Here is a 72,089-nt window from a genome sequence, read left to right on the forward strand (position 1 = left end):
TCTTCACGATCTCATGAAAATCCTCTTGTTCGAGCAAATTTCCTTTATTTCAAAGAAATTATCTAAATCACATGATTTTATCAAAAATAATAAAATTAGGGAAAGGTGTCGCGGGACCGAGCACCAGCCGGCCATGTCTTGACCGTGGCCGGTCCCACACTTCATGTCCCATTATTTTATTATTCCTTCTCAAATTATGAAAATTCCTTGATTTTATGAATTTTCCCTAAAATTACCTAATTTCATGTATTTTCTCTAAAATCATGGAAAATATTAAAAAATTAGGAAAACTTGTGGGATCGGGCTCTAGCCGGCCGTCCATGCCCTAGCCGGTCCCACACGCCCATTATTTTATTATTATTTGGTGTTTTATTTCCTGATTTTATGTAAACTCCCTGATTTCAACAAAATATCTTGGTTTTCAACAAATCCCTTTGATTTTATGAAAATTATCTAAAATCATCAAAATTACATAAAATTGGGAAGAGTGCCTTGGGACCCGCGCCCATTGGCCGGCCGGCCATGCCACGGCCATTGCCGGTCCCACACTCACATTCCCTATTTTATATTTTAATTTATGTCTCTCATCTCATGGAAGTTCCCTAATTTCGCCAAACTCTCAGTTTCATGGAATTTCCCTTAAATCAGGAAAAATACATAAAATCACATAAAACTGGGAAAAGCATGTGGGACGCGTGTCAGCCGGCGGCCATGCCCTAGCCGTGGCCGGTCCCACACTTGTGATTCCTTGTTATTATTATTTTTCATCTCATGTATTTTTCCCAGTTTCAGCAAAACCATGGATTTTTCATATTTTCTCCAAATGTTGCTCAAACGTGCACCAGAAAATATCAAAATTCTCAGGACTGAAGCACGAACATCATGGTGACACGGGCACATCCCCTTGACCGACCAAGGGTGACCCTGAGGCTTGCAAACAGCTGGTCCCGCATGTTTTAATGATTTTAACCTAATTTGCTCAGTTGCTCATATTAGGTTCGAACTCTTTCCAAACAATTGGAAGTTCACTCAAACGACCATCTACTGGTCCCACGACCACCAAGAGCCGGTCTCATGACCTCTTGGTCGGCCCTCATATTTTTACATCAGGTTTTATGATTTGTCGCTCACACGAGCATTATTTCAGTAAATGATTAAAACATTTAATCATTCTTTCACCAACTGGTCCTCAAGAGACTTTGGTATTTTTGCTCATTCGAGCATTGGGCGTTATATGGTGAACCCGTCATCCCATGTAGTCGGTCCTATGTGATTTGCAGTAAATCATCATCTCGGTAAAATTAGGGTTTTGAATCCAGAACTCTGCAGAAACGTGATTCTGAGCAGATTCGAACACTCTGATAATTTTATGTTGATTCCATGATTAACATTCGTATTTATTTTGCTCGACTCAGCAGTCAGTAACTTAAATTAATATTTTATTTGGTCCAGCTACCAACAATTCATCAAAAGAACAATATTTGTTCAACTAGCAATATTTGCTCAATTAGCAATATTCGCTCGAACCGCAATATTTGCTCAAACAAAGAATATTGGTTCAACTATCAATATTCAACAATTTAGCAACACAGTTTTGCTCGTCTTAGGTTATAATGATACCTCGTCTCAGCAGACACATTAATTCATGAGTTTCGAAACATTTGCTAATCATGTTCAACTCAGCAATACATGGACTCATCGTCCCATAAAGTCAGCAACTGACTCCACAACGAGATTTCAATCGTGTCACATGGGGGGATATTAACTAGGGTTTTGGTCTGGCGGTCTACGGACGTTGTTCACCCACGATGAGAATGTGAGCAAGTCGTGCAATCAGTTGGAAGAGTCAGCAAAGTAGTGGGTGGAAAGTTAACCAAGTCCTCCGCACGATGAGTAATTGGTTTTAACATGATTTCCCATTCCCACTCTCTGATTCCAGCAACTGTCACACTTCATGGGATCATGGTGTTTTCAACTCCGGCATTATAAAATGTCTCTGAATCCTGATTGAAAAGACAGAAGTTTTCGAACACTCGAACAACATTCGCCAAGACGAGCAATTTCTCATCAAAGTTCATACAGACAATCTTTCGTCTACACGAACTCACAGAAATTACTCTCAATTGAGAAAATTCAATCATTCAGAGCATTTTCACGCTGAATTCACAACACCTACAATCTCAGATCACCATTGATCTCACGTATTTCTCAGCTTCCCTCCTACAGATCAACCCATCCTCTCTTGTGACCGAATTGACTCTGGAACGCCATTGTTCTTGGTTTAGGCCGGGTCTTACAGATTGATCTCTCGAACTTAAAGCACTCCCTTCTTGCAGTGCATCTGTGTGAGGTTCAACATTTCGCTCGGTTCAAGGAGTCTCCACACGGTCGACTCTTCAATTCCGTAAAAACCAGCAAATCGTTTTTCCCACTCACAGATTGGCGACCACAGTGGGAGATTAATCTCTCGGTTGCAATCTCACGATTTCACAAGATGGCTGGTCTTAGGTCTGGGTTAGTTACAGGTTCCAACACAAACGACGCTAGTACTAGCAACAACAACAATGACAATCAGAATATCCCGGAAACGATTCCGGCCTCCAACACTGACGGTGGTGACATTACTCCTCCTCACGCTGAAGGTCATCCCCTGTTCGGTCGACACCCTGAAGAAGTCAGAGGAAATCCACCACCTACCATTGCTGATCTTATCAAAGTGCAGGAGACTCTCGCAAAGAATCAGACGACATGGCTGCTACACAGAAGGAGCTGTGTAATTATCTCAAAACTCTTACTGATAAGATGACAGAGAAGACTCAAAAAGGGAAAAGAGAAGGAGAAATCCTCAGATGTTGCTGATCCTGAAGTAATCCCAATCCATACAGTGGATGATGATGAAACTGGCAAAGCTGCAGATTCATCAGCAAAGGAACCATCAAATTTCATTACTCGGGAAGACGTGGAGCGCCTTCTGGAGAACCGTGGAAAAGACAAGACATCACATGTCCATCGTCACCAACCTCCTTATCCTGCCGCTACGCAGAGGATTCCCCTTCCAAAAGGTTACATTTCTCCAACTTTCACTTGTATGACGGAACTGGCAATGCTCGAGAACATGTCTCTCGTTTTCCGAAGCCTTGGGAGAGCATGAACATAACCATGTTGTTCGTCTCAAGAGTTTTCAAAATCCTTGAAAGGCAGAGCATACACCTGGTACAACAACATCGCACCGGGGACTATCAACAATTGGGGAGAAATGATCAACGCCTTCTACAGAAGTACTTTTTCGTGTCAGAGCAAGTCACTCTCTCTGATCTTGGAAGAATGTTCCAGAGGGTCAGTGAAATCCCAATGATTACGTGAAAAGATTCAGAGTCCAGGCCCTGGACTGTCATGACCCAAATGTCACAGAGCAGCAGCTGGTAGATTTGTGTATCAACGCATGCTCCCGGTTACAGAGCTCTATGGAGAATCTTCGATTCCAGACTTTCTCAGAACTTCACGAAGCCGCGAAGAGATCAGCAACCACTGCACCTGCTCTGTTAGAAAGAGCAAAGTCCACAAAGACTGAGGAATCACGTGACACTCGAGGAAGCAGACGCCTGATCAACAAGCAGTACAACCTGCAGTCCTCTACAAACGTGTTGCAGAAGGGAGCAAGCGCAAGGCTGAATCCCCGAACAAGCATGCAGCTCCTCCAAAGACGCAAAAGAAGGACAAACCAGAGACACAGGCTCCTGGCCAACGCACAGATGCTCCTGATGATGCACCTGATTTTCCTCTCCCCATTGGAGAAGTGCTCGAACTATTAGACGCCTGGATCCAAGATGGTGCAATCAAATTGCCATACGTCAGGAGAGACCCAACTGAGGAAGACATGGAAAATCCTCGTTACTGCCGATTCCACAGGTTCGTCAATCACCCCACAAGTAGCTGCAAAGTTTTGAAACGCATATTCAGAGAAAAGGTTGAGTCAGGAGAACTTAACCTTGGAGCCGAAGGAGTACACAGAGATCCTCTTCCTGTCAGGACTTTCTCTATTTCTGAAGCACCAGTCAAGGAAGCGTTCAGTCATTGATAGAGCATGTTTGCGAATTGCTCTATCTATCAAAAGCACAAAGAGGAGACATGTTCACAGCTTTGAACCACATAGTGTCTGGGAAACGCCTACTGATTCCAGAAGTACCTCCTGAACCATCATCCACCGACAAAGAAATGTATGACTGGGGACTGCTCACCACCGTGCATATTAAAGGAAATGAATTCAAAAGCATTTGTTGATGTCGGCACCGCCGTCAACATCATCCCTTTGAAAACTCTCAGAGCTGCTGGCATTACTCGACAAGAGGCTACTCATGCTCCCATAGCAATCAGAGACCACGAAGGAATCTCCAGAGATGCATACGGCTTCATCATTCTCAAAGTCACGGAGAATTTGGTCTGCACTGAGACCAAGTTTTACATAATTCGAGAAGATCCTGGATATGACATGATCCTTGGAAGAACTTGGATTCATGCTGGAAGGGTAACTTCAAAGCTTTCAACACACTCTGTCGCCGACAAAGACTCCAAGTCAGAAGAAGAAGTAGAGGACGCCCCACCGTTTGAGCATCTGGAGGAAGTAAAAACCTTGATGGGACTTACGCAAGAACCTGGGGAAAATCCACATACCTTTGTCAAAGGTTTCGAGCTCAGGCAAGTCTTATTCCTCTTCATGCTCCAATATTACCAATGTTCAAATATGATACTTTGATTCAAGGACTTCTCCCTACAAACGATTTAGCAATTACCAAAAGTTATGAATGGATAACTTCACCTCGCCAATATTATACCCAATGGTTGGGTTCAGAGCTTCTCCAAGTCGGTCATTCTATCAAGAGGTTTATTGCTGAGGACCTGGCTAAGCACGACAGACAGTATGCTGGGTACTCTCCTCTACATGAATGTCCATACGTGCCACAACCATGGAATCAGCAAAAGATATTCAAGGCGCGAACTACTAAACCAAACAAATTCAAGGAAGGGGATTTGGTTTCAAGGCGGCTAAACGAGATCTCCACTCTGCAAGGAGCTCCAATTGGGAAGGACCATTTATGGTTGCTAAGTCCATAACTGGAGGATACTACAAATTGATCAACACATATGGTAGAACCCTGCCAGTAATTCACGAGAATTGGCTTAAGGCGTTTATCTGAAATTATTAGGCATTTGAGGTACTGGCGTTTGAGCACTCATGATGTCTGGATTTGGCATTTAGGATTTTCTTTCATTGTATTTCAATCCCTCCAAAACGTTTGCAATACTTGCAATCAGTATTTGAATTCAGCAATTTATCAAAATTCAATTCACTTTACTTAAAGAAAATCTCTATCAAATCCAAAATCAAAGAAAATTCTCAGTCACAGACTCGACACCTATCAAAGAATCAAAACCCAAATAAAATCTCACATCTCTCAAGAGTTCAATGTTCTTGATATTATGGAAAGGAAACTAAAGAAAGCCATCAAGAAAGATTTCTGCTCTTCTGCCTCCTCCAAGACTTTCAAGGCTGCCTTTTCCGCCTCCAGCTTCCTGGTTAGTTCGAACTTCATTCATCTTCTTCAACACGGCATCACTGGTAGGGAAGGGAACATCACCCTTTACTGCTTTCCTGATAACTTCAAGTCTTTGACGGAGCCACTTCAGATTGAAGCCAAGATCTTCAGCATTCTTCAAGTTGTACTCCCAATCAAAGAGTACGTCTTGGGTAACAACATTTCTGGCTGTAATCCGGATATCATTTAACACGCAAGATGACTTCTACTTGTCGTCAAGAAATAACTGCGTCCTGGATCCTGAGTAACAACAATGTGTCCATACATTTCCCACAGTTCCTTGTACATAGCAGCATATCCGATGGGAACGCTAAATCCTCCAACAAGCTGGTGATATGGGAGTAACTCACCAAATTGAGGATCAAAGGAAATCCTGCAGTAGGATACTCGTGCACTATCATCTGGTTCTCAGCTACTGGAGCAGCATCGATAATCATAGAGACGATTTCAGAGGAAGTAGCTTCTGCTATTTCGGGTTCGGGTTCCACCGTCTGAGGCACAATTGGAGTTTCTTCTACCTCCACGGCATCAACGACCAGCACTTCATCATCTTGAGGCACATATATGGAAGTATTGTCATCAACAACTCCTGATTTCCCAAACCATCATTACTATTCATGATTCCCAACTTCGTTGTTAGGCACCTAATGCGAAGATTACATGGGATTAGAATGATTCAAGGGATAAATCCAATACAATCATAAAATTAAGAGAGTAAGTGAACTAACATCATCTAAGTTCCTTATATACATCTAAGATGTGTACAAGTAGCATCAAAGTCATGAAACACGTTTTCAAAGAAACTCAGCTGAAGAAATTTTACACTGCCCTGTGTTCAATGACGAACTGGGAGCAATTGGTGGAGTCTAGAGTTGGGTTATATACCATTCTCTTCGTATGGAAGTCCTCTACAACATGTCAAAATTTCATGGCAATTGGGCGAACGATCTAGGAGGTGTGATCAAAACATCGGGCAACATACAATCTGAAAAAGTTCTGAAAGTCTCCTGGAAGTTTACTATTTCGTCTTTTTCAGGCCCTAAACGTGCTCAAAACTTAAAAAGCTTCTTTAAAGCTTGGAAATTTTCCGGGCTTGAATATGCATATGCAGATCATGAAAATCCGACTCCAGATGAAGATTTTACGGCGTTTTTGGTAAAAAACTGGGTTCTGAATTTTCTGACGACGAAGTTCGACCAAGTTTTTCGTATATACACATGGATCTCATTCATTCATTCACAAATCAGCACTTTCATACTTCTATGAAGAGGATGCAGGGTATATACTCACTTTGGGGTCTCCGAAGTACTCAGGAATTATGATTGTCCGTATTAACGACAAGGGGCTCATTACTTCTATTTGGCTCCGAATCTTTGGAAGTGCCTTCGTCTATATTCTCAGAGGAAGATCGAACATCAGCACTTTCCACCTCCATGACGACATCCTCCTGGACATATTATCAAGTAGTTAGCATTTACATGAAACATTTATGTCTGATGGTAAAGGAAATTACTCACGGCGACTTCTTTTCAACGTTCAAATCAGAAGTCGTCTGCCCAGCAGCAGAGAATCGAAGACCGTCAATACTAGACGGAGCAAAGTCCTGTGACCAAATAACAAATATTGGTTTTGAGATCCTGATAATGCGGATGGAAGAAGTCACAGCGGAAAAATATCAACAACTCACCAAAAAGGCGACTGGGGACTTTATGGTGTTGGGCAACAACTTGCAATTCTTGCTCCTGCCTTCTCCACCGTGGGCAATTGCCTCCTCTGAGAAATTCACTTCAATTCGAGGTCTCACAGCACGACCCTCCTGCAAAAGAAATTGATGTGATAATTAAAGACGATTATACGAGTTATGAGGAATATGCAAAAGAATACATACTGGTGAACCTCCTGGAGATGTCTTTCGCTTGTCACCACCAGAAATATTCCTTAGTCTGGGACGAGAGGCACTCATCTCAGAAGAAGGAGGATCTTTCACTAAAGGTTGGACGGACGTCACATAATCATTAAGACGCTCAAGCTGCTGATCCCAGAATTCCATGTAGCCTGGAGTCACATACGTAGTTCGATCAGCACAAGGGAACCAATAAGAGCTCCCTTCATCATGTGTGTGATCTAAGCAAGTCTTAAGTTGTTCCACTGATGGTCTTCTCCTTCTGAAGGTTGGAACACATTGGTCCATACCCATCTGACGGGCGGCTTGTCAATGTTATACTCCTCCACCGAAAAATCTCCATACGTTGCTGATATTAGATGACCGGGAGTGCAACTCAGCATGAAAGATCTTTCGCCATCGCTCAAATCAGCACCAGATTTCAAATACTTACTTTCTCCAGCATTGAAAGTCGTCAATTGAGAAACGTGAGGAGGAACCACCACCCAAGGACGGAAGTTGAACTCAGACTCGTCATCTAATACGTCAATGAAGCGTGTCTTGGACTGAATTTGCTTCGTAGACCAGCGCATAATCCTAGCGTTGTCTTTCTCATGGAAGATACGTCGAGCATCAGCAGAGTTCAGACTTTGTAAGACACTACGGGGAATGGGTGCATAGTTTCCGAAACGCTCCCACATCAGAGCTTGGAGAAACATCGTGTTGGCGTAGCATTCAATCTTCATGAAGCCGTTCGAAACACTGGAGTCTACGACTAAAGAGTCCAGGTTAGAATATAAAGAGCCCAAGAATAAGCTACCTAGCGGAAGTTGTTCACCTTGAGCCAGCTTAATAGCGAAAGGAATTACAAACGGCTTCAACAAGGTACCAGCATCTTCAAACACATCCTAGACAGCCATAAGCACAAGAAAGCAGCAATAGACAACATACCGTCGGGTTCATCAAGAGGGACGTCTCGTGGCCACCAATGTGTCAACCAATGAGCGTAACAACCTTTACCAAAAACCTTGTTGATTCTCTCCATCTCAGCTGTTAAAGTTTTGGAAACTGCTTTCTCTTCCGCTGTCCAAAGTTCTTCAGGAAAGTTACCTGTAATTGGAAGATGCAAAAAGCAACTACATCTTCCAAGGTAATAGTGAACTCTCCCCGGATGCATATAAACGTGTGAGTTGGGATGCACCAGCGAGCAAGAAGAGCTACAATACCTCGTGCGTCATGAAAGATATACAAATCTCCAGATGTTTGAACGGCCCTGGTAATTTGTGCTCTATCCAGCATAGCTCTAACACGAGGAAATCCTAGCATGTGTCTAGATCATCCCGAGAATTCTCTAAGGGGCGTCGAGAAAGCTTGAATTCAATCATTGAAGCCTGGAATAGTCCTCGTTCAAGACAGAACCGAATAGCAGCACGAGGAGTCACCAATTTCTTTTGAGTGACCGTCCTGGGATTGATCAGAAGGCGATATACCGGGGACTTGAGACGATTTTCGGGATCCAGAACTTCAAAGAATGTGTCATCTATGTTTGAGACATTCTTGACTCCAGGTGTTTCGTCTTCCTCACCAACGGAAGTCTCATCCGTGCATGTTACCTCTATGGAGATATCATCATCTGCACACCTTTCATCTCTGGAAGCATCATTGGTTGGAGAATCAGACATCCTCGCAAAGCTGCTGCGAAATCCACACAATGTTTCAGTCTTCCGCGAATTCAATAAGATGATGGAATCATGCAAATTAAAACGCCGGTGTCTATAAATGGTAAATCTTGAACTCTTACCTCTTTCAATTTCACTAACAATAGTGATTGCAATACAAGAGTTAACACACGAAATTAGTTCGTTCCTTGAAACCTGCAGTAACGAACAAAACTTTATTAATCTTCAAAATTGATTTTCTCATAAAATCATATACATACTTTTCGTAACGTGAACATTCGCACAACTGAACTAGGAAATTTACAATAAGACATGACTTCATCATAAATAAGTTGTCTAGTTTGAAGGTTACTCAAAACCCATGTCTTGATTTTACAAATCAATAATTAATGCAATTTGTTCATATAAATTTTCAGAATTTATCTAATAAGAACAAATCCATGTGAATAAAATATGTCATCATTTTTCACATAAAATATGTCACGGCTACATATATATTAAAAAAAAAATCTATTTTCCTTCGTATTAGCGTTTTATTAAAAAACGAAGGTTTATGCTAGTTTTGTGAAAGCTCACACCTATTGTGATAAAATACTAATTCTCATGAAAGCTCATAAATAAAGTTTTATCACTGAATATAAATTTACATACATAAAAATATATATGTCTATTTTCCTCGAATGAGCATTATTCTTTAAAACGGAGTTTATTTCGGTTTTGTGAAAGCTCACATCTATTAAGGTAAAATCTTGGTTCACATGAAAGCTCATACACTAAGTTTTATCACTGGACCTAAGTCCACATATATAAAGAAATCTCTCATAAATCAGGTATTTTTATTAGTTTCCAAAACTAACGATGGAACGAACATACGTTTGATAAAACAAGGGTTTTTCTACAAAACTCACATCAACATATGCACATGTATAGAATTTTAACATGATGGAAGCATGAACACCTCATGAAATCAACAAAATTTGAAAAAAAATAAAAAATTTAACGCACCTGACGGCGCCGGCCGGAAATTGACCGGCGATGATCGGACGGCGTCGATCCCCGGCGGAATTTTTTTTTCGCTCCTACTGAGCTCAGACGTGAAGGAGATGAAGAAGGTGGTGGACGTGTGGAGAGAGAAAAAAAAAAGGATTAATTTCCTTTTATACCTAATTTTATTTCCAAAACCTAATTCCATAAGGATTTCCTTTTGGGCCCGGCTCGTGAATCCTAAACCAACCAAGGTTCCACCATCGAATCAGTGGTTTTACATCAATTTATGTTCACTAGATGATGTTCTATTATGCCACATAGGTTTCCGCTCAAACCATGGCTTTCTCATTCATTCGAAATCCGGTAATATCTTATATTATGACCAAGTTCAATTACTTATTTTTGTCTATACCTGGAAAATCACCATTCAATGCTGACTGAGGAACATGATTGTTCCTCACTAAGCATAGGACTTAATGTAGATGGTGGATTTTCGACAAAGGGTAGAATTTTAAAACTATACTCCAGATTCGGCAATCGGATGAGTATTGAGGCTCATGTCTCTCATCAAAGCATGAAATCTCATGCCATAAAATCTCTGACTGAGAAGGCCGTCTCTCAGAGTACATGTAGATGTGTAGTCTCTCATCTGAGGCCACGGCACATCTCATGAGTACTGAGCAATTTCAGTAATTACTCCGGATCCGGCAATCGGATGAGTATCGAGACTCATGTCTCTATACATGAAATCTCATACCACCTCTGATGGAGAAAGTCTCTCAGAGAAGATGTAGATGTGTAGTCTCTCAGCTGAGGCCACGACACATCTCATACTGTATAGAATCGAAAGATTGGGCGGCTCCTAGACAGCATGTCTGCTAGTATAGAGCGACAACGTCTTCGGGATGTAACCAAGTTTTCCCCGACTATGCAATAGGAATATGACACTCCAGCAAGTTCATATTGCTCAACCCTCAGATAATTAATTCTCCTAGACATGAAGACCTTCTAGTATAGAGCCAGCAATTAATTATCTTAAATCGTCTGAATATCCAGCAATATTCTACGAGCCATCGCCTGAATATCCAGCAATATTATATGAGTCGTCAATTAATCACCTGAATATACAGCAATATTCTACGATTCCTCGTTATATTTCGTTACTTCAATTTGTGGTTATTCCCAGCAGAATTCCACAGGTTAGTAATACATATTCAACGAAACAGGCATCTGAGCATCGAATAAGCCCTGACAAAAATGGTGCAAGTGTAATTAGCAGATAATGCACAGACCAGCATTTTGAATGCACGAACGAGCATTTCAAAAATACGAACGAACGAGGAACCTATGCAAAATAGGAAGGGAAAATAATAATAAAAAAATATTAAGCAAAAGCGCCAGGGGACTAGGCTCACCAGCCGGCCAGTCATGCCGTGACTAGTCCGGCGCCCAATTTTATATTTTATCATATTTTTACTATCTTCACGATCTCATGAAAATCCTCTTGTTCGAGCAAATTTCCTTTATTTCAAAGAAATTATCTAAATCACATGATTTTATCAAAAATAATAAAATTAGGAAAGGTGTCGCGGGACCGAGCACCAGCCGGCCATGTCTTGGCCGTGGCCGGTCCCACACCTCATGTCCCATTATTTTATTATTCCTTCTCAAATTATGAAAATTCCTTGATTTTATGAATTTTCCCTAAAATTACCTAATTTCATGTATTTTCTCTAAAATCATGGAAAATATTAAAAAATTAGGGAAACTTGTGGGATCGGGCTCTAGCCGGCCGGCCATGCCCTAGCCGGTCCCACACACCCATTATTTTATTATTATTTGGTGTTTTGTTTCCTGATTTTATGTAAATTCCCTGATTTCAACAAAGTATCTTGGTTTTCAACAAATCCCTTTGATTTTATGAAAATAGAGTGCCTTGGGACCCACGCCCATTGGTCGGCCGTCCATGCCACGACAATTGCCGGTCCCACACTCCCATTCCTTATTTTATATTTTAATTTATGTCTCTCATCTCATGGAAGTTCCCTAATTTCGCCAAACTTTAAGTTTCATGGAATTTCCCTTAAATAAGAGAAAAATACATAAAATCACATAAAACTGGGAGAAGCATGTGGGACTGCGTGTCAGCTGGCCGACCATGCCCTAGCCGTGTCCGGTCCCACACCTTGTGATTCCTTGTTTACTTATTATTTTCATCATCTCATGTATTTTTCCCAGTTTCAGCAAAACCATGGATTTTTCATATTTTGTCCAAATGTTGCTCAAACATGCACCAGAAAATATCAAAATTCTCAGGACTGAAGCACGAACATCATGGTGACACGGGCACATCCCCTTGACCGACCAAGGGTGACCCTGAGGCTTGCAAACAGCTGGTCCCGCATGTTTTAATGATTTTAACCTAATTTGCTCAGTTGCTCATATTAGGTTCGAACTCTTTCTAAACAATTGGAAGTTCACTCAAACGACCATCTACTGGTCCCACGACCACCAAGATCCGGTCTCATGACCTCTTGGTCGGCCCCTCATATTTTGTACATCAGGTTTTATGATTTGTCGCTCACACGAGCATTATTTCAGTAAATGATTAAATCAACATTTAATCATTCTTTCACCAACTGGTCCTCAAGAGACTTTGGCATTTTTGCTCATTCGAGCATTTGGGCGTTATATGGTGAACCCGTCATCCCATGTAGTCGGTCCTATGTGATTTGCAGTAAATCATCATCTCGGTAAAATTAGGGTTTTGAATCCATAACTCTGCATAAACGTGATTCTGAGCAGATTCGAACACTCTGATAATTTTATGTTGATTCCATGATTAACATTCGTATTTATTTTGCTCGACTCAGCAGTCAGTAACTTAAATTAATATTTTATTTGGTCCAGCTACCAACAATTCATCAAAAGAACAATATTTGTTCAAACTAGCAATATTTGCGCAATTAGCAATATTCGCTCGAACCGGCAATATTTGCTCAAACCAAAGAATATTGGTTCAACTATCAATATTCAACAATTTAGCAACACAGTTTTGCTCGTCTTAGGTTATAATGATACCTCGTCTCAGCAGACATACATTTAATTCATGAGTTTCGGAACATTTGCTAATTATGTTCAACTCAGCAATACTTGGACTCATCGTCCCACAAAGTCAGCAACTGACTGCACGAGATTTCAATCGTGTCACATGGGGGGATATTAACTAGGGTTTTGGTCTGGGGGTCTACGGAACGTTTGTTCACCCACGATGAGAATTTGAGCAAGTCGTGCAATCAGTTGGAAGAGTCAGCAAAGTAGTGGGTGGAAAGTTAACCAAGTCCTCCGCACGATGAGTAATTGGTTTAACATGATTTCCCACTTCCCCACTCTCTGATTCCAGCAACTGTCACACTTCATGGGATCATGGTGTTTTCAACTCCGGCATTGTAAAATGTCTCTGAATCCTGATTGAAAAGACAGAAGTTTTCGAACACTCGAACAACATTCGCCAAGACGAGCAATTTCTCATCAAAATTCATACAGACAATCTTTCGTCTACACGAACTCACAGAAATTACTCTCAATTGAGCAAAATTCAATCATTCAGAGCATTTTCACGCTGAATTCACAACACACCTACAATCTCATATCACCATTTATCTCACGTATTTCTCAGCTTCCCTCATACAGATCAACCCATCCTCTCTTGTGACCGAATTGACTCTGGAACGGCCATTGTTCTTGGTTTAGGCCGGGGTATTACAGATTGATCTCTCGAACTTAAAGCACTCCCTTATTGCAGTGCATCTGTGTAAGGTTCAATATTTCGCTCGGTTCAAGGAGTCTCCTCACGGTCGACTCTTCAATTCCGTAAAAGCCAACAAATTGTTTTTCCCCACTCACATCACTAAAATATTATTCTTTTATTGTTCAAAGATATTACTTGATACTCAAAGTGAGATCCCAAACCGAAATATTTGAGAATATTTTAATTAGGATTTTCAAATTTATATGTTTTAATTTCCCAGCAAGTAAAACATAGCTCTGGAAGATATATTAGTAAAGCATACTTGTATACTAGCTAATATTGAGTTGTCATCAATGAGGGATTTCAGTATATTAGTTGGATATTAGTTGGAATTACAAAACCAAAAAATTGGTGTTTACTTCATATCTTTTGATATTTTCAGTTAAGGAAATTTCTTGGTGTCTAATCTACCTTAGTCTATAATTAGTGAAGTTTGTTCTTCTTACAAACTTATCCAGACACAAGCACTTCATTTTTGTAGTCAATTTGGTAGCCTGTTAGAGCATTGCTCGGTCGAACTCGCAAGTGTTGCTATCTCAAGATTGTTGTCAAATTTTGTTGATCAAAACTATATCTTGATTTCTAGTCTACTACGTAGTCATGTCTCGGTTTAGGATAAAAGTTTTTAGTTGAGCATCATACTTCACCACGTTCACCATTTGAAGAAGAAGAAGATCAACTGGAGACTTTGGATGGAGATCAACTGTAGAACTCTGTAGAACTTCCTCGGCAAAATGTATGTGAAGAATGAACCATCTATTCACTCAGATATATTCTATTCTATCTACTAAAATGAGACTAAATCGTATGACTAAGTAGTCTTTAAATTATTTCACAACGAAAATTTCGAGCTGTGTTTATTCCAAATATATTTCTCGAAATATGAGTTAAGCTATTTGTCATTTGAACAATTTATTGTTCAAGATGATCAATTGAAAATATCCTTGAACAATTATATGTGTGATATTATTATTACTCAGGAATGTTTCGAATTGATTCATTTCAATCATGTGAAAATAACCTTAAATTTTTTATATGATCTGTGTGAGACAATCATCTAATATCAACTTTGGATGTTTCGTATTGATTAAGTAATCATTTGAGAATTACTTGGAACAAATGGTATGTATGAGATTACCATTATCGACTTCCGAGGATTTTCAAATCGATTATCGAGAGTTTTACAGAAATACTGAGTTCTGGATACAGGACAATATGCGTACCTAGTACACGTACTGGCGAAACTAGTTTGGGTCGGGAACTTCAGTATGCGTACCTAATACACGCACTGGCATAACTGTGATGGGTCCAGAACTGTAGTATGCGTATTTAGTACACGTACCGGCGAGACTTGGGAAGGTACGGAACTTTAGTATGCGAACTCAGTACACGTACTAGTTTGTTTATGTTCGTATAAAGACACCTTGGTACACATACTCAGTATGCATACCAAAACGTTTGTGCTCGTGAACTGAAGGGAGTATGCGTACTCAGTGTGCATATAAGAGTCCCTGAACTGTAACTGTCGTGAGGGTACGCCTACCTAGTATTCATACCTTAGCATTGCAATTCACATACTGGATGTAGTACACATACCAAGTCGAATATATTCAGATGTATTCGAAAATATTTCTATGAGATATCGAGTATTTTCATAACTCTCTAAAACACATGTTAGATATATATTTGATCGTCAATTAAGTTTTGGTTGATTATCGAGTTGAATCTAATGCATGAAAAAGCGGGGGTCTAACAACACCACCCAATATTTCGCTTAGCAATCTGTATAGAAAAACTCGAATATACTTTTAAGAGAATCAACAAGACTCAATCAATTAAAAGTATATCAACGAGTTTATATCTCTCTCTTGATTTTATTTCCTCAAACAGAAATTGCAAGTACTAATCAAATACAAGGAATAAATTGGATGGTACCAAACACTAATATCCAAGTGTCAATCAATATCAATCAATATCAATCAACAACCATTAGGTCGGATTCTCCAATTGATTGATCTAAGGAACAACCTGTATTATTTCAATTATAAAGATAAAACAATATAATGCGGAAATTGAGATAACACAGACACCAAAGATTTTGTTAACGAGGAAACCGCAAATACAGAAAAACATAGGGACCTAGTCCAGATTGAACACACACTGTATTAAGCCGCTACAGACACTAGCCTACTCCAAGCTAACTTCGGACTGGACTGTAGTTGAACCCCAATAAGTCTTCCACTGATCCAAGGTACAGTTGTACTCCCTGCGCCTCTGATCCCAGCAGGATACTGCGTACTTGATTCCCTTAGTTGATCTCACCCACAACTAAGAGTTGCTACGACCCAAAATCGCAGGCTTTGACAATAAACAAATCTTTCTCACACAGACAAGTCTATCAAAGGATCAATCTGTCTCCCACAGAAAAACCCTAAAGTTTTTGTTCCGTCTTTTGATAATAATCAAGGTGAACAGGAACCAATTGATAATCCGGTCTTATATTCCCGAAGAACAACCTAGATTAATAAATCACCTCACAACAATCTTAATCGTATGGTAGCGAAACAAGATGTTGTGGAATCACAAACAATGAGACAAATATGTTTGTGATTACTTTTTATATCTTTCCTATCAGAGATATCAAATCTCAAGCCAATCAATCTGATTGTACTCGTACGATAGAGGATGCAAGTTCAGATCACACAACTACGATAAAAGTAGTATCGGTCTGGCTTCACTATCCCAATGAAGTCTTTAAGTCGTTAACCTGGTTTTAGAAGAAGAAAACCAAAGGTTAAAGGAGAACCGACTCTAGTACGCAAACTAGTATCACACGTAAGGTGTGGGGATTAATTTTGCACAATACTAGATGCCTCCTTTATATAGTCTTTCAAATCAGGGTTTTGCCTTGGTAACAAAGCAATCAATATTCACCATTAGATAAAAACCTGATTTAGATTCAAGCTAATATTTCTCAACCGTTAGATCGAAAACTTAGCTTGTTATACATAAATGAACTGCACGCTTCTAGGTTTGTTAACCGTACCCAAACGTGTACATTGTTGGTTCAACAATAGTTAACCAAAAGGTTAGCCATATGAGCATTTCATATCAACCATGTTCTTCTTCACCATAACTAGCTCAAATGACTCAAAGTAACTAGTTAGAGAGTTGTTCAATTGCAAAGAAATCTTATGTAACTACACAAGACACAATTGAAGCAAAGATGATTCGATTCACTTGAATCGGTTCATGAACTTTTATAGCCACGGTTTGCAAACTGTATTCCTTAGTCTTTTTAAAGTTTAAGTTCAGAAATCACCTTCAGATATATAACCTTCTCAAGTTCGCAGACTAGGTTCGCGGACTTAAGACACCGGACAGAGTTTACAAACTCCAGCAGAAATTCTCGGGATGAGAACTTCGCCGGTTCACGGACTGGGTTCGCGGACTCGGCTCACGCAAGTAGTTTGTCAACTCCAGCAGAAATTCTCGGGTTTGAGAACTTCGGCAGTTAGCGGAATTGGCACTTGCCATTCTTCCGGTTCTCTTGATCAACAAAGTTCGAAAACTTTGGTTCAAGAAATAGGACTTATACATAAATGTGTTTCCACAACAATGCTTATGTCCATCATTGGTTATGTAATCTAAACTCTCATTCCAATCATTGAAACATTCTTAGAGGACGTTATATAGTTGTTACACCATTTCTCGTCAAAATAATTTTCAAAGTGATTAAAACATATCATGACTTTCGTCACTAGGTAAAGATAAACTTGGTCGAAGCGAAAATCTTACCAACACATATTTCAAGATATAGATAGGCGAGGTATACTCGGCTCGAAATACCAAATGTGTATAATCTAAGTCTATATATAGCATACGACTTTTTGTCTCAATAAGTAGGAGATAGAGTAGATAGAATTTTGAGTGACAGATAAGTTCAAGTCTTCACATACCTTTTTGTCGAGAAGTTACACCGGTTCCTTGAGTAGTTCTTCTACTTGTATGATGAATCGCCATGAAGTCCTTGAGCTCAACTAAACTTTCTATCTTAGTCCGGGACTTAGCTATAGTAGACTAGAAATCAAGACTTATAGTTTTGATCACTAACATTGACAAACATGCTTGAGATAGCAACGCATGCGAGTTCGACCGAGCTATGCTCTAACAATCTTCCCCTTTGTCAATTTTAGTGACAAAAATATCAATACATATGGAATACAAAAAAGATAATGAAACTGTAGTAGCTCCTATTCCACATGTCTAATCTTCAACATTCCTCGAAATCTTCTTCACTTCCAAGTACTCCAATGATCCCAAAGGTTGTAAGTTTAGCATCACCGCTGTTGAAGATCCGTAGCTATAACAATGAGAAAACATCGGTCTCGATCATTGTTATACAGTGTCATAGTATTATTACACAGCGTCAAAGTTCAATTGTATCACAACTTCAACAATAATACTATGGTGATATGTATCAGTCCCCCTTAGTCAATAGTCCATCTCACATGGAAACCACTCCCCCTTACATAATGACCCGAAGACCATATGTATTTGTAGTGTAAACTACATATTAATCCTCCCCCTTTTTGTCAATAAAATTGGCAAAGGTACAAGAACAGGATCATAATGAAATTTTCGTAAGAGACATTTCATGACTAAAAAGAAAGAACACACATCATCTTATTTAGATGCAATCATATAGACGAAGATAATAGCATTCATCAAGGAGTTTAAAGATACAAGATAACCCCTCTAAAATTCCACAGCCACACACCCCTCAAGATATGACCATTAAGCACAAGTTCAAAAGAACTCTCCCCCATTTGATGTCATTCCCGAAAGAACAGCAAGAGCGACCTTAATTTCGAAAGAAAAGAAGGATTTTATTGGACACCAAAACCATAAGAATTATTTTTATATCCAAAAGCTCAATCAAATTAATCATAAGTAAACCCATGATTAATTTAATCGGAATACGTAATCAAATTAAACACAAAAAGTGATCCATTCAATTGTTTGTGCTCAACATAAGAAAACTCATGGAGACACAAAAATACTCAACTAGATTATTTACAAGAGAACCCATAATTAATCTAATTGGAATACACAACAAAACTAATTACGAAGGTAATCAATTTAATTGTCAATTGTTTTGCTCGACATAAGAAAACTTACGGAGCAATAACTAAATAACCAAAGAAGATGATTAATTTAGTTCAAAATGCTCAACATAAAGTACCTTACGGAACAACCAACAAAGCTAATCAAAAATAATCAAATTGGTTGTATCGTGCTCAACATAAGACACATTATAGAGCCTCACAGTAATACATACGAATGTGGATCAGGGATGATCAATACTGCGGAATACACAAGGATTCATTCTATCTTCAATCATTATTTGCATAACAACAATAATAGACATAATCCTTGAAAACAAAAGATTTTAACCTATCTTCCATCAACATAATTGACAATATAGGATTAACTTTTGTATTTGTCAAAAGTCCATTCATTCTTTTACGAGTACGTGAATACCGAACACGAACGACTTTACTTTTGACAAAGTATGGGACCTTCAAGTTCACGGACGCAAACATACATATCCCATAACAAGTTGCAATATCACAAATCATAAAGATTAATACTGCAAAAACATCATCCTCCAAATATTTTTAGAATTTTATACCAATAAACCTAAAAAATAACACAAGAAGATGAAAAATAATAGCTATGTGTAGTCACAATCATTGTTATTCAAAGCACTAGTTATTCTTCCAACTAAACCAAAAGGAAGACATACTAGGAAACAAAATCTCTATGAAGCATTTTACTTACTTTGAATGTTCTTCTCATATTCCCTGTATTCATCAAGCTTATCTTCGATTAGATCAATCCTAGATTCAAGACTATCCATTTTTTTCTTCTAGTCTTTTGGAAGAAGCCTCGAGTTCACTTTTCAGGGCACGTATTTGTTCCAAGACAAGATTCATGGTTAACGAGAGCTTATCAAACTGTGAGATAGAAGAACTCTCATTAGAAGAGGAGATACGCTTGTCATAACACATCTCATTGTCAGGGGAATCAAAACGAATCTTCTTAGAGGGAAACAGAACAGTCCGTACATCACTTTGTTTGCTTGAAAGACTGGAGGAGGACATGATAGAGAAGGTAAATGAAATGATCATGCAGAAGAGGAGAAACTTCATTTTAAAGAAATGAAGATGAAGAATTTCCAAAAAAGACCTTTTACCAAACCCTAGCGAAATTCGGTTATCTCCAAGAAAAAGTCTTTTAAAGAACCAGGAACCGTTCATGAACAACAAAAAACGGTATTAGAAGAGAATAAACAAGAACCGAACACTCCTAGAGATTTAACAGACAAATTCCAATACAACCCTCTCAAAATAATGATTCTTTCCTAAGAGGGATAGACAAAAGAATCATAAACAAGAAGATTACAAATCATAATTACTCCAATCCAATATAGGACTGGGATAATTTTTGCGAGGCGAGGAATTATCTGTTAATTCAAGTTTTTGCTTATTCTTTAGGAAAGAAGAGTTATGCTCATCATTCTTTTCCCTTTTAATCACAGTTTTGAACAACTTGATTGCTGAGTTTCGCAAATCCTGCACCGTTCTAGAAATCATTTTCTGAGGGAAAAAGGGTTTCATAGGAGATTTCTTCTTTTTCTTCTGCAACCAGCGTTTAACAGAGCAAGACTGCTTTTGATCATTCGTGCTAAGATGATCCTAATTTTCATACAAGGAACCCGAGAGTTTTGGTAGCATCTTGTGTTTTTCAGTATCACCCTTGTTTTCAAGATGACTGGAGAGTGATACATAGTCAGGTGACATTTGCTAACACAGCTTATGAGACACAGTCGGAGTTATTCGACATGTCGTATAAGAATCACGATTGTGATTTTCAGCAACGAGATTAAAACAACAATCACAGACTTCATCCTCAGGACAAAAATCAAGAGTATTCATCCATGCTTTATTTATCTTATTCACCTTAGTATCTGGACCTTTGGAAGTATGCACACTTTTACAGCACACAAGACCAGTTTCGCTAGTACAGTTTTTCTGAACTCTCTTATCCCATTTTTTGATTGATTGAACCTCTTTTTGAGACTTTATTTTACTTTGTCTAAGAATTTTCTTAAGCTGTTGTATAAACCGAGACAACGTAGAAATAAAGCAATTCTCATTTTTCTTATCAATCAATTTAGGATGGTGAGATTTTCCATCAGGAATAGTAACATGATTACTAGACAAGTGATATTTGTCTCTTGAATTAAGTTCACGATCGAAAATTTTAAGCTTCCCGACAAGCGTATTTCGCGAAAGGGTATCAAGGTTATTTCCCCCAACGATGGCATGCTTTTTAGATTCGTATTTAGATGGCAGCTATCTAAGAATCTTCATCACAATTTTCTTTTCAGGAATAGTCCTACCCAATGCATAGGATGCATTAACAATTTCAGACATTTTGTGATAAAATTCATCAAATGAATCTTCTTCTGCCATATGAAGGTTTTCCCATTCGGAATTAAGGTTTTGAGGCCTAGCTTCCTTTTCGCTGGTGTTACCTTCAAATACAGTTTCTAAAGTATCCCAAGCCTCTTTAGACGTGGAGCATGAATCCACATGGTGTAGAAGCTCTGGGGTAATGGCATGCATGATGGCATTCAAACCGTCGGAGTTTTGCTTTGCAGCAAGTGACTCAACAGCAATATATGTACCGATATTTTTAGGCATGGTAGCATTTTCAACTATAACGATAGGAAACTCATAGCCATTAACAACATAAACCCATGATTGAAAATCACGCGATTGAAGAAAAGTACGCATAGAAAATTTCCACCATATGTAGTTTGAGCCATCGAAGACTGGTGGTACGTTTACTGAGATAGCACAACTGTCTATAGAGTCAGATCGCCACAAACACAGACTTGTAAGATCTTAAACTTGTTTGCCTGCTCTAATACCAAATGAAAAAGCGGGGGTCTAACAACAACACCCAATATTTCGCTTAGCAATCTGTATGGACAAAATCGAATATACTTTTAAGAGAATCAACAAGACTCAATCAATTAAAAGTATATCAACGAGTTTATATCTCTCTCTTGATTTGATTTCCTCAAAAAGAAACTGCGAGTACTAATCAAATACAAGGAATAACTTGGATGGTACCAAAGACCAATATCCAAGTGTCAATCAACAACCGTTAGGTAGGATTCTCCAATTGATTGATCTAACGCACAACCTGTATTATTTCAATTATAAAGATAAAACAATATAATGCGGAAATTGAAATAACACAGACACCAGAGATTTTGTTAACGAGGGAAACGCAAATGCAGAAAAACCCCGGGACCTAGTCCAGATTGAACACACACTGTATTAAGCCACTACAGACACTAGCCTACTCCAAGCTAACTTCGGACTGGACTGTAGTTGAACCCCAATCAGTCTCCCACTGATCCAAGGTACAATTGTACTCCCTACGCCTCTGATCCCAGCAGGATACTGCGCACTTGATTCCCTTAGATGATCTCACCCACAACTAAGAGTTGCTACGACCCAAAATCGCAGGCTTTGACAATAAACAAATCTGTCTCACGCAGACAAGTCTATCAAAGGATCAATCTGTCTCCCACAGAAAAACCCTAAAGTTTTTGTTCCGTCTTTTGATAATAATTAAGGTGAACATGAACCAATTGATAATTTGGTCTTATATTCCCGAAGAACAACCTAGATTAATCAATCACCTCACAACAATCTTAATCGTAAGGTAGCGAAACAAGATGTTGTGGAATCACAAAAAATAAGACGAATATGTTTGTGATTACTTTTTATATCTTTACTATCTGAGATATCAAATCTCAATCCAATCAATATGATTGTACTCGTACGATAGAAGATGCAAGATCAGATCACACAACTACGATAAAGTAGTATCGGTACGGCTTCACAATCCCAATGAAGTATTTAAGTCGTTAACCTGGTTTTAGAAGAAGAAAACCAAAGGTTAAAGGAGAACTGACTCTAGTACGCAAACTAATATCACACGTAAGGTGTGGGGATTAGTTTTTCACAATACTAGATGTCTCCTTTATATAGTCTTTTAAATCAGGATTTTGCCTTGGTAACAAAGCAATCAATATTCACTGTTAGATGAAAACCTGATTTAGATTCAAGCTAATATTTCTCAACCGTTAGATCGAAAACTTAGCTTGTTATACACAAATGAACTGCACGCTTCTAGGTTGTTAACCGTACCCAAACGTGTACATTTTTGGTTCAAAAATAGTTAACCAAAAGGTTATCCATATGAGCATTTTATATCAACCATGTTCTTCTTCACCATAACTAGTTCAAATGACTCAAATGAACTAGTTAGAGAGTTGTTCAATTGCAAGGAAATCTTATGTAACTACACAAGACACAATTGAAGCAAAGATGATTTAATTCACTTGAATCGGTTTATGAACTTTTATAGCCACGGTTTGCAAACTGCATTCCTTAGTCTTTTTAAAGTTTAAGTTCAGAAATCATCTTCAGATATATAACCTTCTCAAGTTCGCGGACTTAAGACACCAGGCAGAGTTTACAAACTCCATCAGAAATTCTCGGGATGAGAATTTCGTCAGTTCGCGTACTGGGTTCGCGGACTTGACTCACGCAAGTAGTTTGTCAACTCCAGCAGAAATTCTCGGGTTTGAGAACTTCGGCAGTTCGCGGACTGAGTTCGCGGACTTGGCACTTGCCATTCTTCCGGTTCTCTTGATCAACAAAGTTCGAAAACTTTGGTTCAAGAAATATGACTTATACATAAATGTGTTTCCACAATAATGCTTATGTCCATCATTGTTTATGTAGTCTAAACTCTCATTCCAATCATTGAAACATTCTTAGAGGACGTTATATAGTTATTACACCATTTCTCGTCAAAGAAATTTTCAAAGTGATTGAAACATATCATGACTTTCGTCACTAGGTAAAGATAAACTTGGTCGAAGCGAAAAGCTTACCAACACATATTTCGATATATAGATAGGCGAGGTATACTCTGCTCGAAATACCAAATTTGTATAATCTAAGTCTATATATAGCATACGACTTTTTGTCTCAAGAAGTAGGAGATAGAGTAGATAGAATTTTGGGTGACAAATAAGTTCAAGTCTTCACATACCTTTTTGTCGAGAAGTTCCACCGGTTCCTTGAGTAGTTCTTCTACTTGTATGATGAATCGCCATGAAGTCCTTGAGCTCAACTACACTTTCTATCCTAGTCTGAGACTTAGATATAGTAGACTAGAAATAAAGACTTATAGTTTTGATCACAAACATAGACAAACATGCTTGAGATAGCAGCGCATGCGAGTTCGACCGAGCAATGCTCTAAAAAAGTGTTTTACGTAAATGATGGAAAACTTATTACGTTCATATAACTAACTTTGGTTAACCGTTATTGAGCCTACTCATTATATACATTTAGGTACAGTTCATCCATATCTAAGATTGTATATTTCATTTGTGTGAAAGTCAAGCTAAACCATCTAACGCTGGATATGATTAATTATTTTCTAAGCTATCTTAGCTTGAATCTCAAGTCGGAATTTCATCTAACGGTGAATGTTGTTTGCTTGATTACAAAGTTATCTCAGCTTAAATCGTAAGCAACCTATGATCTTGAAGGTCTATATAAAGAGACGCTCTTGCATTTGGGAAAACTAATCCTTGACACTTTCGTGTGTCCTAGTTGCAAACTAGAGTCGATTCTCTCTTAACCTAGCTTTCCATATTTTTCCGTGAAACATAATTAGGTTTACGACTTAAAGACTTCGCTTGGGATTCGTGAAGCCAGGTATGACTATTTTATCTTTGATAGTTCGTGTATCCTGATCTTACTCTTCTTTCGTTTTGAGTTTACCTCGTTTCCGAGTTATCTTCGATATGTAAGATATAAAGAAATCACAAAGTTCTTCGTCTCAGACTTTGTGATTCCACAATAACTTCTTCCATCTATTAGTTATAATTTATTGTGAGGTGAATAATAATCTAGACTGCTCTTCGGGAGTCATAATTACCGGATATTAAGGTTTGTTGAGCTTTATGCTTATTGCAATCGATTTCCTATTTCACCTTGATCTCTGATCTATACGGAAATCATAATAGACTTATCTGTTGGAGACATATTGATTTATAAATTATTTGGGTTGAAACAACTTCTAGGCTATAAAGGACGTCAGCTAGGAGAATCAATTGTGCAGAGTCCTGTTGGGATTCAAGAGGCCTAAGGAGCGCGACTATACATTAATCAGTGTGAGACTGGTTTCGGGCTTAACTACATTCCAGAACGAAGTCATTCATAGTAGGCTAGAGTCTGTAGAGGCTAAATACAGTTTGTGATTCAAAGCTGGACTAGGTCCCGTGATTTTTCTGCATTTGCGGTTTCTCGTTAACAAATTTTCTGGTGTCTGTGTTATTTCTTTTCCGCATTATATTTTGTTGTATAATTGAAATATACTGGTTGTGCGTCATATCAATCGGTATCTAATCTGTGGATGACTGGTAAACTCGCCTAGAAGAACAGTTGGATGAACTTTCTGATGAAAGTGATTTTGATATTGATAGAGACGTTGCACATAAGTCTTACAATATACCAAGTTGTTTGAAAACCTTATAAAGAAAAAGAAGTCAACATCTTGTCTGATTGGTTTTCTGGATCATCTCCGTCGAGAAAACAAGAAATTGAGAAAGGTCTTTAAAGGTTATGATTATAGTTATCAACTTTTAAAATCCATTCTCAAAGATCGTGAAGAAGATGTGCATTCAAAAATTTCTGAGTGTGGAAATCATCGTCAAAATCTCTTTGTGTTGAAAGAAAAACTTGCCGATACTGAAGCAAGGAATAACTCTCAACAAAGTTGTTCCAAATACGGCAAAAGTGTTTTTCTCACTCGAGAAAGACAACTGAAGGCTGATTTAACTGCTGCTCTTGATAAAGTCAATATGTTGGAAGAGAACTTGAAAAAGTTTAACACCAGTTCAAGCAAGTTGACCATAATGCTAGTAGCAGGTAAAAATCATCGTGATACACGAGGATTGGGCTATAAGAGAATTGATGCTCCAAGTAGCAAATTTGAGGTAAATTTTGTCAAGGCTAGTATTTTTCTCAACCAAAGATTTCTACTGATGAAAAAAGTGAAACACCTTCATCGACAGTTAAGGTTCGAAAGAACAAAGTCAATCAACCTCCAAAGCAAGCACACACAAACCCGGGTAAGAACGTTGACATTGTTTGCTATTATTGCGGAAACAAATGTCACCTTGAAAAGGGTTGTCGTTTTCGTATACGGAATGAGAAACTTCACGATATTCTTGTTTGGGTATCAAAACAAGTGGTCAAACCTGGTTCACAAGTTAAGACTAATATCCTTAACATAATGGGTTGTGGATGTCCAACCTTTAGGAAAGAAAAATGTTGTGATAATCCAAAATATGTCTATAAATGTCATATGAAGCCTTATCACAATTGTAATGATTATCAAAAGGTCAACTCTATTATGACGAAGAAAAGATTAGATGCTCCAAATCGGAAAAAGACTAACACGCTAAAGAACAATAAAATCTTTACTGATCTTGAAGGAAGTCTTGGAAAGAAGGCTTTGATCGTTCCAGAATACATTCATATCAACAATCATGTTTCGGAGCTCAAAACCAACATCAACCGACTAAGACGCGGCACTAGGAAGGCAAAGAAAAATGCATCTTCAGGTAATTCTTCCCCCTTATCTACCAATGAAATTCTTGAAACTAACCATGATATTTCGGTTACTAAACAAGATTACAAGGGAAGAATCTAAACACGACTGATGGGATAAATGCTCATCACTGCACAACTTGACTACGCTAGATTGTGCTTCCTCCAATCGAGAGACCAAGAGGAATGCAAAATAAACTCAATGAAGATGTCTCTTTCTTAACAAAGTGATCTAAGTTGTATAGTAGTGTATGAAAATCCTGTTTACTAATCAATAAGAAAGGTCACATCATTGTTGAGCCTTGCTCCAAATGATGTATATACTCATAAACAAGTTTTGTCTAAAAAGGTTTTATCTCTTTGAAGTCTGATTATGACTTGATGTGTATATCAACAAACTCTTGTGCTCTAAATCTATTTATTGAGCTAAGAAGTTTTTTTTTCATAAGGTTAAACACCCCATTGAGGTTAATATACAATCTACAAGACATTTAGTAAACAACTTTCTAAATACTTGACAAGTATTCAAGCTTCCTGAACCTCTCAGGGTTCACGTCACGTACGGTCCATGTGCACGGCTCACAACCGGATGTCTAGTTCTAAAACCAAAAAGGGTCATGTACGCTAAGTTTGGAAATAACTCTATGTTTCAAGGTTCGTGACCTAGGGATCATGTATATATATATATGTATATATATATATATGTAAGATTTATGTTATATACTCCTCGTATGTATATGCGTGATGTTTACCTCAAAAGAACATGAATTCCTCTGACAACACGAACTGCACTATGGAAGGAAGCCAAAAGAAGAAAGAAGTTGTTGACGGAAAGGTAATTAAGTTCTATGAGAATCCTCTCATCATTACCAGTTTCTATGCCTGTGATCATAAAGACAACATACTTGTTCAGATGTCCTCTGACTTGGTTAGAAATCTTATGAAGGATTTTGAAGTTGTACGTGCTCAGTTATCTATTGCTAAGAAGAATCTTGATTTCCTGAAAACGAAACTGAGAAAGGAAACTGATGATTTCACCTTTGTTCTATCACAAATCTATGATTTTTTATAAATTTTTTTTTATCTAGGAAACTTGTCATGAGAATTTATTCTTGTTTTCAAGAAGGATAACTAGGGCTTGGTATAGCATATTTTGTGACTACACAAGCTATTTCCAATGATTTTTATCTTGCATGTTTTAGATTTATTTATTTAAATTCTAAGACCTTGTTTGTTTGCAGCTGACTCGGTGTCTGGATCTGAGTCAACCCCTGACTCGCACCGAGTCAGCACTTAGACTGTTTGGTTTGCATTTTTTATAACATCTGACTCGGCATCTGAGTCGTGCCTAACCCCTGACTCGGTCCCTGTAGAGTCAGGCATGGAAATGCTCTTGAGTCGGTGCCTATTACCCCTGAGTCATAGAAATTGACAAAAATGCCCTCGATATTATATCAAAAAATTACATTTCTTCTTTTCTCATTTTCTTCGTTTGTTCCGTCAAGAGGAGAGATGGGAGATAAGCAACCAAACCCGATCTCCATCATCGCCCTCATCTGATATCTCCTTCGTCTTCAACTAATATTCTCCTTCATCACCTCATCTCATCTTTTGATCTGTTTCATATCATCTAAAAGCTTCCTTTTGAATCATCATCATCTTCAGGTATAATATCCTGGTTAGTGCTACCAAATCATCAGGTATAATTCTTCATCATCATTGTTATTGTAATTGATAATAATTTTGTTTTTCTTTTTCTGCTATCTCAGATTAGGGTTCTTCGTTTTCATTTTAATTTTTTTTATTAGGGTTTGTTCTGCTATATTGAATTAGGGATTGAGTATGTTAATTGTAGGTTCTTCTGGTGATAGATCTTGGGTTCTATCAATTAATTTTTCTGGCGTTTCTACTGAATCTTGGGTTCTTGTTTACTGATTTCTCTCTGAAGTGATAGATCTTTTCTGGGTTTCTTATGGTTTCTGTAATTACGTAGTTTGAAGGAGCTCAAATGAATCAGGGGATATAAACCTCTAAACAAAACGTCGCACCAAGTGTTCGATAAAATACATGACTGAAAAAAGAAAAAAAAAGGGTAAAAGATCTTATTGCATTGTTTTCACATTTCAGTAATGGAATGAACGATTTATGGTTGGATTTAGATTTAATTTGATCATTTAGACACGGGTCTACAAATGACTAATAAATGAGTGATTTCTTTGGTTTTTTATAATCTTCCATAGTTTTATTTGATCATTGTATATAAAAATTCTTATTTCTTTTTAAATATCTTATTTTCCACTTAATTAGTCCATGAAGCAGTATCTGGCCGGGAGATGTTTCTGTTTTACAAGCATGGCTTGATGGAAATGCTAGTAATACTTATAGTCCACAGTTATTAGTTAGTATTGACAACGGGTTGATATGTGTGGTAATACTTATAAGTTTTTTTGTTAGTCCTTCATATCACTACGGAAGAAATGAGACCTTGAGATAAATTGTCTGTAAGAATTCCAGTATTAGGCTAACTGTCTTTTGTAATGGCTGTAGACTCGCAGTTCAGAAGATTCGGCTACTTTACATTTTCTATAAATATATATTTATTTTCACATGGGCCTTGTGAATGAGACTAAGGTAATGGTTACAGCCAATGATGATAGTATCACAGTTAAATGTCGGAAGTGAATTGGTTTTGATCCCCATGTGTGTTGCCTAACCTTTGGCTTTTGTTCATCCTATTAGGATAACTTAGCTAAGTTTGTTATGAATGCATTTTATTGAAAATAATGAAAATGGAACTGTTTTAATTGGTTTGTGTTGGTTTAAAGAGGTTTATGAAAGATTTTGAATATTGGTCTCTGTAGCATTAGGTATATAAGTGATAAGGCAGTACTTTCCTTTCCAGAGTTTGAACTGAATATTTCTTATGCTAAAGGTGCCCTATTGACGGGTGGTTGACCTTACTATGCTTTTCTCATTTGTCCAATCAGATTTGCAATTTGTGAAATCAGACCTGTGTTGCTTTAACTGTTTTAATTGGTTTGTGTTGGTTTAAAGAGGTTTATGTACTGTGTACTAGAGTATTTATGAACGTATGTGATAGCACCATCTAATGTGCAACGCGGCTTTTTATGCAGAGACCTCGACATTAGTTTGAAAAAATGATGATGTGCTAGCGCCATCTAAGCCTTTTACCTGCTATGTGTTTTCTCTTATTGTACTCTTCTCTTTTTGGAAAACATTTGCTTATACAAATGCTGTTTGGTTGCATTGTAGGGCTAGTTCGCATATAACCTTATACATTATCTCAGTAGGCAGACATTTGTTTCCATCACTGGATCCTTAAGCAGGTATTTTTTTCTCGGCCTTTCTCCCGTTACATATAAAATAACAATGTAGATTTTTTGAAGTCAAGTTAATCTTTCATCCATAATGAGGACAACAATGCTGATTGCAAAAAAAAGAAAGATACTCTGTTTACTTTCTCAGTAGTTAGCACACTCTCTTATATTTCAAATTACCCACGTCTTGTATTGTTTTACTTTATGCTAGTTCTCTATGGAGAAAAAAGAAGATGAAAAAGCAAATAAGATAACTTTTAGGAGCATCCCAGCATTTAGAGGATTATTTATTGACCAATGTTTGGCACAAGCTACTGAGCATGGGTTTTCTGGAACTTCTTTGAAGCAAACTTCGTGGGGAAATTTGTGCAAATACTTTTCTGAGAAGTATGACTGCACTATCACCCAAAAGAAATTGAGAAACCACTGGGATTACTTGCGCACCCAATATGTCACTTGGTCCCGTCTCTTAGCAAGAACCGGGCATGGGTACAACGCGGAGACGAACACTTTTGATTGGAGCGAAGAGCAGTGGATTGAATTAGACAAGGTAAGAGATTGTTTTTTTTTTTTTCTGATGTTACATCAATCAGCTGAACATATTTATTGATTTTACTTTCTAATTGATGCAGACAATCAAAAACGCCAGTCAATTCAAGAACAAGGGACTGGAAGATGCAGAGAAGTTGCAGAATTTATTCGATGGGAAGTTCTCTACTGGAGTTAATAGGGATACGCCTGGAAGAACGGAACCACCTTGTTCAGCTGGAACTTCTACAACTAATGGATCTGAATCTCGTACAACTCATGGAAAAGAACAAAATCATGAGGATGACAATGAGGTTGATTCTAGTCTCAATGCAAAGGGGAGTGGCAGGAAAAGGAAGAAGGAAATGGAGGAAGCATCAAGTGATCTATTAACTGAGAAAGTTTGTTCTATTGTAACATCGATGGAGACTCATCTTCAACACAAGAAACTTGCTCTAGAAAAGGATAACGCGACCGAATTCATGAAAGCTTTGGATAATTTACTTGAGACTGATTGTATCACAATGGATGAGTATTTGAGCATAAGTTTAAAAGCTTCAGAGATGCCTGGTTGGCAGAAATTGTTTGTCAGTTTGAAAAGCAATGAGCTTCGTGTTGCCTTTGTACACAAGCTTTTAAAAGAACGTTGAGAAATCTTACGTGATGAGATAGCTAGTCTCCTTTAGATTTGTTGCTTCTTTTATGTTTGTAGGAATGAAATCTTTAGATTTTATTGTTTTGTAATGTTTAATTCCATCAAAACAAAGAAGTTGTTTAGAATGGAATGGAACAATTTGTGATGTTTCATTAGTGATAGATATTATGGTTTGAAATGTGCATAAGGGCAATTTATGTCCAAAAAAATCCAGTCAGTTGAGTCAGGTCTGACTCACAAAACAAACATATTTACTGACTCAGACCTTAGTGAGTCAGATCCAGATGAGTCAGGTGATTTGACTCAGATCCAGATGACTCAGATGACTCAGCTGCAAACAAACAAGGTGTAAGTGTTTGGAAAATGAACTCGCAATATTTTAATCATTATTGGTTATTTTTATATTATAAATATCATATGAAATATATGTGCATTTACGTTTTCGTAAATCGAGCTGATATTTCATATATGCTCAAAAGTTAAATTTATTATGTCTTTATGTAAGTATTAATAAAAAAAAATATAATGGACTTCTTGAGATGTTCCGCAGTGTTGATCTCTACTTGATCCATTTTTTGTGAAAGTATTGCATTTACTCTGTAATAATCTCTTATGTTGAGTTATACCGGTTAAATTAATATATGTATTGATAGTTTTGTCACTAAAATTGATAAATGGGGAGATTGTTAGAGCATTGCTCGGTCGAACTCGCAAATGTTTCTATCTCAATCTTGTTATCAGATTTAGTTGATCAAAACTATATCTTGATTTCTAGTCTACTATGTAGTCATGTCTCAGTTTAGGATAGAAGTGTGTAGTTGAGCATCAGAATTCACAGCGTTCGCTATTTGAAGAAGAAGAACAACTAAAGACTTTGGATGGAGATCAACTGAAGAACTCTGTAGAACTTCGTCGACAAAAGGTATGTGAAGACTGAACCATCTATTCACTCAGATATATTTTCTTATATCTACTAAAATGAGACTAAGTCGTATGACTAAGTAAACTTTAGATCATTTCACAATGAAAATTTCGAGTTGTGTTTATTCCAAATGTATTTCTCGAAATATGAGTTAAGCTATAAGTATTTGAACAATTTATTGTTCAAGATGATCAATTGAAAATAGCTTTGAACAATGATATGTGTGATATTATTATTACTCAGGAATGTTTCGAATTGATTCATTTCAATCATGTGAAAATAACCTTAAATATTTTATATGATCTGTGTGAGACAATCATCTAATATCAACTTTGGATGTTTCGTATTGATTAAGTAATCATTTGAGAATTACTTGGAACAAATGGTATGTATGAGATTACCATTATAGACTTCCGAGGATTTTCAAATCGATTATCGAGAGTTTTACAGAAATACTGATTTCTGGATACAGGACAATATGCGTACCTAGTACACGTACTGGCAAAACTAGTTTGGGTCGGGAACTTCAGTATGCGTACCTAATACACGTACTGGCATAACTGTGATGGGTCCAGAACTGTAGTATGCATATTTAGTACACATACCGGAGAGACTTGGGAAGGTACGGAACTTTAGTATGCGAACTCAGTACACGTACTAGTCAGTTTATGTTCGTCTAAAGACACCTTGGTACACATACTCAGTATGCATACCAAAACGTCTGTGCTCGTGAACTCAGGGGAGTATGCGTACTCAGTGTGCATACAAGAGTCCCTGAACTGTAACTGTCGTGAGGGTACGCATACCTAGTATTCATACCTTAGCATTTTCTCATCAAAGTTCATATAGACAATCTTTCGTCTACACGAACTCACAGAAATTACTCTCAATTGAGCAAAATTCAATCATTCAGAGCATTTTCACGCTGAATTCACAACACACCTACAATCTCAGATCACCATTGATCTCACGTATTTTCCAGCTTCCCTCCTACAGATCAACCCATCCTCTCTTGTGACCGAATTGACTCTTGAACGACCATTGTTCTTGGTTTAGGTCGGGGTCTTACAGATTGATCTCTCGAACTTAAAGCACTCCCTTCTTGCAGTGCATCTGTGTAAGGTTCAACATTTCGCTCGGTTCAAGGAGTCTCCTCACGGTCGACTCTTCAATTCCGGAAAAGCCAGCAAATTGTTTTTCCCCACTCACATCACTAAAATCTTATTCTTTTATTGTTCAAAGATATTACTTGATACTCAAAGTGATATCCCAAACCGAAATATTCGAGAATATTTTAATTAGTATTTTCAAATTTATATGTTTTGATTTCCCAGCAAGTAAAACATATCTCTGGAAGATATATTAGTAAAGCATACTTGTATACTAGCTAATATTGAGTTGTCATCAATGAGGGACTTCAGTATATTAGTTGGATATTAGATGGAATTACAAAACCAAAAAATTGGTGTTTACTTCATATCTTTTGATATTTTTAGTTAAGGAAATTTCTTGGTGTCTAATCTACCTTAGTTTATAATTAGTGAAGTTTGTTCTTATTACAAACTTATCCAGACACAAGCACTTCATTTTTGTAGTCAATTTGGTAGCCTGTTAGAGCATTGCTCAGTCGAACTCGCAAGTGTTTCTATCTCAAGCTTGTTGTCAAATTTTGTTGATCAAAACTATATCTTGATTTCTAGTCTACTACGTAGTCATGTCTCGGTTTAGGATAGAAGTGTGTAGTTGAGCATCAGACTTCACCACGTTCACCATTTGAAGAAGAAGAAGATCAACTGGAGACTTTGGATGGAGATCAACTGAAGAACTCTGTAGAACTTCGTCGGCAAAATGTATGTGAAGAATGAACCATCTATTCACTCGGATATATTCTATTCTATCTACTAAAATGAGACTAAATCGTATGACTAAGTAGTCTTCAAATTATTTCACAATGAAAATTTCGAGATGTGTTTATTCCAAATATATTTCTCGAAATATGAGTTAAGCTATTTGTCATTTGAACAATTTATTGTTCAAGATGATCAATTGAAAATAGCCTTGAACAATGATATGTGTGATATTATTATTACTCAGGAATGTTTCGAATTGATTCATTTCAATCATGTGAAAATAACCTTAAATATTTTATATGATTTGTGTGAGACAATCATCTAATATCAACTTTGGATATTTCGTATTGATTAAGTAATCACTTGAGAATTACTTAGAACAAGTGGTATGTGTGATATTACCATTGGCGTATTCCGAGGATGTTTCAAATTGATTATCTGAGAGTTTTACAAAAATACTGACGTCTGGATACATGACAGTATGCGTACCTAGTACACGTACTGCCGAAAAAGGTTTGGGTCCGGAACTTCAGTATGCGTACCTATTACACGTACTGGCGTAACTGTGATGGGTCCAAAGATGTAGTATGATTACTCAGTACACGTACCAGCGAGACTAGGTAAGGTCAGAACTTTAGTATACGTACTCAGTACATGCACTGGTCAGTTTATATTCGGCTAAAGACACCTCGATACACATACTCGCATACCAAAAAGTTTGTGCTCGTGAACTCAGGGGGAATATGCATACTCAGTGTGCATACAAGAGTCACTGAACTGTAACCTCCGTGAGGGTACACATACCTAGTACGCATACCTTAGCATTACAATTCACATACTGGATGTAGTACACATACCCAGTATGCGTACTTACCCTGTCGAATATATTCAGATGCATTCAAAAATATTTTTATGAGATATCGATCATTTGAATAACTCTCTAAAACACATGTTAGATATATATTCTGATTAAGCTTTGGTTCTAAAGTGTTTTACGTAAATGACGAAAAGCTTATTACGTTCATATGGCTAACTTTGGTTAACCGCTATTGAGCCTACTCATTATACACGTTTAGGTACGGTTCATCCTTATCTAAGATTGTATATTTCATTTGCGTGAAAGTCAAGCTAAACCATCTAACAGTGGATATGATTGCCCACTTTCTAAGCTATCTTAGGTTGAATCTCAAGTCAAAATTTCATCTAACGGTGAATGTTGTTTGCTTGATTACAAAGCTATCTCAGCTTAAATCGTAAGCAACCTCTGATCTTGAAAGTCTATATAAAGAGACGCTCTTGCATTTTGGAAAACTAATCCCGACACTTTCGTGTGTCCTAGTTGCAAACTAGAGACAATTCTCTCTTAACCTAGGTTTCCAGATTTTTCTGTTAAGCATAATTAGGTTTACGACTTAAAGACTTCACTTGGGATTCGTGAATCCAAGTCCGACTATTTTATCTTTGATAGTTCGTGTATCCCGATCTTACTCTTCTAGCATATTGAGTTTACTTCGTTTCTGAGTTATCACGAGTTTATCTCCGATAGGTAAGATATAAAGAAATCACATAGTTCTTTGTCTCAGACTTTGTGATTCCACGATAACTTATTCTATCTATTAGTTGAGTTATTGTGAGGTGAATAATAATCTAGGTTGATCTTCGGGAGTCATAAGTACCGGATTTTAAGATTTGCTGAGCTTTATTCTTATTGCAATCGATTTCCTATTTCTCCTTGATCTTTGATCTAAACGGAAATCAGAATAGACTTATTTCTGGGAGAAAGATTAGTTTATAAGTCTTATTATTTTGGTTGAAACAACTTTTAGGATGTAAAGGACTTCAGCTAGGGGAATCAATTACGCAGGGTCCTGCAGGGATTCAAGAGGCGTAAGGAGTGCAATTGTACCTGAATCGGTGTGAGACTGGGTTCGGGCTCAACTACATTCCAGATCGAAGTTATTCTTAGTTGTCTAGAGTCTGTAGCGGATTAATACAGTTTGGTGTTCAAATCTGGATTAGGTCCCGGGGTTTTTCTGCATTTGCGGTTTCCTTATTAACAAAATTTCTGGTGTCTGTGTTATTTCTTTTCCGCATTATATTTTTTTATATAATTGAAATATCACAGGTTGTGCATTATATCAATCATAGTTGATAAATCCTTCCTTGTTTGTTTGATAAGACTTGATTGAACTTGGATATTGATTTTGGAGATCGTCCAAGTACTTTTATGTTATGATCAGGTTTACAGACTCGTTTCTGTTTAACAGCTGATTGTGTAGAGAAATATATAAATATACTTAATGTAGTTCCTTGATCGTGTATCATTAAGTTGTAACTCTCAGAATATTACTAAGGCTTAGTCCATGCAGGTTGCCGAACGAAACAGTTGGGCGTGGTTGTTGTACCCCCGATTTTTCACAACCGACTAATTGTATTACTTGTAATACTATCATGGAGAGGAGAGTAACCTAATTAGGAGAAATCTCTTAACCGTCCGCTAGTTTAAAGACTTATGTGGGATCAAGAAGCATCTAGATAGTACCGTTGATGGGAAATTAGAATTGTATTATTATTTAGTTTTCGATTATTAATTTGATTGACTAATGGTGGTTGAGCCTTGATCGCACCTAGTTTGGTTATTCTTGAGATCCTTATCTTCTGACAAGACAAGCTCGACTCGAAATTTCTTATTTGCAACATTAAAATCTACTAAAAGTCATATGGCGTAGTCTCATATAAATAGAATGGCAATTCATGTGAGTAAATAGAATGGTTCAGTCTTCACATACCTCTTTTTGATAAAGTTCTTCAAATGTCTTCGTTTGATATTCAATATTCAATCTTGGGGGGTTATTCAGTGATGCCTCATACTCAACTACCAACATGTAAACCTAGTCCGAGACTTGACTTTAATAAACTAGAAATCAAGATATAGTTTCGTGCTACTAACATTGACAAAAAGCATGAGATAACAAAACTTGCGGGTTTGACCGAACAGTCCTCTAACACCACCGATTCCGAACAATTTACACTTCCCAATTGATCGATAAAGATGTGCATATCAACCGATTTTAGGAAAAAAAAACCGAAAATTTTGTGAATTTGCTTTAAGTTACAACCGATCAATAAAAACAATCATATTAAACGATTAAGGTATAAACAATTTAAAAATCACAAACTCTGTCATTGGTCGATGTGGACATTCACATCAACCAATTGTATGAAGAAAAAAAAACATAAACATGTGCATTTTCTTCAAACCAAAATCGGTCGACATGATTATGTGTTAATGACCACGAAGAACATTAAGAACAACCGAACGACATGTATATGAACATCGACCGATTATTATTGGGACCGGTCAATACATTTACATCTGCCGACTTCGGTTAAATAAAAAAAATCAAAATTTTAAAATTTTCAACTCTGAGTGTATGCATGAATCAAAAACCTAACTAAGAGGAATGAGTTGATAGAAAAGCAACCGATTATTACTATTTCTTCTTCTTGTACTGCCCTCAATGTTTCTTTTTCGGAATCTGTTTTTTCTTCGTCTTCAATAACCTTATTCTATTTTTACGTCGAATCGCTTTCGCAATTTTTGGATCACTTTTACTAGGTTTCCTACTAATTTATTTAAATTTATAGATTCTTTTTCGGGAGCGATTCATCCTTCCCGAACGCAGCATACAACTCTCCGTAGTACTGCGCTCTCCAAGTGTGCTTGTCCCCCCTTCTTCCTTCCCATGACAAGTCGTTGTGAAATAACTCTGACGAGAAGAAAAAAGAAAGCGTTAAGAGACCCTCCTGACTCATATGGAAAAAAATTGATTAATTGATTGAATCCGCAACCGACGAAATAATTGATAATGTTTTAGTCTGAAATGTAAAACGAAAGAGATAAGAGGAATCAATTACACGGAGGGTAATTTACTAGTTTCATCCTTTTTAGACACCCCTCATCCCCTTCATCTAGTCACGCACCAAAAAATGAGTACGTCTCAAAGTAAAGTTGCATTGGTGCCCTCATCAGCATGGCATGCGGTAGATATCAATACAACTTTCTCCTCTACTTTCCCACCGCCGTGGCTACAATTTGGTCGGGCCACATCCATTTTGTATGTGGCCCCTCTTTATTTTTTGACACCTATTCAACCAAAAAATCTGCCCCCTCTAAATTCCCTTAACTGTTTCACTTTTTGAGAAAAAATTGGAAGTTGAGAAAAGAAAAAAACAAAACAGTTAGGTAATAAAACATATTTCCAAAAAAATTTCCTACTTTATATGAGGTGTCAGCATTTAAAGGGGGCCACATATTTGAAGTATGTCATTGTGACCCGACCACATGATAGCCGCACCGCTTTCCCACACTCCCCCTTCCCCCGGGCGTTAAAATTGTTGAAAGCGGGATTTGTTACCATCACGCCTCTCTCTCTCTCTCTAAAAGTACTAGTGAGCAGTGAGAGAGAATGTTTATGAGTATTGATTCTATTTCTATTCGTTCAGTTTTGAAATTTTAATACCCTGAAGAAAAGAAGTAGTAATGTCTAGCGGTGCCGGTGAGCATAGGCTTCACAGCAAGCTTGAAGAAGCACTGGAAATCAAATCCCTAAGACGGATTATTAGTGCTTACCTCAAGTACTCTCTCTATCTAAGTCTGTCTCATTTTAATTTTTATTCTTTCTATTATTTATTATAAATCGAAAACACTGTCTATTCATTGAATTAGGTTTTTCTTCAGAACTACTCTTTTGATAATTTTCACAAAGATTCATTTGTAGTGCATGTCATTGTTTTATTCTCTTTTCGATAATCAATAACATTTGCAAGTCCTTTTTTTTTTCTTTTCTTTTCTTTTAATCTGTACTTCTTGTGAAGTTATTCAGATGCCGCAGAAGAAGATGTAAAAAGATACGAAAGATCCTATAAACAGCTTCCTCCTGCCCACAAGGTATATTAGTTTCGCTTAATATTATCTCCTGGAAAAATCTGAATCGAATGTGTTTTACAATGTGGTGCGTGATATTATTTTGCGGTCTTTCACCAATATAAACTTAGTAATTTACCTGTGATAGGCCACCTTGTGCTTGTTCTTATGTGTGACTCAATCGTTCCTTTTTGGCTTTATGAAAATGGTATAGGAGGTATGTGCAGATGCTCATTGATGTCTTATGCAACTTAGTCGCATGATATCTGTTTTTTATTTTAATTATATTATGTCCTCCATCCTACACAAATGCTTCTGAGTTAGGGTAATTTTTGCACCTGCTTCCTATTCCGAATTCCAAATGCATAAGAAAGCAAAAATCAAAAAGAGTAAGAAATAGTACGTTTTTAGATAGGAATGTTCACATGGAATCCTTATTTTCTATTAGCTTGTCAAATCAACACCTTGTAAGTGTGTAAGGGGTTACTGAAAACAAACTTAAGGTGGTGGAGTTTACTCAAACTGAAAACCAATTATATAATTACTGTGGCGAGCATAAAATCATTACAGCAATATGATGTTATGTTCTCTAGCTCTCTAGCTTGCCTTGGTTGATTCAAATCACTCTGATTAGTCACAATGATTTCTCTGTCTTAAAATTTTGACACTAGAATCATTTTCCACGCTTGATGCAGGCAATTTTATCTCATATTCCATTCAAGTTTCAGAGGCTCAGAAGGTATATAACTAATAACCTCACAACATTTCTCTTTACAATGATATCTGTGAAAGGAAGATGAATAGTCACTTCTGTTTGAAAGAGTTCATGTGAACTTCAACGTGAACTTAAATGCAATATGGAAGCATGAATTTTATTGTAAGCAATAAGATAGACTGTCGCTAGAAGAAGAAAAATTGCATCCTAGTGGAGCCTGATATTAAACTCTTTTTAATTTGCAGGAGTATTTCTGTGAATTCTTTTTTTATCATGAGTATGCTACAGGTAATCCTTGATCTCAATTTATTTGCGAATTCTCTTTTTGAATTTAAAGAAACTCATTTCTTTCTGATTGTTTGAATCTGCATTTCACATGATGAGCTTATTAGCCGCTTAAAATGGAATCTGTCCGAACATAAATGCCATTGTTCAGCTTGTTGCTACTTGTTAGCCTACTTATTAAAATGGCACATATTTAGACATTACTCTCTGAAGAACTGATGAAAGAAACTGCGGTTTTCAGAATATTGTTGACTGTATCTTCCCTTCATTGTATGGCAGGCATTTGAGCCCCCTCTAGACATGAGCCAGGACATTGATATTCGTGAAAAAGAAGATCGGGATGATGTATGCAATGATCATCTCTCTGGGGAGAGGAATTTTTCTTATGGCCTCATACCTACGACCAGTGGAAAAACACCTGAAACTGACCAGTTATATTGTGGAGAAGGGATCAATATGAGGTGCAAGTCACCTGAGAACAGAACCAGTGACGAGGTCAGCAAAGTGCTTGTATTAGACCTTTTCTTTTAGTCATGTAACTTAAGAATGCAAACGGTTGGGTTTATTTTTCTAATTCTTTCCGATTAAGAAATTTGACTTCTTTAGATAACGACAGGGGGTTCCAGTGGTTTCCAAGTCTGTAAGCATGGAGAACACCACAGGGTTAAATAATGCTGGGCGCAATGATGCTATGGACATCAACTGTGAGGCAGGGCTTTGTTCTGTTTCTGATTCGAATGGAAATGTAAGCTTTTCTACCACATACCATGCAGATTAATTATCTAAACACCCATTAGGTTGTACATGTTTCGGGTGTCTATATGCGTGGCCTTATTTTGCCTTACTTGACTATATTTTCTGAATTACCCAGTAGAGTTCCACGAATTCATGGATCTTGTGAATTTTCCTGGTTATCGGTTAAGGTATAGCAGATAACTTGCGGTGAAAATCTAAAAGGAATACATAGTAGTTACTGGTAATAAGGTTCTCTGCAAGAATTCTTACAGTATTATCTGTTTGTGCATACCTTCAGCAATTTGGATTTGGTTCTTCAGAAGTTTTTTATATGATTGGTAAGGCCTGGTGATATAGGAATCAAAATTTCGGGCACAATAAGTTCACTATCATGTGAAGTTACTGGTAAAGACGATCTAAAAGTTGGTGTGGAAAATAGTTCTTTGGTCTGGATTTGTAGCTTTAGTTGGCTGGTTGAGTGTGAAACTGTCTCAGTTTGTCTACTAACGGATCCTTACTCATAACTCAAATGCTTCTATATCTCGTCTTCCATTTTTGTTTTAATCTCTGCTGTCCTGAATTTTCCTTAAAATGTTATGTTGTGAACTTCAGGTATGCTCAGTCCAGCAAGACTGGTTAGATCCTTCATTACAACTGCAAGTTCCTCTAGCTGATGTTGACAAGGTATATGTGTTTCTCTTTCCAGACTCCCAACTTTTTAAGTTTTATGCTTTTTCTTGTGTAGTAGTAGATTATTAGTTTCTTTTGTAATGATTTATCTGCTTCCGATGAGTGTTTCACATAATTAATTCGAAGAACTGATCGTTATGACATTTAATGAAGAGTTTTCCATGACGATATATTTTATGCCTGTGTCAGGTCAGATGTATTATACGGAATATTGTTAGAGACTGGGCGCCGGAGGTATTTCATATAGACTTCAGGGTTATGTATCACAATTATTGCATAACATTTATGAATAAGTTGTATATATTTCTTTTCTAACTTGGTTTTTATTACTACAGGGACAGTGGGAACGTGACCAGTGTTACAAACCTATTCTTGAAGAGCTAGATCACCTATTTCCTTCCCGATCTAAAGATAGGTATATTATTTTCCACGGTTTGACTGTCGGCTAAACCTATGGGGATATGATTGAGTTCTTTAGAGGATGTCCCTTTCTACTTCTTGTGATTGACTGAGGTTATAAAATTTATTTAGGCCTCCTTGCTGTTTAGTTCCCGGTGCTGGTCTGGGAAGGCTGGCTTTGGAGATTTCTTGCCTTGGTTTGTAACTTTGTACGGATCTTAAAGTATAAAACTGGGTATTTAATTCTTAAGGGCTTTCAGGGCATGACATTTGCTTAATTTTCAATACAATCAGGTTTTATAAGTCAAGGGAATGAGTTCTCATACTACATGATGATCTGCTCAAATTTTATTCTTAACCAGTAAGAATTTGATTTGATTTCAATTATGTTTGTTATCTTATGCACACCAACTGTGCATGTGATTTTCTTTTCTTTTTTTAAGGACTGTATTCCAGACTCATGCTACTGAATTATCTTGTTTCTACAGTACTGAGGCTGTAGGGGAGTGGACAATATATCCTTGGATCCACAGCAATTGCAACTCTCTTTCTGATAATGATCAGCTCTGTCCTGTTTCATTTCCAGATATCCACCCTGCCAGGTATATACATGATATGATATCCCCTTTTCAATTGTAACTAGAACTCCTTTAATTTTCAGCTTCAAACACGTAGCTGTTAAGCTTGTACGTTTATTGACTGTCGTTAAATCTACTTGTGCAATTGGTCTCATGGTTGATCTGTGAAAATTTTTACCCTCTTCCTTTTACCCCTATCTGTCAATCGTGACCTGTTTCTCGCAAATATCCGAACTCCGTACTGTCATGTTTAATGATGGAATATTGTGTTTTTCGTTAAATGCTTATTTTTTTCTACCCTCTGAATCTTGGTTACTGGTTGATATCTTACTGCCCTGTTGGAATCACATGGTAATGTCAGGAATGATTATAATGAGGATTATTTGCATGCAAGAATGTCATCCTTAAAAAAAAAAAAAATTAGATCTTGGTTCATTCATGTCGTTCTAAAGGAAGCTTGGTCACTTACTCCTTGCAAAATTTGAAAAATGCTCTTACTTCCATAGAAAAGAGCAGTAACCATTAAGTTGCTCTGCAAACAGTGTAGGAATTACTGAAGGCTTTTCCATGTGTGGTGGTGACTTTGTTGAAGTTTATAGTGACCCAAGTCAAGAAGGTACTAAAATTTGTTTGTTTTCTAGTCTCTCTTTGATTCAGAATTTCTAATTAGTTTAAGAATGTAAGGATTATTGGTTTTGCCTGCTTCACATTTTTTGTTATAGTAAGTAGTAATCAAGAAACAAGTTTTATACTTTTATTAAAGTTCTTATGTTCAATAATGGATAGATAACTGGGAACTGTTTCTTTATAACTGTTTTCACTGGTATACCTCAGTGGTAGAAAGGTATAATAATTGCTCCCGACTTGAAACCAAAGTTATAGAGTAATGAGAAATAATGAGTTTTACTTTACTAGTTGGAAGGTCTGGCTCAAACCACTAATTCTGGATCTTCCCTTTTTATTGATTATGTCTGACTGAATTCACGTCAATGTTATTGGTTTTAAGAATGAGAAATAACCTTTCTCCGACCCTTACTATCCAATCTGAGAGTAGACAGCTAATGTGTTCCACTTATTAAATTAAACAGGGTTGTATGTGATTATGATAAAAACACAAATTGACATAGAGTTATAAGTTTCCGTGGGAGTAGTTTATTTCATTCACCTCCTCTCAATACTACTTTGCTAATACAAAGTATCAGTGGTTGCTGTCCTCTCTAATTTCCTTATTGGATAAGATTAAATTCTAAAGCCTGATGTGTTACGTCTCCATATCTTACCTGGATGGTTAAGGCTGATTAGGTATCTTTTGTCTTATGTAGATATATGACATGAACTACCACCGATTGTATGGTCCTAATTTTTATTTTCAGGAGCTTGGGATACGATTGTCACATGTTTCTTCATTGATACTGCACACAACATCGTAGAATATATTGAAACAATATCAAGACTTCTCGTAGATGGAGGAGTAAGTTCTCTTTTGTCTGTTTTGGAAGTTAATGACTTTGGTGCGGCTTTTTGTACTATAGTTAGTCTTTTCCGTTGGCTTAGATTTCCATATTGCATATGCTAATTGTGTTTCTTCCGTTTCTAATTCATAGGCATGGATAAACTTGGGACCCCTTCTTTATCACTTTGCCGATGCGTTTGGGACAGAAGATGTAATTCTCTCCCCTTGTTTCTCTTTATACTGGTATATAATAGGATTCAAACCTAAGCTGGTTGCTTTTTGGTGGTTTTCAGGAGATGTCAATTGAACTCAGTTTGGAAGATGTGAAGAAGGTTGCTTTTCAATATGGATTTCAATTGGAGGTAATCTTCTGTTTTACAACATTTTTAAAACTCAAATGGCAATTTGAAAATAGGAATTATAAACATAATCTTTTGTTTAAATTTGGGATTTCAGCGGGAGAAGTTCATTGAGACGACATACACTGCAAATCCTCGATCCATGATGCAGGTATTCTACCTCCCTACATGTTAATGCGAACTCAACATCCTTGAGCTGCTATTACAGTTTTTTTTTTCTGCAGAACCGCTGCTATTACAGTTTGTTTTTTTCTGCAGAACCGATACTCCGCTGCATTTTGGACCATGACAAAGATACAGAAACCTAGTAAAGATTCCCCACAGCCAACGTAAAGATGATTATAGGAAAAAAAAACAGGGAAAAGGAAAACTGAGGAAAAAAGAAAGTACCGGTAGGTAGTTGAACTGTTGTATTGATACATGAACTTTACTGACAGGTGGTTAAAGTTGCCTTCATATAAATATATCCATTATTACAATGTTCCCAGTTTTTTTGAAGTGCAATAATTTGGTTCCATTCCAATCTTTTTTTTCATATATAGTTTCATCCTCTGGCTCTGCTATATATATCAGGTATTGCGGCCACCTGCTGCCAGCCCCTGGTGCTCTTACGTTCTATCTGGGTGTAATCTAGATTTGGTATTTTCAATTTTTCATGTGCAATTTGTGGATTAAACAAAGACCTACTAATTTTTAGCTCCTGCACAGCTCACTTGGGAAGGAACATTGCTCTCACCTTCTGATCAAAACAAAAAAACACATTGTTCTCACTATTTCATACGGAGTATTTTTCTAAAGAGTGACAATCTAGGGAATTTTCAGTTCAAAAAGTGTTTGCAGTTGGTTGCTCAAGTGTTCGTACTAAATTTTCCACGGGAACAAAAAATGCGGGTCCAACAAATGGTGGCAACAACCAACAAAAACAAAAAAAAAAGGATTTACAGCTTTTGTGGATATTGTAAAAATGAATGTCATCATTATATGATTAGCATTTTCAAGCTTATTTGCCGATGACTGCATAAAATAATATACATTTTCGAATTTCTTGAAGGGAACAGCCAGCCAGATAAAATAGAAGAGATCTCAGTCAAAAGATAAGGGAGGTATTCATATTAACCACAAAAAACTAACACTCCAACGAATCTGCTAAAATGCACAAGCTGCTAAGATTAGGGTAGATGAAGGACAAGAGACAAATAAAGAATGGATACAAACATTAAGAACTCTGCTAAAACAAAACAATTCCCAACCATCCACCACTGAAAAGAAGATCGTGGCTCCAATTTCATCTACAGAGACCAAAACCCAAGCTTCTATTTCCTCCGCGCCAGGTAATAAATTTGTATCATCTACTCTTCTCACCTACTTTGGATGGTGGAAGTGTTCCGAAAACCTTGTCCCAGAGTGAAGAAGTGATCCCGAACCCCTTGGTCTGAACTCTAAAGTGATGATTCAAGTGATATCTCTGCATAAACACAGTATGACAAACCCATTATAATAACGAACACTGAAACCATATCACTTGCTACTTTTTAGTAATGCAAGTACAGTTTTTTGGGGCCAGTTTTCAACATTACTACAGAAGTTTTTCTACTGATATACATCGTCAAATGTGCTTTCATTCTAACTGAGGCTACATATGTTATCAGAAATGAAGCATTTGTTGGAGCAAACTTCAATTTCTCTACACGTGTCACGAAATTTATGGGATGACTGAACCGACTAAAGAACCGTTTACGGCTAAGGCATTCAAAAGCACAGTGAGGAAACTGCCCAAATTTACACAACTGGGTTCATCATGCGCTGGTTTGGTGGGTATAAACCTCTTGATGACACTTGCACAGCAGGGTTCATCAATCATGTCAGGGTAGGGACTTGAGATTAAGAGGTTGTAATGCTAGACAGGAGCATTTTCCCGAACCCACATCACCCAAGAATAGGGTTGGGTGGTGCATGAAACCTCGTCTAGAGGAAAGTTTGGATGACAATTAAATTTCCAGTTCTCACCTTCAGATTTTTGGGCACTTCTTTGGTTGGCTGTCCATGATGCAAGTAGTAGTGGGTACAGTCATACATAACATAACCCAACAAGCCACCTCCAAACAACGCCGGAGTAGTAGAAGGAGTTGAAAAAAGCTTAACCAAGTTCCAGAACTAGAAAAGATAGACCAAATGAGTCAGAGTCCGACATACCGGGGTACAAACACCTGTCATTATATGAAACATGCATAACGTAAACACCAGATAAAGAGATGTAGGAGAAAAGGAATATCACATACAGGAACCAAAAGAATAGCTGTTGCGGCCGGAGGGAAAACAAGACGCAATCCATCCATAGGGTGCTTATGATGGCAGCCATGAAGAAGATAATGTAAAGTATTACCCCTGTAGCACAACCTCGTTACTTGGTTAATCTGGTTGGTTAAAAAGTAAGCATAGAAGTTCAAAAATTGAGCATAAAAGTATAGAACTAACCAGTAGCTTGTAGTATTGATATGGAAAAGGAAGCGATGCAACGTGTATTCTAAAAGACTCCAAATAAATATCCCTCCCATCACCATCAGAACCAACTCAGGAAGAGTATGGCCCATTTGCTTAGAAATGTTAACAGAATAACCAACAACTGGCAGCCAAACTAGTGGAATTACCCACCATTGTGTACGAGTCAAGAACTGTTCCCAAAGGCAAACGTCAGAGGTGCAAAATAAGTTCATCATCAGATCAATCCGAAAAAGTTATACAGCTAAAGGGAAGATTTGGCAAGGATAAACCTAATAAATCATCAAGCTCAGGCAAAACTTCCAAACTAAACAAACACCTAATAAAAGCTGTGAAAGCTTCATTATCTTTTGGTTTCACCTAGAAGCTTCAAAAGCTTGGATACAAACACTAAACTCATCCTTTGAGTTTCAACAAATTCAATAATAACTGTCTGAAGATTCATCCATGTATATGTACTGCAGATATAACAGAGCATTACCTCCCAGAAGTCACTTGCAAAGAACCGAGGACCCTCCTTGCTAACAATTGGCTGGTGAACCCACTCTTGATAATCTTCTCCTAGATGGCCGACCTATAATACTTTGTGTGTCAAAACGCGTGTAGAAGAATAAAGACTCCCAAGACTTTTTTTTTTTTTTTTGAAGGATTTTCTCCCAAGACTTCAGTTCTGAAACTATATTTCCTTTTTATTTTTAGGAACTAGGACGGGATTTGTGAAGCAGGAATGAAGAAGAATAACACACCAAAGAAAACCGCAATAAGAAACTAACCTGGAAGACGAGAGGTTTATTTAAATCCACTTTAAACACCTGGGCAACCATCTTATCACGTTTGGTTTTCTGGAGGAACATTACAAAATGAGAAGTATTGAGAAACTAGATAAACAGTCGATGTTCTATATACCCATTTAAAAAGAATGTGCCACATAATGAATTTAAGTTAATGCTTGGTCGATAAGATGGTAATCCAAAGAAAATTCACAGTCATATCAATTTCAATTATGCATTTTATACGGCAGCATTGGGTCAAATATAACCTATTAGACTCTTCCGCAAGGTCATTGAGCTGGTAAAATTACATCCATGGTCCTTCAAAACTGCTGGGAGATCTCTTTAGCCTAGAATTTAATTTCAGCATGTCTAGCTGAAGCATACCATCCAAATAACAGTATCATTAGAATTGAAAATTCGTAATCATCTAAAAGCAATCATTTCCTCTGATCCGGTACTCCAATTATGTTTTCTATGATCTAAACGTGGGTCCTACGAATGTGAAGAAAACTCATCATATCAAAACCTTTGAAAAGAACTTCTTCCTTCTTCGGATCCTCATGATTACATAGCATTATCCCAGAAGATAAAAAAACCCTACCGAGGCCACCAATTATATATATATATATATATATATATATATATAAAAGAATCGTGTCCAGCAAATTTCGATCTAGCACAAGATTCTTCGACTTGAATTCACAAGCCGAAAATCCAACAATGCTATTATAAAAAACCAGATCAAATTCAAAAAACTAAAAGTAAATTCCAAGCAAATCCGGATTATGAAAGTTAAGACAGATTTGTATACAATAAATAAAATCTCTAATTTCTTGAAGGGATTATCAGAAAATAACCTGACGAGGAGAATGCCAACCCGATTGAAAACCCTAAAAGATCTATAAAGTAGATAACTATAATCTCAGTATCTCTCTTTTTCTTTCTCTAACTCTGGATCATCACCACCACTTTGTTTCTTTGTTTCTTTCTTCAACGGGAGGGAAGAAAAGAAACCAAGAGAGAGTGAGTGATGGAGATATATCTGGTTTTTGGAAAGTATGAGATGAGAGAGAAGATTCTCAGAGATTTATATATTTTGTCCGGGAAAACAGAATAAAAAATAATAATTAAATTACTAATTATGTGTTTATTTATTTTTAAACGAAATTGTCGAAATGACAGCGCGACCTATCGTTGTTTGTTAACGGTTTCCAGCTAAGGTGAGAGATTATGTTCGGATTGTTTCACTTCCAGTCCACCACGACTTTATCCCCGTCCATTGTTATTTTCCTACCTGGACCAATGCCATCCTGGGGCTGTTAGTTGGGGTGTCAAACGGATTTGGTTCTAGTTCGGGTCCAATTTTGGAATGGGAAAAGAGAACTTTGTACACTAAATCCGATCCGGGCTAATGGCTAGTCCATCGAGAAATATATTTACTCGTTAGTCCAAAAATGTTTTAAAAAGAATAAAATTACTCTACTAACCCTAACATATAACACTATGTATGTTACTACATATATTACTACATACTACTAGTATGTATTGATACTACATATCACTATGTAGTATCAATATGTTATGACTACATATAAATGAATATTGTTATGTTATATATTAATATTACGTATCAATATGTTATGTACTGCATATAAATAAATATTGTTATGTTATGTATTGATACTACATATCAATATGTAGTATCAATATGTTATGTACTACATATCAATACTGTTATGTTATGTATTGATACTACATATTAATATTGTTATGTTATACTACATATGTTACTACTAGTATACTAGTAACTAGTATACTATACTAGTTACTACATATTGATACTACATATTACTACTAGTTACTACATACTAGTTACTACATATTGATACTACATATTACTAGTAGTAGTATACTAGTTACTACATATTACTACTAGTTACTACATATTACTACTACATATTGATACTACATATTACTAGTAGTAGTATACTAGTTACTACATATTACTACTAGTTACTACATATTGATACTACATATTACTACTACATATTACTACTAGTAGTATACTAGTATACTAGTTACTACATATTACTACTAGTTACTACATATTGATACTACATATTACTACTACATATTACTACTAGTTACTACTACATATTACTAGTAATATGTTATGTATTGATACTACTACATATCAATATGTAGTATGTTATATATTGACACTACATATTGATATGTAATATGTTATATATTGATATGTAGTATGTTTGATATGTAATATGTTATGTATTGATATGTAGTATGTTTGATATGTAGTATGTTATATATTGATACTACATATTGATATGTAGTATGTAGTATGTTTGATATGTAGTATGTTATATATTGATACTACATATTGATATGTAGTATGTTATATATTGATATGTAGTATGTTTGATATGTAGTATGTTATATATTGATATTATGTATTGATACTACATATCAAAAAATTGTTATGTATTGATACTACATATGTTACTACTAGTACTAGCTACTACTAGTATACTACTAGTATATAGTATACTAGTTACTACTAAACAATAATTCCTACATGGAAAAATTAGGGTTAGGCCCCATCCATGGGTAACCCATAATATGAGGCCCCTAATTAAAAGAGTTTTAAAACCAGGCCCGAATTAAAAATAAATTTAATTAAAGTTGAAATGACTAAATTAGCCTCAAGTATATATGAGTCCTAACCCGCCTTTCTCTCGTTCATGCACCATTATTTCATTTTTAGGAGAGAGAAAACAAATCTCACTCTCACCAGAAACAGAAGCAGAAGCAGATCGAAAAATAAACAAAAGAAATCAAAAAATCTTGCTGAAATCGGTTGCAAAACACAGATCGAGATCAAAACTATTCATCATATGTTGAATCGCCAAATCCTAAATCACGACAATAGATCGAAAAGGCTTTTCAGTTTCAGATTCAAATCCTAAATCGATGTTGTTACTGATTATGAGAGGAAATAGTCTTATGATGAAACAATATGTATGTTTTAATTTGAATATGTTAGTTTTGATTCCTGTTCATACTGATTAATTCGTGTTGATTCAAAAAATCCTGAACTAGGGTTTGACAAAACAGTATTGAGATTAGAACGAACATAACAGATTCTGACTGATGATTTTACAGATCGGAGAAGAAGAACAATCGTTTGTGCATAAAATTGAATGCTCCTTTGAATCGATTGAAGTTTATCTCAACTGCGGATTCAGTTTCAAATTATTATTTCTCTACGAAGATGAAAGGAAAAAAGAGAGATCCTAAAGAATATCCAACAATCACAGGTAATTTTCCCTTAAGATTTACTAGTGGAATATGTTGGTGATTTTGCTTGGGATGATGTAATGTTATGCTTGTGAATTTTGCACGTGTAACTTATAGTTACACATACAAAATCAGCCTGATATATACTAAGTGAAAAATACTAAAACATTACAGGTTTGATATATACTAAGTGATACAGATAGCAACAAGGAAAAACTATTGTATTTCTAAAATTTGAAAGTACAACAATCTTAATTTATATGTTGTTGTTCATTCAATTTGAAAGATCTTATATAGCTTGTACCCCGTGTAACTCATAGTTAGTATCTAGTTTGGGTTTGGGTTTAGCTTGTGTAAATGATAGTTACACATGCAGAAAATGGAGGTGTGTAGTATGAAGTTACACCTTCATATGCATGTGTAAGTTGAAGTTACACCTTCATATGCATGTGTAAGTTGAAGTTACACCACACATTAAAAATCTCACCACTGACTTGCCTTAGGTCGTGTTTAGCTTGTGTACATCAAAAAAATTAAAGTTACATCTTCATATGCATGTGAGTTAAATTTACACCTTGTAGAATGTCTAAGAATAAGATGCACAACACATTATAACATGATTCAGTTTGTGTACTTGGCAGATACACATTCTTTGTACCATGCTTTTGATTTTACAATTAAAAAGAGTGTATTTGATAAGTACACAACTTACTGATTCATGCTGTTTTGTTGTGTGATGTGTACAGGAAAGTTAAGACACTCATTCAATGCAGTTCAGGATTTGGTGAAAGAAATAAAATCGATATGACTATCTGATAGAGCTGAAAGGTATCTTAGGAAAGCGCCTTACGGTAATCTTTTCATGTTGTATTACGATGAATTTGATGTTGCTGCTCCAAAGAACATGAAACAAATAACAACTAACAAACATGGGGTTGTGAATCTTTTAAACTGCTTTGATAGAGATTATGAGATACCATGTTCATTTAAATTTGGAGAAAACTTTATAGAGTCTACATCGGCAAAGTTTGCTGGTATACTTGGAATGAAAAGGATTGGAAATATAAAAGGTCAGAAGTTGATAAAATGTTTTGATTTAAATGAATTGGATGGCAACGTATTATACAACAAGTACTTTTCTGATATCAAAGAAACATCACATTCAACGGCAGTGAGCAAGAAGAAGATTATGGAGACAATAATAGAAGTTATGAAGAAAGGGAGAAGAACAAAAATTGATGATGAGCATGTAGTATGTTTGATATGGTCTTATTTGTGTTGTGTACTCTTTTTCAGCGACAAAAATGCTAGCGCAGTGAATGTTAAATATTTTGCAATTGTCGAAACGTATGAAACTATGCTCAAGGTCTCCTGGCCCGATTTGGTACACGAGCATTTGTTTGAGGAAATATGTTAAAAAATGCAGATTATCCTTCAAACGTAAAGGCTTGTGTGCCATACCTACTGGTAAATATAATATTTTTACTTGATTGTAGTTCAAGTAGTTTTACTGCTGAGTTGTAGATATTTTTTGCTGATCAACTAATTAAATTAATTGATTGTTTATATGTTGCAGATCTTGTTTGCTGAGCACACACCAACAAGATTAATCCTAAAAGTTCAAAACAGTGAACAAAAGCTCCCGAGGGTTGGAAGGTGGGACCTTCAAGTGATATCGGATTTCATAGCTGGTGGAAACATGACAGAGTTTTCGGTAAGTGTTTTCTATTACTTGGTTTATATCTTGTTTACTATTACATTCAAAAGAGCTTGTGTAACCGATATTTACACACGCAAAATATCCCAGTGAATTCTGTTATATTGTGTATATGACATGTGTAACTTTAACTTACAAAGTTACACATGCAGATACCAGTGAACTCAACTAAATTTTATATATTTAGATTGTGTAACTTTAAGTTACACATGCATTTTTATATCTTTTTTAACCTCTCAATCTGTTAATTGCAGCCAACTGCTAGCTTTGTGGATGAGTTTTCACAGCTTGAAAAGCAGCTTGGTATAACAACCGTGGAACCAAGCAAGAACGAGCTGAAAAGGTGGCTCCGAGAGCAAACAATTGAGAACGGAAAAATGAAAGAGCAACTATAAGCGAAACAATAAATGTTTGATGCAGTGCATAACATTGCCAGAGGAGGGATAACAGAAGGGGACCTTACCAACACACAAAAATACGAGAAGCATATTATATGTTGCGAGATTATGAAAGCAATAGGTGTTGAACCTTATACAGTGACCCAGGAAGAGTATATGCAACAAGAAGATGGTGGACAAGGACATGAAGGGGCTGAGCATCAAGAAACTCATGTTGATCCTACTAAAGAGTCCGAGGAAGAGAGTGACCAAGACAAAGATGACGCGGAAACTTCCTTCCAAGAAAAGTGTAAGTGGTTTGTTCTTAGTGCATTTTTTAAAAAAATTTAACATCATCGTCATCATCTTACATTAAAAAAAGTTGTTATATTCTCATTTCGATCCTTGTGCAGTTCCATGTATTAGTCTTGCAGCTGGAAATGCGCCCACAATTATGCAAGCTCAAACTGCTGCAGAGGAGCGCAAAACACCTCTCAGAACATACAGTTCCAGTATGAAGACTGTGACAAATTTCCATAAGAATACCACTCCAAAGAAAAGGCCCGTTACAAAGACAAAGCCCACTCCTGCAGATGTTGTTGAAGAACCGCAGAAGAAAGCTGCAGAAGGTGGTGTTGTGGATGAGCCGCAGAAGAAAGCCGCAGGTGAAGAGAACAAACCGGCAAGTGAAGATGTAACTACACATGTCGATGACTCATTGCCATAGAAACACACGGATGAAGAGACACCTGCAACTGTTGGTGGCAGTTTGGTTATGCGTGCTGCAAGTCAGCCAACACCTGCGACTTTTGAAGACAGTTTGTTGATGACCGATTCAACACAACCAACACAGTTTGATGACTCTATGGTGATAACTGCTACAACCCAGCAAACTCAGGGTGACAATCCTGAGACGTACAGGTTGGTGCAAATAAGACCTAACCAAGGTGATATGACAGATGTAACTGAAATGATAGATGCGGTTGTCAGCGACATTAACCAAGCTGAAGAAATTTCTGAACATGGACCTGCAGAGATGGAGAATCCAGAAACTACCTCCAGTGGTAACCCATCTTCCTTGTTTAACTTCTTATGAATTTTTTTCCTTCCGATTCCATCTTTTTTTTTTGTTTATAATGCAACTTTTTGATTCTCCCTATTTTTGTTGTTGCACAACTCAAACTTAGGAGAACCTTGGTAGTGATCAGTTCAATTTTAGCATTGGAATAGATAGAACTCCAAAACCCTTCGGAGAACTACTCAAGGAAGTTGGGAATAAACAAAGATAAAGCCAACCAGGAATCATACAACAACGCGTGCTGAGGAGCAGAAAAGCTGAAACCGAAAATCTCAAACAGGATGAAAGAAAGCCAAAGAATAATAAAGGTATTGTTACTGATGAAAAAATGGATGCAGTCCCAGAAGTAGAAGAAACAATGGATGCAGATGCCGAAGAAGATGATGGGACAATACGCAAGGATGTAAAAGGTACCCGAATTATTGAAATGCTGGATGGCGATCAAAAGCGGAAAGTACATGAATGCTTCAGTACACATCGCAGAATGTAAGTAGATATAACTGAAACCAAAAGGTTCCCCACTTATTGATTCTGTTATGGTGTTTAAATGTAGATTTTAATGTTAAACGTTCTATCTTACTGCTTGATTCTGTTATGTGGTTTAATTGTTTCTTATTTTTAATGCAGAGACATTGCTTGGATGGAATTCAAAGACAATGGTAGCCCGATGTTTGATATAAGTTGAGAACTTATGCTTCAACTAACCAGAAAAGATGCCTACTTGGAGTCGGAATTCATTGATTTCTACATTAGTAGGTTGAGGAGAAAGATGAACTCAAATCCCAAGTATGAACAAGCGATATTCCTCTCCCGGAAAGCATATGTAAGTACTTTAGAAAATTTAAAATCTTCTTGTATGTAGATTCAAAAAAGATTAAGTAACTTAAAGTTACACATGCTTATACAATATGCGTTTATAACGTTCATTCTTTTGCTTTCTGTTTATGCAAGAATCTTTTCTGAATGATAAAGATGAATGCAACAAATTCTGGATTAAAAAGCTTGCTAAAGACTATCGTGATTAAAAACCAGTCAAATTTTTCACACCCATGAGTAACAACAAGACCCATTTCTCACTACTGGAGTATGACTTGACTAGCGGTGCAGGTTGGTCCCACATGAACTCGTCAAGCATAGCGAAGCACAAGAAAGAACACTTTGATCAAGCTAAGTCCTACGCAGCTGCGATAACTCTAGCACTGAACTATCAAATTCCTCTTGGATTGAATCCAAAGGCCAGATCTCTCCTTTCACCTAAACAAGGTTCATATCCTGATTTTCTGTTATTTGTATGCTATTACATGAAGTGTGGGATGAAGAAAACATCATTTAACCACAATCAACTCGCTTAAAAACACACATGAAGAGGGTAATGGTTTGAAAGGTGAATGACATGAGTGCAAGCATGCTTTACAAGATTATTTCAGATGCAGACAGTAGGGCTGATTAAACATTATTGTAAAAACAGTTTTTCGTACTGAAAAACTTATATACTTTTATGTAACGCAGTTCCTTTGGATTAAGAAACTTTTATACTTTTGTTAGAATTGCAAAACATGTTGTTAGAAATTCTATACTTCGTCAGCTAGTAGAACTTTAATTAAATAGAAAGTTATCTATGTTTTGTTGTTGGAAAAATTTAATCATACTTGTTATAACATAATCTTCAAACTAAAAGTTATGCAACTTAAAGTTACAAAAGTTACATGATTGCGGAAGGAAAAGTTATGTAAGGTGTAACCTGAGTTTACATATGCATTTATAATGTGTAACCTAATGTTACATATGCATTTACAACAATGTAACTTCTGGTTATACATCCATATTTTTGAGTGTAAACTGAAGTTACACATGCATGTGACCACTGCTCAGAGGTACACACTAATCAAAAAAATAAAAATGCATTTCACCTGTTTACTCACAAAAATATAACATCTGAATAAATGATCCTTGCACATAATCAACGTTGCAGGAAGATAAAAAAGTTTGGTGCATACAATCTGAAATGAAAAAAAACTAAAAAATAATAATCCAAGACAAATAAAAAACCACACATAAAATCAATACTTGCATAAATGAACTTTGATAGCTTCAAGCTAGGGGTGTACTTCGGAGGATTCTTACAACCTTCCCTATTGTGACCCGCTTCCTTGCAATTGCTGCAATGAACTTTCCTCTTTACTTTCTTTTCACCTTTACTTAGAATCCTTTTCCCTTGGAGTCTAACTAGTTGTTTCTTTACGATAGGCGGGTTGATGGTATTGTCTTCATCAATATCAATAGGCCTATTGTAGTTGGGAATCGGCTGGATGGCATGCAAATAAGTCTTCCTAAAAGAGTTTCTCGTAAAATACGGTGAAATGAAATCAATAGCTTCACGTTTAATCTTTCGTATGGATGCAAGAGCATGAGCACAAGGAAACCATATACGCACCACCTTCAAAAAAACAAAAACAAGAACACAAACACTCAAAAAATCAATTAGTTACACATGCAAGTCATAATACACTCAAAAATCAACTAGTTACACATTGCATATACATGATGTGTATCTTTCAGTTACACATGAAAAATAAGATGTGTAACTAGTAGTTACATATGCATATATCTAGTGTAACTAGTAGTTACATATGCATATATCTAGTGTAACTAGAAGATACACATTCTATAAATTTTAAAAAAAAAAACATACAAAAAGAAAAAAAGCATAAGAAACAAAACCTTTGACAGGTGCAAGTCTGGTGTTCGAGGTCCACTCTGTGAGTACTTTCGCTAAAAACTTCAAACACGGTAGGACTAGCCACCAATACTTGCCAAGCCAAACCTTCATCTTGAAGAGACATAAGTTTTTCCTCATACTCTGGAGTTAATGGAGTCATCATATTAGCGCCATCATCACGACAGTCTGCCATCATTACCATTATTTTCCTCCTAATCTGAAAAAGAAAAAAACTTATGAATGTACAAAGTGACAAAACAAGAGACAAAGACAAAAAAAAAACAAAAGAAGCACTCTACTAACCCGATCAAGAAGAGCAGATGCAGGCATCTTCTTGTGAACCAGAACCCAGCTATTGAATGATTCTCCAAGAGTACTAGTTGTGTGTCCATACCGACAACCTTTGAAATAGGCATTCGCATATAATTCAGGTGGGATGGTCTCGATGTAATCAGCCACCCAATCGCAATTCAAATATCTAATTTTTTGTATGGCCTTAACATGGTTTTCAGGTGAGAATGCATATGTCGCTTCTTGGAAATGGTCCAGCACAAGCATGTACCTGGGATCTGAGCCAGTGATGGGCAGATTATTCTTCAAATGATAGTAGCAGAATCTATGGAACAAATCTGGAAAGACAAGTGGAACACCACACAATAGTCCTTCATGGCGATCCGAAAGGAAGGTGATTGGCCTCCCATTACCAACAACTTGAGTCAAATTCTTTAAAAACCACTCCCAGTTGTCGTTATTCTCAGAACCTACTAGTGCCATAGCAAGTGGGAAAAATCCTACAAGTGTGCAGAAATGAAAAAATAATAAGTTGCACAAATACAAAAAACAAAGTGTAAATACAAGTTACACATCCTAACCAACTATGTAGTATAAAGTTATTTGTCAGTTACAGTTTTTCACGGAGTAAAAAGTAGCATACCTTTACCACCATTGATCCCAGTAGCTGCCATCAAGCAACCTATGAATCTACCAGTAAGGAAGCATCCAAGTATACCATTGGCCGACAAAACCGGTACCCTTTGATGCATGCAGCAAACGAGATGAAAATACGTTGGAACTGTTTCTTCGCAGGATCATATTCAAAATCAATCGCACTACCAGAGTTTGTTTCCATTATAGCATTAATATACCATACCAAGTGCGAGTATGACTTCACATCATCACCATAAATGGTCTCATAAACCTTTTTCCTACCATTATAGGCCTGATAATACTCCATGGTAATTCCATAGTTGGTCTGGAAATCATCTGCAATTTTCCTTGGCTTCTTGTGAGGATATTTCCGAACTTCTTCCTCAATCAAACTAGACGTGAAGCTGGTTGAGTATTTTTGATTCAAGTTGCGCCCACCAGCACCACAAGTGTGCTCAGGGTTATAAGCCCTGACCTGAAGAGGTTCATACAAAATATAAACAAACAAACCAAAAACCAATGTGGTGCAAAAAATATCATGTGTAACCCAAAGTTACATATACTGTAACAAAACATAACATATGCTAACAAAGCATAAGATCACAGAACACATAATACCTACCTGAAGTATTTCATTCCTTTCATCAATAGAAGTTGCATGAAATTTTCAGCCGCATTCTTTTACTGAACACTTAGCCGTGAACCTAGAATGCTTATTGTGTGGGATACTTGGTTTAAGCAATCCTGACTTCCTTAACTCCTTCAACAAACACATGACCAATCTCACCAAGGACCATGGGCCAACCATCTGATAACAAAGGTTTTGCAGGCTTGCTTTTATCTTCCAAATACATTCCAACAGAACGATTGTTTCTCGACGAAGACGTAGTAGAACCATTAGAAATAGAGGAAGCTGCCTTAGAGATAGATGAAGAGGCTACATGAGTAACATTTTGCAAGAAAATATCAAAACTAGGCTTCTTTTTACTATGCGTGAGGGATGTAAGAGCTTGCAGCGAATAATCACAATCAACCGGAAGATCTTTACCACCTTCTCGAAAGACGAAAAAAATACCAAGTGGAGTAAATTAATGCCATTGCTTGCAAACTTCGACCTTAAACTCATCAACTGTGGTTTCAACATCAACACGAGTGATAATGAAATCTGAAAAGTAGCGAACAACAAAAATGCAACTAACAGCAGCCATGACAACCTGAAAATATACAAACATACAAAAAAAATATCAAAAAACAAACGAACGCAATTCACTCGGGGGCGTTGCCCCCTCATGAGAAATATATTCTATGCGGCAAGCTAAATAATACAATGAGCAATCAACATACTCAACCAAAGGAAAACAATATATACAATGTGTCTTAAAAATACAACTGCTATAAATGTTTACAAATACACATGCTACATGACATATGTGTGTAAGTTCAAGTTACACATGCTAAAAATCCAACATGATATATATGTGTAACCTCAAGTTACACATACTGTAACAAAAAAACAACATGTCTACATCAATTTGAAGTTGTTCTTCTGAAACAAAATTGTTTCTTCATCCTCCTCTCAGTATCAACAAAAAATAAACAACTATACAACAAATTCTCAGATCGGACATGCAAGAACAAAAAATAATAATTTTGAAATCAAACCAAAATAAAATTCATACATAGATTTGTTGTTTTCCTTTTTCTGAAACAATGTTATTTCTCTTCCTGAAAAAGCGGGGGTCTAACAACCTCACCCAATATTTCGCTTAGCAATTTATATGAACTAACTCCAATATACTTTCAACAGAATCAACTAGACAGTCAGACTCAATCTTAAGAAAATTATATTAAAGAGTTATATCTCAATTTCTCAATTCAATCTGCAATCAAACAAATAAGAATTTGCGAGCCCGATTGAATATAAGAAATAACTTGGACGGTGTCAAAAACCAATATCCAAGTGTCAATCAATTTAATCAACAACCAAAGGTTGGATTCACAATTTGATTGAACTTACGCACAACCTGTGATATTTCAATTATATAAACAAATATAATGCGCAAAAGAAATTGAAAAAGCGAGGGTACCCAAATGTACCTCAAGCTAAAACTTTTCCTACCTATAAGTCCTTTCTCCGAAAGTGATTGTCTATGGACTGAGTCGAGACAATGCAACTAATCGGTTCACACTTCGTGTGATCGTCTATGTATACGAGATCGAGACAATACAACAACGAAGTATGTTTACTTGATAAAAAGGTTCAGACTTAAGAAAACACAATAGGATTGCTTATCAAGTAAATAGGAATTAACTTTTGTGTGATTTCCTTTAATTATAATAAAACAATTATAATGCGGAAAATAAAAGTAAATGAAACAGCAAGATTTTGTTAACGAGGAAACCACAAAAGCAGAAAAACCCCGGGACCTTGTCCAGAATTGAATACTCTCAGGATTAAGCCGCTACACAAAATTAAACCAACTTTGTATAGTTGAGACCAAGCAACTAAACCTATTGATCACCTAGTTCCGTCTGTATTCCCACGCCTCTAACTTATGAATAAGTCACGTACTTGGAACAATTCCTTTGGTTCGTATTCCAAACCGTAAAGGAACAACAAATATATTTGGTAGCAACTCTCTTCAACCAAGTGATGTGAGTTCGACAAAGGCTCTTCTGTTTATCTCAATAAACTCCTTCGTCAGGTTCTTAGATCTATCTTATGTTCAACTACCAAAGGTAATTGTTAAGATTTTTCAATCAATACTTTTAATTACAAAGAATTGTATTGATGTCGATCTACACAACTAATCAATCTAATCTACCACAAGGATAAACCGATTATTGTTGGATCCTCTTATACCGAAAAAAGTATTGTGCACACCAAAGATTATGAACCCCAACTCAGAAATCTTCAATATCTTCTTTGCCTTCAAATCTTCTTAGATCTTCAATAAACACTTGCACACAACAACTTGAATCTCTTGTGATCAATCACGCACAGAACGGAGTCTGTTAACAATGGATTATCACAAGATCGTCTTTAGAATTAAAAACAGTCTAAAGATCCCTGTCGAAACTTCGATCTAGTTTGAGTGAATATTATATCAAAAGAGAAGATTCTCAAACATAAACAAACTAGGTGCAATCAAAGTTGAACGACCGTTAGTCAATCAAATCAATCGAAAACACAAAATAAACCGCAATTATCTAGTTTCCCACCAACGGTACTAATAGAGCTTCTCAATACCAAAGAAGAATTTAAACTGAACGTCCATAAGAGATTTCGCTTAATTAGGTTACTCTTCTCTCCGAATAGGCGGCTACACCAGTAACAACACAACGAGGAATTTTTTTGTCACGAAGGATTAGTTTTCTAGAAATACAAACTTCAAGTATTTAAAGACAAGGAAGTTTGGACACCAAGGAATTTCCAAAATCGAAAATATATTCAAGATATGCAATATATTCCAAATTCGGTTTCCATAATTCCAGGAAATGCTCTGTCCAAAATAATGACCGAAAATCTCTTTGGAAAATCTTTAACTAGTAAATGCAAATTACTAATTCTCATTTTCCTAAAATAAAATTAACAACCTTAAATAAAAGATTCTTAACTTATTTATCTTTCGATCCTGGGATTTCTTCCTTTAGCTATTAAGGAATAACTTTGAACAATAAAAGATAAACATTACAGCACATGTTCAAAGTATGTCGACATCCTTACTTTGTAAGTCCTCTTTCATACTTACAACCTTGAAACCGATTTGCCACACTTCCAAACAAGTTTAGAATTGGTTCATCTGACTTTCAAGAACTATGTGATTGATCAAGAACACTCAATCACAAATCATGGGTTTAACGGTTATACCAAAAAAAGTTTCGGTTCTACCTCCATGTGAGTAATGTGTATAGTCACACTAGCTTTCCAAAATTCGGTTGACTAGGTACTAGGATCGGTTCCCCACATATATATGGTATCTAACTTATATGCGTTGCACATGTCCATAGGATCGGTTCCCCTTTGCCTAAAAACGTGTTGCACATGTCCATAGGATCGATTCTCCTTTCTGCTAAAAACTTGTTGTACCTCATACAAGGATCGATCCCCTTTGTGATGTGTTGCACCTCTTACTAGGATCGGTTCCCCTTTACCCAGATTTGGTCATACACAAATCAAAAACTCGATCATACCATTTCAGGTGATTACTTAAGATCAGTTTCACTAATAAAAGTCATACCAATACATAAGTCAGGCCTTTGTGAATAGTTTTACCAAGAACATAAACAAGTCATGAGCGGTTATACTAAATCACACATATTGGTTGTTCACAAGATATGCAGTGAATAACAATACCACGCCTGGTGATTTCCTTTTCGATTCATAAACAAGTTTATGAACTTACTTCCTTAAAACACATGTAAAACATTATTTCCTGGGATGAAATCCTCACCTCAAACCCATACATAATCACAATAGCATTTAAACGATTATTTCGATGTCTTATCCACAAAATTTAATGGTTAAGCAATAAACCTCGTCTTGTATTCCTTAATACTATGTCTATCTAGAGTGTTCATGCTTCGCAGTTTTGTTTTCAATATGCACGATTTGAAAGATACGTTAGGGAATGAAATAGTTCAAGTCAAATATCACTAACCTCAAGTGGAAGGATGATGTTGTCATTGTAGCTCCTTACTTCTTCACTTCTTCAAGTTTTCGCAATATTTGTAATGTCTCATATCCTAATACTTTCAAGCTAACTTATACGAAGTTGACTCTAGTACATAATCAAGTGACTCTTAAAATGAGTTTTGATTCACTAAAATATGACAACCAAACTTGACATACCAACGCTTGGTGGGTTTAACCGAGCAATGCTAACAGAAATAACACAGACACCAGAAGTTTTGTTAACGAGGAAACCGCAAATGCAGAAAAACCCTGGGACCTAGTCCATATTTGAACACCACACTGTATTAAGCCGCTACAGAAACTAGCCTACTCCAAGTTAACTTCGAACTGGAATGTAGTTAAGCCCTAACCAATCTCACATTGATTAAGGTATAGTTGCGCTCCTTACGTCTCTGAATCCCAGTAGGACTCTACGCACTTGATTTCCTTAGCTGATCCCACCCACAACTAAGAGTTGCTACGACCCAAAGTCGAAGACTTGATAAACTAATCTGTCTCACACAGAAAATCTATTGAATATATAAATCTGTCTCCCACAGATATACCTATGAGTTTTGTTCTGTCTTTTGATAAATCAAGGTGAACACGAACCAATTGATATGCCAGACTTATATTCCCGAAGAACATCCTAGAAATATCAATCACTTCACAATAATCTTAATCGTTTGGTAGCGAAACAAGATATTGTGGAATCAAAAACGATGAGACGAAGATGTTTGTGACTACTTTTTATCTTTCCTATCGGAGATTAAATCTCGAGCAAATCTTAGAGAAGATAGTACTCAATCACGATAGAAAACAGTAAGATCAGAACACACAACTATAGAGAAAATAGTTAGTTCTGTCTTCACAATCCCAATGAAGTCTTCAAGTCGTTAACCTACAGGGTTTCGGGAAAACCTAAGGTTAAAGGAGAATCGACTCTAGTCGCAACTAGTATCACACAAGAGGTGTGGGGATTAGGTTTCCCAGTTGATAGAGTTCTCCTTTATATAGTCTTGAAATCAGGGATTGCAATCGATGTTACCTTGGTAACAAAGCATTCAATATTCACCGTTAGATGAAAACCTGATTAAACCCAAGCTAATATCTTTCAACCGTTAGATCGAACTTAGCTTGTTACACACAAATGAAAAGTGACTTCATTTAAATATGAGTAACCGCACCTAAACGTGTACACCTTTGTTGGCTCAAAAATAGTTACCGAAGTTACCCATATGAACACTTTCATATCAACCTTATTCATCTTAACCATAACTAGTTTAAATGACTCAAATGAAACTAGTTCTAGAGTTGTTCAATTGTTTATATTCTCATAGAAGTATACAAGACACAATTGAAGCAAGATCGATTTTGATTCACTCGAATCAAGTCATGAACATTATAGCCACGGTTTGCAAAAGATTGCATTCCTTATTATATAAATGTATTAGTTCATGAACAAACCGATTTTAGGACATAATCCACTCAAGTATGCAAACGGGTACGCATACCTTAGTGGCCGGACTAAGTTTGGGCTTGCCAGTATGCGAACGGGTACGCATACCACCAAACTCAGTAAAGACCTGGAACTTGAACCTCACGCCAGTACGCGTACTGGTATGCGTACTTAGTTCCCGGACCTCTACTAAACCAATCAGCACGCATACTCGTAGTTCCCGGACTTGGATTACACATATGCAAGTACGCATACTGTGCTTATATCCAATTGTTCTAAACTCTCATTTCAACCATTGAAACATTCTCGGAAGACGAAAATAGTTGTCTCACACAAACTATTAGGTTCAAAGCAATTTTCAAGTGATTGAATGATCAATACGAAACATTCTGAGTCTACATCAAATGACTGTCTCACGCAAATCACGTAAGATGTTAACAGGCGATTTTTACATGATCATGTTTTGACTTTCGTTAAGAATATAAGATGAACATTGTTAAAGTGAAAGCTTACCAACACATATTTTGATAAATATGTAAGCGAGTTAAACTCAGCTCGAAATATTAAATGTGCATAATTGAAGTCTATATAGATATACGACTTTTGTCTCAAAATAGGAGATAAAGTAGATAAACTTTTGAGTGATAGATGAGTTCAAGTCTCCACATACCTTTTGTTGATGAAATTCCACAAGCTCCCCTTAGTAGTTCTTCGTCTTCAATCGATGAACGCCGTGAAGTCTAATGCTCAACTACGTTTTCTATCCTAATCCGAGACATAGCTATAAGTAAACTAGAAATCAAGACTTATAGTTTTGGCAACTAAACTTGACAAACAAGCTTGAGATAGCAACACTTGCGAGTTCGACCGAGCAGTGCTCTAACATTCCCCCCCTTTGTCAATTTTTGTGACAAAACTATCAATACGTATGGAATACAAAATAAATAAACTTTGTAGCTCTCAATCCAAATGCTTGATTTCCTTAGTTCTTCAACATTACTCGAAATCTTCGTCACTTCCAAGTACTCCAGTGATTCTGAATGTGTTCAACTCAGCATCATAGTTGTTGAAGATTCGTAGCTATAACAATGAGAAAACAGTATCTCTCAATCATTGTTATACAATGTCATAGTATTATTATACAACATCAAAGTCCAATTGTATCACAACTTTGACAACAATATTATGGTGATATTTATCACTCTCCCTTAGTCAATACTTCATCTCACATTAAAACCGCTCCCCCTTACATAATGATCCGTAAACCATATGTACTTGTAGTGTGAACTACACATTAATTCTCCCCCTTTTTGTCAATATAAATTGGCAAAGGTACGAAAACTAGTGGGATCCTAATGAAATTTCCATAGAGATACTTCACGACCAAAAGAGAACATATCAACTTTGTTTCGATGATTTCACATAGCCGAAATTAGAGTATTCATCAAGGAGTTTATAAAAATACAAGAAAACTCCTACAATATTCCACATCCGCACTCCCCACAAAGATTTGGCAATTGAGCACAAGTTCAATTAAGAACTCCCCCCCATAAAATATCATTCCCGAAAGAACAACAAGAACGAACTTACTTTCACAAGAAAAGAAGGATTACTTTGGACATTAACAAATCACATGAAACATGGATTTGTATCCAAAATACTCAATTGAATTAACCACAAGAGAATCCATGATTAATTTAATCGGAAATGCTCAACATAAGAGAACTTATGGAGCCGCACAGTACTTACACAAAGATGTGGATCAGGGAAAGACCAATACTGTGGAATATCAAAGATTCATTCTATTTTTCATAAATATTTGCATAGAGACATGTAATAGACTTAATCTTTGTAGGCAAAAGTTCATCCTATCTTCCATCAATATTTGCATAATGACATAATAGGCTTAACTTTTGTTGTCAAAAGTTCATTCTATCTTGTATCAATGTTTGCATAAAGACATACGATATACTTAACTTTTGAGAAAATATGGGACAATCATAGTTCACGGACGTAAACACACATATCCCATAACAAGTTGCAATATATAAAACCATAAAGATTAATACTGCAAAATCATCTTCCAAATAAACTTTAGAATTTAAATAAATAAATCTAAAAACATTGCAAGATGAAAATCGTTGGAAATAGCTCTGTGTACTCACAATAATTGCTATTCCAAACCCTAGTTATCCTTCTTAAAATACAATAATAAATTCTTATAACAAGTTTCCTAGACATTAAGGCCTCTAAAAAATTATTTATCGTCCCCGAACTCCTTGTCGTCAACAGTCATGGGAACATAAGGTCCATGAAGATAAGAGTCAATTACAACAAACCTTCTAGACTGATGCCGAACCAGGGACTTCTGAATTTCGAGAGTCCTCAAAACAATAGCCTTTATTTGCTGAATCTCCTTTCTTGTTTCATTCAACTCTTCAAGAACACCAGAAATCTTCTGGGAATTTTAAGGAAACGCCCTTGGCTTCCTCACATTCCTTCTTTTTCTTTTCAAAGTTTGAGGTAAAGAACATATATCTTTTTCCTTCATGATTGATGGCTTAACAATCACATTAACATATTTTCTATCAGAAGACATAATGCTTGGAGTCTTCATTCAAGTATTCGATTGTGGGAGGAAATCACAAATCAGACTCAACAAACTATCTTGTGATAAAAGAGATTTTCAGAGAATGAAAAAGGAATGTAAGGTTACAGAACCTTTATACAAAAGGAATTCACGTACGCACAATTCTCAACCCTAAAGAAGGCAGAATTATCGATTTTAACCCTCTTTTATTGATCAAACATGGAAACTCTTTTCAATATCAATTAGATATGAAAATATGGAAGAATGCCAAACATGCAAAACCAAAAAAAAAGAAAAAAAATTCTTTTCCTAAAGCCTGAAGTGTGCGAACTCTTGTCTCTTTTGAACCAGGCACATGAGACAAGATACACTAATCAACACAATTAAGTTGTGCTGGGGTGAACAATAATCTGTCCACCATAACCTTCTTGAATGGAATTCTTAAAATCATGTTTAACAGACTGTTTAGACCGTATTCTTTTCTCTAATGGTCTAGTCTTTTCTTTGGAAATTAACTTCTTCGGAGAAGAGATGAGATTACATACCTCATAAGATTTCTGAACAAGTTTGAGATTGTTTGCTAATCGATTTGCTCTTCGTTGAAGTTTGTTGACATATCTTATCTTATGTTTTTACTTGAAACATTTAGAGTTCATGACCCTTGAGAGTACAATAAGAACGTGTCAATGTGGAGGATGGTTCATACGTCATGGCTGTGCAGGCTGCTAGACAAATGGTAGAACCTGGAAAATTAGAAACAAAATTTCCAGTAGATAAAGAGAAATCCATTTTATCCTCCAAGGTGGTTGAAGTTTTTCCCGGAAAAATATAAAGATTGATGTATGTATTGCTAAAATTGTCAAATTCAACATTTTCACAGAGGAGTGCAACACTTGAGTTTTCTTCTTCATTAGAATTATAGTGATCAGACATTTCATCAAGAGTTGCAGCAAGACCTTTGTTTCCAGTGTATTTTCTACGATTTGGACACTCATTTGAAAAATGACCAAAGACTTTACACTTGAAGCACTGTGGCATATCCTCGTCATCATTATCGTCAGTATCCCTGTTTTTAGGAGGAACACGATTATGGGGTTTAACTGATGACTTATGTTTATCTCTAGTGAACCATTTACTTCTCTTCAAAAGAAGATCTCTAAACTGTCTTGTGATCAAAGAGACTGACTTGTCAAGCTCTTCATCTGATGAATCAGTCTCAGAAGGATCATCTTCAGAGATGCCAACACTTTTACTTTTATCAAGTAATTTAGCGTTCTTTTGTGCTTTGAAAGCAATATCCTTTCCAGATTTGGATACATGCTCATGATCAAAGATCTTTAACTTCCGAACGAGAGTATTTCTGGAAAGCGCATCAAGGTTATTTCCTTCAACGATGGAATATTTCTTAGAATAATATCTAGATGGCAATGATCTGAGAATTTTCATCACAATATCCTTTTCAGGAATAATCTTACCCAATGCAAAAGATGCATTAACAATTTCAGACACTTTATGATTAAGCTCATCAACTGAATCTTCATCTGCCATACGAAGGTTTTCCTAATCAGAATTTAGGTTTTGAAGCCTAGCTTCTTTTTCACAGGTATTCCCTTCAAATATGGTTTCTAAGATATCCCAAGCATCTTTAGACCGAGTGCACGTAGTCACATGGTGCTGAAGATCTAGGGTAATGGCATGGATCATTGCATTCAATCCGTCAGAATTTTGCTTTGCATCAAGAATATCGGTAGCATCATAATCATCGATATCCGTTGGAACAATTACATTGCCTATTGTAACAACCGGAGGAAAATAGTCATTAGCAACGTAAACCCATGATTGAAAATCACGCGCTTGAAGAAAGGCACGCATAGAAAATTTCCACCACAAGTAATTCGAGCCATCGAAGACTGGCGGTAGGTTTATAGAGATAACACTTATGTCCATAGAGTCAGATCGCGACAAACACAAACTTATAAGGTATTAAACGTGTTTTCCTGCTCTGATACCAATTGAAAAAGCGGGGGTCTAACAACCACACCCAATATTTCGCTTAGCAATCTGTATGGACTAACTCCAATATACTTTCAAGAGAATCAACTAGACAGCCGGACTTAATCTTAAGAAAAGTATATCAAAGTATTATATCTCAATTTCTCAATTCAATATGCAATCAAACAAATAGGAATTTGCGAGCCCGGTTGAATATAAAAAATAACTTGGACAGTATCAAAAACCAATATCCAAGTGTCAATCAATTTAATCAACAAATAATGGTCGGATTCATAATTGATTGAACTTACGCACAACCTGTGATATTTCAATTATATAAACAAATATAATGCGGAAAAGAAATAACACAGACACCAGAAGTTTCGTTAACGAGGAAACCGCAAATGCAGAAAAACCCCCGGGACCCAGTCCAGATTTGAACACCACACTGTATTAAGCTGCTACAGATACTAGCCTACTCCAAGTTAACTTCAGACTGGAATGTAGTTGAGCCCTAACCAATCTCAAACTGATCAAGGTACAGTTGCACTCCTTACGTATTTGAATCCCAGCAGGACTCTACGCACTTGATTCCCTTACCTGATCTCACCCACAACTAAGAGTTGATACGACCCAAAGTCGAAGACTTGATAAACCAATCTGTCTCACACAGAAAAATCTATTGAATAGATAAATCTGTCTCCCACAGATATACCTATGAGTTTTGTTCCATCTTTTCATAAATCAAGGTGAATATGAACCAATTGATATACTGGACTTATATTCCCGAAGAAAATCCTGGAAATATCAATCACCTCACAATAATTTTAATTGTATGGTAGCGAAACAAGATATTGTGGAATCACAAACAATGAGACGAAGATGTTTGTGACTACTTTTTATCTTGCCTATCGGAGATTAAATCTTGAGAAAATCTTAGAGAAGATAGTACTCAATCACGATAGAAAACAACAAGATCAGAATACACAATTACAGAGAAAATAGTTGGGTCTGGCTTCACAACCCCAATGAAGTTTTCAAGTCGTTAACCTACAGGGTTTTGGAAAAACCTAAGGTTAAAGGAGAATCGACTCTAGTCGCAACTAGTATCACACATGAGGTGTAGGGATTAGGTTTCCCAGTTGCTAGAGTTCTCATTTATATAATCTTCAAATCAGGGTTTGTAATCAATGTTAACTTGGTAACAAGCATTCAATATTCACTATTAGATGAAAATCTGATTAGACCCAAGCTAATATCTTTCAACCGTTAGATCGAACTTAGCTTGTTACACACAAATGAAAAGTGACTTGATTTAGATATGAGTAACCGTACCTAAACGTGTACACCTTTGTTGGCTCAACAATAGTTAACCAAAGTTAGCCATATCAACACTTTAATATCAACCTTATTCATCTTAACCATAACTAGTTAAAATGACTCAAATGAAACTAGTTCTAGAGTTTTTCAATTGTTTATATTCTCATAGAAGTATACAAGACACAATTGAAGCAAAATTGATTTTGATTCACTCGAATCAAGTCATGAACATTATAGCCATGGTTTGCAAAAGATTGCATTCCTTATTATATAAGTGTATTAGTTCATGAACAAAACGATTTTAGAACATAACCCACTCAAGTATGCAAATGGGTAGGCATACCTTAGTGGCCGGACTAAGTTTGGGTTTGCCAGTATGCAAACGGGTACGCATACCACCAAACTCAGTAAAGTCCTAGAACTTGAACCTCACGCCAGTAAGCGTACCGGTATGCGTACTTAGTTCCCGAACCTCAACTAAACCAATCAGTTTGCATACCATACGGGTATGCATACCATGGTTCCCGGACTTGGATTACACATATGCAAGTACGCATACTATGCTTATATCCAATTGTTCTAAACTCTTATTTCAACCATTGTAACATTCTCGGAAGACGACAATAGTTATCTCACACAAACTATTAGCTTCAAAGTAATTTTCAAGTGATTGAATGATCAATACGAAACATTCCGAGTCTACATCAAATGACTGTCTCACACAAATCATGTAAGATGTTACCATGCGATTTTCACATGATCATGTTTTGACTTTCGTCAAGAATATAAGATGAACTTGGTTAAAGCGAAAGCTTACCAACACATATTTCGAGAAATATGTAAGCAAGTTAAACTCAGCTCGAAATATTAAATGTGCATAATTGAAGTCTATATAAATATACGACTTTTGTCTCAAAATAGGAGATAGGGTAGATATAATTTTGAGTTATAGATGAGTTCAAGTCTCCACATACCTTTTGTTGATGAAATTCCACAAGATCCCCTTAGTAGTTCTTCGTCTTCAATCGATGAACGCCGTGAAGTCTAATGCTCAACTACACTTTCTATCCTAATCCGAGACTTAGCTATAAGTGGACTAGAAATTAAGACTTATAGTTTTGGCAACTAAACTTGACAAACAATCTTGAGATAACAACGCTTGTGAGTTCGACCGAGCATTGCTCTAACACTTCTTGTTCTCAATATCAACCAAATCTTGTTATAAGTATCAACCAAATCATGTTCTCAGTATCAACCAAATCAAAAAATAAAAAAACGAAATAGGAAAGATCCAAATCATAAAAATCGAAACCAATAGAATTCAAAACTAGATTGAAAACGCACCTATGTTGATTTCTCTATTCCAACCTGTCTTCTTCCTCTTCTCAGACTCAACAAAATCCAAACAAAAAAAATACGAAAATCAGTTGAAGATCGAAATCAAAAAATCGATCAGAAAAACTAGTGAATCAAACCTATTTGATACAAACAGAAAAGATAAATTGATACAAACCTATTTGTTGTTCTTCAATGCATCGTCTCACTCTCGTCAGATCTGAAAACCAGTGAATAACATCAACAAATTGAGAAAAAATTAACGAATTGTTGTTCTTCCTCTTGTCTTCAACACAACAAACTAACAAATTCTTGTTCTTTAATGCAATGATTCGTGTGAAGAAAAATTCTAATTCTGTCCCCGAAGAAAAAATCAACGAGAGCAGAGAGAAGAGAGAGCTAAATAATAATTCGCAATATGTTATTATTGATAACAAACACTGCTTAATATTAGGATTTGCATGATTTGATGCTTTTTACGGTGGGGTCTTTATGAAAAGACGAGGGTACCCAAATATACCTCAATCTAAAACTTTTCCACCTATAAGTCCTTTCTCCGAAAATGATTGTCTATGGACTGAGTCGAGACAATACAACTAATCGGTTCACACTTCGTGTGATCGCCTATGGATACGAGATCGAGACAATACAACAACGAAGTATGTTTACTTGATAAGAGGTTCGGACTTAACCAAACACAATAGGATAACTATCAAGTAAATAGGAATTAACGTTTGTGTATTTTACTTCTAATTATAATAAAAACAATTATAATTGCGTAAATATAAAAGTAAAAGACACAACAAGATTTTGTTAACGAGGAAACCACAAATGCAGAAAAACTCCGGGACCTTGTCCAGAATGTACAAAATTAAACCAACTTCGTATAGTTGAGACCAAGCAACTAAATCTATAGTTCCCCTAGTTCCGTCTGTATTCCCACGCCTCCAACTTGTAATAAGTCACGTACTTGGAACAATTCCTTTGGTTCGTATTCCAAACAGTAAAGGAACAACAAATCTGTTTGGTATTTTCAACCAAGTGATGTGAGTTCGACAAAAGGCTCTTCCGTTTATCTCAATAAACTCCTTTGTCAGGTCCTTAGATCTATCTACTAACAATTACCGAAGTAATCGTCTAAATT

At 36.5% G+C, this 72,089-nt stretch overlaps 2 protein-coding genes across 3 annotated transcripts; one reads left to right on the forward strand and one right to left on the reverse strand.

Annotated features, from left to right (window-relative positions):
• The first annotated feature begins 38,444 nt into the window (after positions 1-38,444).
• Positions 38,445-45,083, forward strand: LOC113294720 (carnosine N-methyltransferase-like). 2 transcript variants are annotated; one of them, XM_026543096.1, is made up of 18 exons: positions 38,445-38,666; positions 38,907-38,979; positions 39,651-39,694; positions 39,916-39,958; positions 40,235-40,450; positions 40,572-40,700; positions 41,303-41,374; positions 41,570-41,614; positions 41,716-41,795; positions 41,912-41,976; positions 42,074-42,140; positions 42,268-42,381; positions 42,900-42,973; positions 43,731-43,828; positions 43,962-44,021; positions 44,104-44,172; positions 44,267-44,320; positions 44,428-45,083. In XM_026543096.1, the coding sequence occupies exons 1-18, from the start codon at positions 38,572-38,574 to the stop codon at positions 44,500-44,502; spliced, it is 1,473 nt and encodes a 490-aa protein (XP_026398881.1). In that variant the 5' UTR covers positions 38,445-38,571; the 3' UTR covers positions 44,503-45,083. The 2 variants fall into 2 exon arrangements, with proteins under 2 accessions (XP_026398881.1, XP_026398883.1); XM_026543098.1 differs by having other exon boundaries at positions 38,534-38,666; positions 38,915-38,979.
• Positions 45,084-45,236: 153 nt separating this feature from the next.
• On the reverse strand, positions 45,237-48,524 carry LOC113294726 (dihydroceramide fatty acyl 2-hydroxylase FAH1-like). The gene is made up of 7 exons (XM_026543104.1): positions 48,299-48,524; positions 47,442-47,510; positions 47,150-47,242; positions 46,645-46,841; positions 46,449-46,554; positions 46,177-46,323; positions 45,237-45,634 (listed from the first exon to the last, which is right to left on the reverse strand). Exons 2-7 carry the CDS (start codon positions 47,490-47,492, stop codon positions 45,515-45,517), a joined length of 714 nt encoding a protein of 237 aa, XP_026398889.1. The 5' UTR covers positions 47,493-47,510; positions 48,299-48,524; the 3' UTR covers positions 45,237-45,514.
• Positions 48,525-72,089: the final 23,565 nt, after the last annotated feature.

This window comes from Papaver somniferum, chromosome 1 (genome assembly GCF_003573695.1).
Source record: "Papaver somniferum cultivar HN1 chromosome 1, ASM357369v1, whole genome shotgun sequence".
Taxonomy (NCBI): domain Eukaryota; kingdom Viridiplantae; phylum Streptophyta; class Magnoliopsida; order Ranunculales; family Papaveraceae; genus Papaver; species Papaver somniferum.

Excerpts from the sequence above, each read along its gene's own strand:
- LOC113294720 (XM_026543096.1), top strand. The coding sequence starts at position 38,572 with ATGTCTAGCGGTGCCGGTGAGCATAGGCTTCACAGCAAGCTTGAAGAA. Across the intron at positions 44,022-44,103 it reads ATGCGTTTGGGACAGAAGAT|GAGATGTCAATTGAACTCAG; the intron begins GTAATTCTCTCC and ends GGTGGTTTTCAG. Across the intron at positions 44,173-44,266 it reads AATATGGATTTCAATTGGAG|CGGGAGAAGTTCATTGAGAC; the intron begins GTAATCTTCTGT and ends TTGGGATTTCAG.
- LOC113294726 (XM_026543104.1), bottom strand. The coding sequence starts at position 47,492 with ATGGTTGCCCAGGTGTTTAAAGTGGATTTAAATAAACCTCTCGTCTTC. Across the intron at positions 46,842-47,149 it reads TTGCAAGTGACTTCTGGGAG|TTCTTGACTCGTACACAATG; the intron begins GTAATGCTCTGT and ends CTTTGGGAACAG. Across the intron at positions 46,555-46,644 it reads ATCAATACTACAAGCTACTG|GGGTAATACTTTACATTATC; the intron begins GTTAGTTCTATA and ends GTTGTGCTACAG.